The sequence below is a fragment of the Cheilinus undulatus genome, linkage group 1 (assembly GCF_018320785.1).
Source record: "Cheilinus undulatus linkage group 1, ASM1832078v1, whole genome shotgun sequence".
Taxonomy (NCBI): Eukaryota; Metazoa; Chordata; class Actinopteri; order Labriformes; family Labridae; genus Cheilinus; species Cheilinus undulatus.
The window spans coordinates 57,043,131-57,111,326 of NC_054865.1; the positions used below are offsets into that span (position 1 = coordinate 57,043,131).

Consider the following 68,196-nt stretch of genomic DNA (forward strand, 5'->3'; position numbering starts at 1 on the left):
GTTAAAAAATCCTTTTTTACTGATCTTGTGTAATATTCTAATTTTTTGAGACACTGAATTTTGGATTTTCATTATCTGTAAACCATAATCATCAACATTTCAAGAAATAACGGCTTGAAATATTTCACTCTATGTGTAATGAGTCTATATAATATATGGGTTTCACTTTCTGAAATGAGTGACAAAAAATATATAACTTTTTCATGATATTCTAATTTTTTGAGATGTACCTGTATTAAGCAGTGCATAGGTTGCAGTAAACTCTACTTTTTTCATGCTCGTTTATGTAAAATATCACAAAACTGCAGACCTGGCTTCAACTTACCTGTCACAAACACCAAGAGGCTAACATCATACTGTATCATGAAATAATGACTAGTATCTGCAGTAATTGCAGAATCAGTATAAGTACTTGTGTTATTAAAACATTAAAGACCCTGTAAAGTAAAAAATAAATCTGTATTTAGGTTTGTTGTCTGACAGCTCACTGTGTTATGAACCCCCAGGTCAAATTTCAGTCAACTAAAACATCTCTAAGTTTATAAAATTAAGCTTCAAAGTCATGAAAAATGAGGCAGCAAAATCTGCTCCAGGATGGTGTGGGCGTGTCTGTTGAATGAGCAGAAGCCACACCCACTCAGGAGAAATACCATCCTCTCAGATAAAAAAAAATGCTACAATCTAAATTGAGAAAAGCAGTAATGCCATAAGGCTGCCTCTTGACCTTGACCCAGCCCACATATTGGCCCCGCCCACATGAAACCCAGCCAGGAAAGAGGTGAAAAACTTTCTAACAGTCTAAATCCAGAATTCAGTCACATGCAGATCTCAGTGTTTTCACATGTTTACAGCAGCCAGATTCCAACATTTCTAGAGCATTGATATTCAGCGTGTGGCTCTTTTATGTCTTCATTTTTTTTCCCCAAAAAACCTTAAAAAGGTAAATTTGACCTCAGAAATGATCCATTCCAAGCCACATTATTCAGATTGTTTCCACACTTACACAGTAGGCTTTACTTGTCAAATTTCATCTTTCTTTTGCCCTTATTTGCAATTTTTTGCTAAGTTTATTCCAGTTTTACTGCTTTTAGCCCATTTTTGACACTTTTATCCAGATTTTTTTTTAGATTTTTTTTGTCTCTTTTTTTCTCGCCTTTTTTCAATTTTTCGCCCATTAATCTGCCTTTTGCAATTAAATGCCTCTTTATTCCCATTTTGCCACTCTTTCATGCTTTATCCCCATTTTGCCACCTTTTTGCTGATTTTTGTCCACTGAGGTCACTCATTTTTTGCCATGTCTTGCCACTTTTGGACAATTTTTGCCACCTTTGACTTAATTTTTTGGCCACTTCCCACCCATTTTAACCACTTTCTGCCCTTTTTTGCCACTTTTCTCCCAGTGTTTGCCGCTTTTTGACCACTTTTGCTACCTTTAATTTATTTTAATTGCCCCTTTCATCACTTAGATTTTGGCTCTTGGAAGGTGTTTTTCAACAGGTTGGCTCTTCGGTTGAGCAGAGTTGAGTAACACTGGTCTAGAGTGTTAAGACACAAATTTTGGATTTCACTTTACAGGGTCTTTAAGGTTGTTCCTGATGATTAAAGTACCAAAGTAGCCTCCATTCCTTCAGGGCTAGCTGAACCAGTAATATAATGTGATGTATCCTGGTGACTGCGTGGGCAGAAGAACATGCTGTACCATCTAACTTTCATGTTCTGGTTTCAAATCCGGCACTTAAATCACACCAGCTCCTCTCATTTTCTTATTCCTGTCACGCTCATGTTAAGAACTACCTAATGAGGGAAAACTCTCAAAAAGGAACAGGCTGTGTTAAAGGAGTGTTACACAAATGTCAAAATGCAAACGTGTTTTTTCAGGTCTGGGAAGACATGAGTGAGCTTCAGATGTGTGTCTGCTCCTGCACCCACAGACTCACAAAACTGGTGTGTGTGTCAGTAATATTAATATATATCACCATTTGGCCTGTCACAAGGCTTTTACTGAAGCTAAAAATCATAAACACATTTACACTTTAATCAATATCATAAAAAATATGGTGCAGCAATGAGTGTTTTTTTTTTCTCCTGAGGCATGGGTGCCAAACACGTTAATACAACTTGAATGTAATTTATGGGTTGAGGGGCGCCTCTACAGCACTTGAACTGTTAAACATCCTTCAAGTGATTGAAAAGTCTGCGGAAAATAACATTTTCAGCAATGGTTTTAATGAGATGCCCTGCGCAGACGCTGATAATGTGATCCAAAAGAGACTGCTAATGGCTGCGGTGATGAAGGAGAAGAGGATCAAAAACAGTGATGTGATTTTGTGTCTTTCCAGGAATCATGCTGTGCATTTAAAGTTTTAGGAACAAACACATGGAAATAAGCTTTTTTTAGGGACTCCAAACAGAAACGCAAATAGGGAGCAAACATGATGAAGAGGAGGTGTCTCAGAGCGTCTGTCGTGCAGGGAGTTATATTTGCTTTAACAAGAGATTACAACAGGGGATTTGAGTGTGGACTCTGCAGTCACTACAGACAGAAGTGGAGTAGGTTCATGAGTGCCAAGAGACTATTTTGTTTTGCATTTATGTGCCAGCTTGATACAAGAATGTTTGAGAGGAGCATTATCCTCTCCCTGGTGTTAACTGGTGCTTAAGCACACATATGTTCAGCTGCTTAATTTAACAGAAGGCCTTCTGTTACCTTAGTGACCTTTAAGGGAGAACAGGGCTTTATGTAAATGCAGCACTACATCTACATTATGTGACACCATGTGTCCAGGTCTGTTTATAACTTTCATGGACAGAATTTCGAGGTGCAGCCAGGGCGTTGAGGGTGTCCGGTTTGGTGGCCTCAGGATTGGGTCTCTGCTTTTTGCAGATGATGTGGTTCTGTTGGCTTCATCAGGTCGCAACCTTTAGCTCTCACTGGAACGGTTAGGGAAGAATGGAGCAGGAGATTGACAGGTGGATCGGTGCGGCGTGTAGTGGGATTTTAGCTCCTTTGTCTCACCTCTTTTCCCCCAACACCCCCCACTGTTCTCTTCCCTCTCACAGATATGGAAAAACGATAGGGCTAGGAAGGTGTTGACTTTACTGCATATGTAAATACGAAGCAACAAAAGGTGACTATGCTAGTTCCTGAATAGGTGTTAAACCTGTCGCCCATGACTGAATAAAAAGGTCCTTTAGGATTTTAAATTGTGATGTCCAGGAGCGCAGGGGGTTGAGTGGTTGAGGCGTGCCCTGTGTGCGGACAGCCCGGGTTCGGGTCCGGCCTGGGGCCCTTTACCGCATGTCTCTCCCCCCGCTCTCGTACCTGTTTCTGACTCTATCCACTCTCCTCCTCTATCAAATAGAGGCACAAAAATGCCCAAAATAAAACCTTTAAAAAAAAACACAAAAAATTGTGATGTCCAGGCAGCCTGGAAACAAAGCCCTGTGCTGGTGTGGATTCTTCCCAGACAGAGGGGTGTCAACCTTAGGGGGCGTTTCCTCAAGCATAAATGTCCTAGATTCCCCAGGTTCTGGGTCTTTTGCTGCATACTGATCGCTCGTGTGTGCTGATTGACCTTTCTTGCATGAAATAAAAGCTTTATCTGCCCGCAGAAGTCCATATTTCATTTGTTCACCAGCATTAGAGAAAAATTTCAACAACAGGTTTCAGCAATGATGCGGTCTCCACATTGGTCTGTCGTGGTGAAGAAAGAGCTGAGATGACCAGTCGATCTACGTTCCTACCCTCACCTATGGTCACGGGCTGTGGGTAGCAACCGAAAGAATGAGATCGCAGATACAGGCAGCTGAAATGAGTTTCCTCTGCAGGGTGTCTGGGCTCTCCCTTAGAGATAGGGTGAGAAGCTCGGCCACCCGGAAGGGACTCGGAGTAGAGCTGCTGCTCCTCTGCGTTGAGAGGAGCCACATGAGGTGGCTCGGGCATCTGGTCCGGATGAGGTGTTCCTGGCAGGTACCACCAGGAGGAGGCCCTGGGAAGACCCAGGACACGCTGGAGAGACTATGTCTCTCGGCTGGCCTGGGAACGCTTTGGGATCCCCGGGAAGAGCTGGATGAAGTGGTCAGGGAGAGGGAAGTCTGGGCTTCCCTGCTTAGGCTGCTGCCCCTGTGTCCTGACCTCAGATAAGTGGGAGAAAATGGATGGATAGAATGGTGGATGGAAATGATGTATTCTCTTCCCGTGTTTAGTTTTTATATCCAAAACAAGCTGCCCTGTCTGAAGCTGCAAGTGCCTGCTAGACCTAAATCATAGTCACTGCTAGCACTCCAGTGTAGGCAAACTTGGCAATTGCCCCAGAGTGATATTGTGGCAGGGGCAGAGAAAATATGCAGTGCCCCTGAAAAGTATTCACCCCTTGGATGTTTTAGTCTTTTGTTGTTTTTTTTAAATCAATTATGGTCAGTAAAATTGACAAAAAAAAAACCTCTTTGATGTCAAAGTCAAAACCGATTTCTACAAAGTAATGCCAATTAAACAAACATGCAATGTAAAAATGGTTATTGGATAAATATTCCAACCCTTTCAAAGTGTCTGATCTAATTCAACAAAATTGAATTGAGGTTTGTTCAGACCTTAAATGTGGTCAAGAAAGAATTTACTTGAACTCTTTAGCAGCAGCCTTGCTAATCTCTTCCTCCATAAATGCATCGGCCTCTTGTTGCTGCTTGATTACGTCACGACTCTGCTGCGCCCCTTGTCGCTGATTGGTCCTGTCACTTTCTAACCGGGCCCAAACAGTTCAGACGGGAGCTTTACAAGATGGATTTGCCAGTGAGAGACATGGAAACAGGCGTATCCATCTGCTTTGCAAGGTTATAATACAGCGTGGTAGACTGTAAAACTTAATTGCCCTTTGGGGATAACTAAAGTCTGAATAAAAGGGTAAAGCATCCAAGAGGGTAAATATTTTTACCCTCTACCTTTACAAGCCTTAGGGCTGGCTGCCAAGAAGCATCCCCATAGCATGATGCTGCCACCACCATGCTCCACAGTGATGTCAGTGTTTGGTGTCTTAACCCATTTTGGTCTCATCAGACCAAAGAACTTTCTTCCTCTTGACCATGGAGTCTCCCTCATGCCCTCTGGTGAACTCTAGTCCAGATTGAATCTGAGTTTTCTTCAACAGTGTCTTTCTCTTTGCCACTCTCCCATAAAGCTCTGACTGGTGAAGAACCCGGCCAACAGTTGTTGTCTGCAGAGTCTCTCCATCTCAGCTGCTGAAGCTTGGAACTCCTTCAGAGTAGTCATTGGTGTCTTGGTGTCCTCTCTCACTAGTCTCCTTCTTGCACGCTCACTCAGTTTGTGAGGATGGTCTGATCTAGGCAGATTTACACATGTGACATGTTCCTTCATTTCTTGATTACGGATCTAACTGAACTCTGGGGGATGTTCAGCACCTTGGAAATTGTTTTCTATTCATCCCATGAAATTTCAATAACCTGTTCTCTGAATTGAATGGAGTGTACTTTTGTCCTCATGATGTAATGGTAGCCAGGAATACTGATTAACCAGTGACTGGACCTTCCAGGCACAGGTGTCTTTATACGAGTCACTTAAGATGCATTCACTGCACTCAGGCAATCCGTATTTCCCTAATTGTGAGAGTGGTAGCAACAATTAGTCAGTCACTTTGACGGGGGTGAATATTTATGCAGTCACTTATTTTACCTTACATATTTTTGTTGTATTGACATTACTTTGTAGAAATCTGTTTCCACTTTGACATTAAAGAGGGTCTTTTTGTATTTTTTTGTCAAAAAAGCCAAATTTGATTGACCAGGATTGATTTATAAAAGCAATAAAAAGGTAAAGCATCCACAGGGGTGAATACTTTTATAGTCACTGTATGTGAATATGTCATGTGTATATTTGCTGTTGATTAGTGGAGAAATTGTTCATGTTTGGAAGTTAAAAAGTGTTCATTTGGATTTTAACTGTTGAACATGTTGTCCTGATCCATCTGCACAATTGCATGAGAGTACGGTCTGGTAAGTGCTTTAAGATTTAATTCGACCACTAGTAAGAGCACTATTCGCTATGACATAGAAATTTCTGCAGCCCTTTGCGGACATGCCTCTCCGGACCATCACTGACCCACCACCAGACTAGTCATGCCGGATAATACATACAGCAAAGCCTCCCCGATGGTATCGCTAGACTCTTCCACGCCTGTCACATGTGCTCAGTGTGAACCTGCTCTTATCTGTGGAGAATATAGGACGCCGGTGGTCGTCCTGCCAAGTCTGGCAAATGCCAGTCGAGCTGCTCGGTGCTGGACTGTGAGCACAGGTCCCACCGGAGGACCATGGGGTCTGATACCACCCTCATGAAGTCTGTTTCTGACAGCTTGGTCAGTAACATGCCCACGAGTAGCCTGCTGGAGGTCATTTTGTCTGGCTCTAGCAGTGCATTTCTGTTCCTCCTCCAACAAGAAGATAGCCATCCTACTGCAGAGTTGATGCCCTTCTGCGGCCCCATCCAGCTCTCCTTGTGTGAGTGCCAGTCTCCTGGTATTCCCTTCATCCTCTTGGGACTGTGCTAGAAGACCTGATTGGGCTGCAAACACCGCCTACTGCTGCTACTAGTGATATGAATACAAAGCCAGAGAAGAATCTGTCAGGAAGCATAAGGTGACAGCAACTGTCTTTGGACACTACAAAACCAGTCTGCTTAAGGGAGTTGTGTCCCTACGTTATACTTGCTGTCACTTTTTTTGCACCAAAGCAGCTGAAATTGACTCAGAACCACTTTTGCTTCCCAAATGAACAGACTGACATCCTTGAAGTTTAATTTGGTATTACACTGGTGGTTAAAGACCCTGTAAAGTGAAATCCAAAGTTTTTGTCCCAACACTCTAGAAACGTTGGCATATGGTTGCTGTAAACATGTGAAAACACTGAGATCTACATGTGACTGAATTCTGGATTGAGATCATTAGAAAGTTTTTCACCTCTTTCCTGGCTGGGTTTAATGTGGGTGGGGCCAATATGTGGGCTGGTGATGTCACCGGCCCACGGTGGGGAATGACCCCGCCCCTCTAACACTACAATATAAAATCACAGAGCAGTTCATCTCAGTCCAGTCTGTTGTTGGCCGATGTCACTGCCTTTATTGAAAGTTAACAGTTAAATGCAGTTTTTATGTTCATTGTGAGGTAACTTTACCACATCTATCAGCCACAGTGGTCTGTGGATCATTGAAAGCAGTGATACTCAAGCCTGCTCAACCAAAGAGCAAAATTGTTGAAAAATGCCTCAGCAAAAGCCACAATGTAAGTAGTGAAAAGTTGCAAAAACTGATTTAAGTGGCATTATAAACAAGTTAAATCTGGCAAATAATGGTCAAACAGCAGCATAAAAAAGGCAAAAAGTGGCAAAAAGGGTATAAAATGGCAAAAAGATGGTGAAAAGTGGAAAAACAGGGAGAACTAAAAAAGCGATCAGAGAGCGCAGACCTCCGCTATTAGCGGTATCTCCCAATAGTAATAAATCATTTCAAAAATTCCTGGATCCAGACGGTGATCCAGATCACTCCCAAAATCTAATCAGTTCTTCCTTATGCCATTTCTGACATTTCCTGAAGATTTCATCAAAATCCGTCCAGAACATTTTGAGTTATGTTGCTAACAAAGAAACAAACAAACTAACTAACATCACAAAACCTCCATGGCGGAGGTAATAACTGCCCAACTTTAAACTGAAATATTTAAGAAACCCCCTGTTACCACAGACTCATTCCACTTTAGAGTGATAGTTGGAGACCCCACAATATTTCTGGCGCAGAAACAAGGCAAGCTGATGTAAGATTTCAAAATAAAAGCCTTCTCAAATATGCCATATTCATTGTGCATCTGCCTGTCTTTAAAATGAAATGATAATCAGGAAAATAACTGCCCAACTTTAAATTGAAATATTTTAAGAATCCCCCTGTTACCACACACTCACTCCACCTTAGAGTAGTAGTTGGAGACCCCACAATATATCTGGCACAGAAACAAGGCAATCTAATGTAAGATTACAAAAGAAATGCACTCTCAAATATGCCATATTCATTGTGCAACTGCCTAAATTTAAAATGAAATAAGAAAATAACTGCCCAACTTTAAATTGAAATATTTAAGAAATCCCCTGTTAACCACAGACTTATTCCACCTTAGAGTGATAGTTGGAGACCCCACAATATATCTGGTGCAGTAACAAGGCAATCTGATGTAAGATTTCAAAATAAAAGTCTTCTCAACTAGAAAAGCACTCGGAGAGCGCAGACCTCCACCATTAGCCCTATCTCCCAATAGTACAGAATCTTTCAAAAAACTCCTGGATCCAGACGGGGATCCAGATCACTCCCAAAATCTTTCCTGAAAATTTCTACCAAATCCATCCAGAACTTTTTGAGTTATGTTGCTAAAAAACGAACTAAATCACTTTTCCCCACTTTTAAATCCCATTTCACCAAAGTTTCCTCCCATTTCTGCCACTTAAATCCCCTTTCACCAATTCTTATGCCTATTGTTGCCATTTATTGCTGCCTCTCTTGTCTATTCTTTGGCATCCTAACCCTTTTCTCCTACTTTTAAAATCCCATTTTACCACCTTTTCTACCATTTTTTTCTCCATTTTAACCCATTTTAGCAATTTTTAATCCATTTTAATTCTGTTTTTAAGGAAAACCATGCAGATTCAAGACTATCTACAATGGCACAAATGAATTAAAAAATATATCGCAACTTAACTGTAGAGTGGACCAGGATTTTGCTGACCTCTCCAGGCCCCCAGTTTGGCTGGGCCCCAGAAAGCTCCCATTTATCGCCCCTTATGTACAGCCTTGTCTACACACGACTATTCTTGATGGTGGCTGGTACAGCGGGGGTCTCCAGTCCCCGGCACCTTTATTTTGGGGGTCGGGGGCTGAAAAGGTTGAGAACCCCTGATCTAGTGTGTGGCCAGCCTTGAATCTGGACAAATGGTCCCTGATGTGAGACAGGTTTCCAAGTCTACCTTTCCAAAAGACAGGGGTGCTGTCCTAGAAGGAGACGGACAAAGACTGGGTAATAAGTAAGTGTAGTTATGGGCTCAGAAGTTTGTGCTATGCCCTTGCCAGAGGATATATATACATAAAAATCAAGAAACCCCATTAGTTTTGCCACTTTGGTATGGAATTACAAGACTGCTGTTTGCAGGATGACTAAATAAAGATCCATAATATTCAGTTCTTTGTTTTACATAGTCATATTTTTGAGAAATGTGCCCACGATTCACTAAAACACCTCATCCACACACACTCAGCTGAGCCTGCGAGTCTTCCTTTGTCTTCATATTTCATTCATAATGTGTCTGTTACTGAACTTTGCTGGCTGACAGGTAATAAATATTAATAAAGACGCATAATGGCATGAATATCGGAATATATAATACAAATATTTGGTTTGGGGTGCTGGGGCAGAGTCTGACTTTGAGACGTACAACTTTACGATGTAGGCAGAACTTTCTAAACATCTGAGAACAAACTTTTCATGTCAAGAGGAGCAGTGGACATTTACAGTGACATTGTGAGATCTACAATGTCATCCTGAAGTTTGTGTTTCTTCTGTAAATGACTAAAAGAATTCCTCGTAAATCAAAGGCAGAGGATCTTGGCAGTGTTAGCGCAGCATGAAAGAATATTTTTGTTGTTGTTTTTCTATATCTATCTCTTCTTCTTTTTTTTTTTCATTTTCAAATAAGCCTGCAGCATATTCGACAGCGCTCTCGTTTCAGCGTGTACAGTGGTGGATGTGATGGGGTGTTGGCAGCAGAGGGAGCTTGTTAAACGAACAAGAAGTCTGACTTTCATGAGAAATGAGTATGCAAATGAGTGGAGGCGTGCTGTGCAAGAATCTACAGGCATTTTAGATGCCTGCACTGACTGTAAGCCTATGTATGGGGCTGGAATGGCCGATGTCCACCAACATATGAGAGTCCTTATTAGTCAACCCTGTTTTTTTATGGCTAAGTTTAAAGATGGCGGTGCTTATTTGTATGAAGGTGTACATCATGTCACTCAGGATGAGACTTGTGGATTGTGTATGCCAGAAAAGCGTGTTAAAATTTCAAAAATGGTTTTGAAATCAAGAAGGGTGCTCTGGTTTCCTAAAATAAAAGGATTACAAAGGAACTGTTTCCGAGATAGAAAAAGGGTCTTGGTTACTTTTAGTGTTTTCTGTTTGGAGGTATGAAAAAAAACTCCTTCCACTCAAAATCTCCTTTTAATCAGCTTTATTGATTAAGGCAGAGGCAGCCTGTCACAATCCCAGTTCAGTTCAAGCACAGTATGTTCTAGCCTGACATGCACAGAGACCTTGACTCTACTGCAGTCAAACTTGAATAGGAAAGACTTTGAACTCAGAGACCTTTTTATTTGACGCCCGCTCACTCATGAGTTGTCCCATAGTGCTTTGCAGCATACCTCCAGGTGCTTCCGGATCACAAGCATTCAATCTCCTCCAACCCTGAATCTGCCCTTACCATCGCATTTCATCGAATTTGAAGCAGGCCAGCATGAAAGGCAAATGATTACAATCAGCCCCCCTTGACTGAACTCCACTGACCTTTCTGCAACAAATGTCTATTTCAAAAAGCACCAGTGAACGTCAGACTATTCCCTTTTCTTCCATCGGCAGGGCTGAAGGGTCCAGTCCACACTGCTTCATCTGGACAGCGATGTCGAACAGGTAGTCATAACACTCGCACCTAAAAAAAAGCAGCAGGACTTAAAGACTTAGAACACAAAGATTAACCACATTTTAATTTGCAGTGACTGTTGTTATATCTGTGGTAGGGCTGAACCCACTTCTGAAAAAGTTGGGACGTTATAAAAACATGAATAAAAACAGAATACAGTGATCAGTAAATCTTTTTCAACCTATATTCAACTGAAACAGCACAAAGACAAGATGTTTTGTATTTAAAATGTATGGTTTTACAGAAATAAACACACACTATAAATTAAATGCCTCTGGCACATTCCAGAAAAGTTGGGACAGGAGCATGTTTGTTGCTATGTTACATTACCTTTTCTTCAGACAACATTGTGTGTGACGCTTTGCATTGCACTTGGTGATGTATGGCTTGGATGCATGCTGCAATTCACTGAGCTCCTGAGAGCGACCCATTCTTTCACAAATGTTTGTAGAAACAGTCTGCATGCCTAGGTGCTTGATTTTATACACCTGTGGCCATGGAAGTGATTGGAACACCTGATTTCAGTTATTTGGATGGGTGAGTGAATACTTTTGGCAATATAGTGTATGTTGCTCCAGACCCTGTATGTACCTCTCAGAATTGATGGTGCCTTCATAGATGTGCATGTTACCCATGCCATGACAACAAATACACCCAGACACCATCACAGATGCTGGCATTTGAACTTTGCATAGATTTTCTTTTTCCTCTGTAGCCCAGAACAGTGGTTCTTAACCTTTTCAGCCCAAGACCCCAAATATACCTGAAGGTGGTTGAACACAGCTATGCATATTCAAAAATGTGCACACAAGGCTGTGCATAAGGTAGGATAAAAGGGAGGGCTTTCTGGGCCCAGCCAAACTTGAAGCCCATGGAGGTCAGCAAAATCATGGTCCATTATAAAGTTAAGCTGTGATAACCATATGTTATATTTAACCTGGAAAATAACCACTGTTATTAAATAAACAAATATCTTTTTTATTTGTTTGTGTAGTAAAAAGCCCTCTTAAAAATGTAAATCTCCTTTGTTAGAAACAGAATAAAAATGGGTTAAACATTGCTAAAATGTGTTAATGGCAAAAAATGGTGGAAGAGGTGGTGAAATTGGATTTTAAAAGTAGCAGAAATGGGTTAGAAGTGGCAAAAATTAAATAACAATGGCAAAAATGGGTTTAAGTGGCAAAAACAGGCAAACATATTGGTAAAGGGGGTTAAAATGTGGCTGAAATGGTTTCAAATTGGCAAAAATGGGTGGAAACTTGGTGAAATGGAATAAAAAAAAAATGTATAAACTGGCAAAAAAAGGTTCACTGAGAGAAAACCAGGAGGAAATTGGCAGAGGTGGGTTAAACTGGCAAAAATGGGATTTTCAAATAGTGAAATATGTTAAAAAAAGGGGCAAAATGGGTATAAAAAATGGTTAATAATGGCAATAATGGGTCAACAGAGGCAACATTGGGTGTTAAGTGGCAAGAATAGGTTAAAATTGGCAAAAGTGTTATCAATTAAGCAAGAAACCTGTGGAATGTTCCAGGTGTTTTTTGTTGTTGTTGTTGTTGTTTTTGGAGTATTTCACATGTCTGTGTATCTTCTCATTCATCCAGGTCATGGTCATCCAATTCTTCGTTAAAAGGGCAACCTCTAGCAAGTCCAGTTGCCCTTTTAACAAAGAACTGGATAAGTATTTCACATCTTCCTCGTCTTTTCTTGCCCACGGTCAGGCTTTTTTAAAGTGCTGCAGGCATCAGAATCAGAATGTGTGCATATTTAAAAAAAAAAAAGAAAAAAGGTTATCAGGCTTAATGGTGATGATCTTGTCTTTCTGCTGCATTACTCTGAATTTAGGCTGAAGAAGGTTTGAAAATTATGGTATTCTTATTTCATTCACATTTTAGGCCACATCCTTTTTCGGAACTGGGGTTTGTATACTGTGCTACCCAAACATACGCTTCAATCTTAAAGAGAATGTAATTTTAAATATGTTCTTTATAGTGATGTACTGCTGTTGAGTTTGTTTTGAATCATTTGTATTGTATGTTTTCACATCCTCCTGCCCAGGAACCATAGATGTCAATTAGCCTATCAAAAATTATTGGATGTTTCATCCTTGTATTGATTTTTCAACTAAATTTGCAACAGTTGCACCTCAGGCAGATGACACCTATTTTATCTGACTGCTGTGAGAGACTGAAACATACACCTGCAGAGTACGGAAGCATTGCTTATCTGAACAGAATCATCTTTCTCTTGAAGTGTGATAAATACAGACCTTTACGGTGTGTTTTTTGTGTAGTCCACAGTAATTTGATTTATTGTGCAGCTCTTATAGACAGTAAAAAAAAAAACGTCTATAAAATTCATCATAAAGAACATCAGTGAGGTTTAAAGATGCGGGAGAAAAATGCTTACATGGTCTTGGCCTTTTCCCACGACTCTCCCCAGACATAGACACCATGCCGGCGGACAAGGACAGCACATGTGTCTGGGTATTCCTCCATGGCTAAAGCCATCCGGTCTTTCAGGTCCTTCTCCTCTGGTGTGTTTTCAATAATCGGCACGACAAGGGTGTCATCATAGCTGTGTACATGCAGGGCAGAAAACCACAACAAAACCCTGGATTAATACCTTTGGAGATATTTGTTGTTGCCATCAGACGGATGTCAGATAGACGCTTTACATGTCTGTTCTCAGGGCTGGTCACCTGCTTTAGCTGTGAAAAAAATGCAGAATTAGTCAGACCTAGAACATACAGCAGGATTTCTTTTTATTACTATGGCCCCCATCGGTGGAACAGCTGTTTTTAAAAGCTCAAAAACTCAAGACCTACCTTTTTAGTCTGGCTTTTCCCAGGAATTAATATCCTTAACTTAATCTGTTTATCATCTCATTCTGTTTTAACTTCAGAATAATCTTTCAGTAGCTGTAGTTTTATCACCATGCCCTAAAGGGTTTTATCTCCTTATTTTAGAATATTTCCCTGAGTTACCGTGTACTGTTTTATTCTTATTACAACACCCTTTTCTCACGGAAAAGGATATGAGGCCACTGGAAAAAAAAAACAGTAAGATACATTTTTTTTTTGTTTTTTTTTTTTTTTTTACCTCTGAGATTAAAGTCAGGATTTTGACTTTAATCTCAGATTTCTGACTTTAATCTCAGAATTCTGACTTATATAGCGTTTTTACAGCGTCTTTGATTTATGATGTGTTTTACCAGTATTGTGTTCGGAGTGGGGGTGGGGGTTGGAGGGTTAGGCTAGGGTCGTGTTTTCTTTTATCTCATTTTATTTATCAGTCTGTTTTTAAAAAGCACTCTGTCCTACACAGTCTTGTATGAAATGTGCTGTATAAATAAAGCTGGATTGGTGAAATCAAGGTGATTTTTGATTTCTTACAAGAAAATCTGAAATAATTGTGCAAATTATTAAATGTGTGATTTATTTAGAAATACCCCCCCCCCCCCCCCCAATGTTTCCTGATTCCAGCAGGACATATTAGATGGGTTATTTCCTGTGTCTCACCTTTTAATGTCATTACAGACCGACTTATTTTGGAGTACGGACTGATGGTTGAATACAAGCCATTTTCAAAAGTTAACTTAGACTTTTGCGCCCATTTTCATATTTTTAACTTTTGAAATATTAATTTTAACGATAAATAATGAAAATAATCATGTTACTACAATAATCCAACTCCCTCTTGACAGCCTCCACCCTAACTCTCAGCAGAGAGGATCATCGAAACCCCTGGCAGTGTGTTTCCCTTTGTTCTGCTACCTGGATGTCTAACTAACACATTATTCTATCTTTGAACTGATAATGTTATTCCGATCTGCCTTTCAGTCAATGCCAGCCTGTCAAGTGGAACCCTTAAATGCAATGAGGCATTTCAAAACCACTAAAAGCATCATTTCACTAGATTCTATGGACAAAATAAAGTGAGATATAATGCATCAGAGATTATTGTAATGTGATCCATGAAACAGAAAACTGGCGCCTTGCCTGCGTTGGCCAGAAGAGCTCTGTGGCAGAGACTCGCATGTTGCAGCTTGTGATTTGCATCGGGATTATTGTGAAAATGAAGGCAAGACAGGGCACATTTGAGTACATAGAGATCACAGCCATGGAAAAACAACTGATCCTATCATATAAAACATCATTTTTATATTTCAAGACCAAAAATTCAATGATAACATTGAAATGCCAAGATTACGCTTGTGAAACCTTTATGAAGGCAGTTCGGCTAAGACACTGGCTTTGAATTCAAAGGTACGATACCAGGTGATGCATGAAACTCTGACGTCAGAGGGGTTCGCCAACTATAGCCAGAACTCCACCATGACTTCATGCTCTTCACAGGCCAATTTCTGTTCCTTTTGTTATGCCTTGGCAAATGAATTTGGGGGAAATGGAGTAAAAAGTACAAAAAACCAAAACACTATTAACTCATGGTGTAAGCTTTTTTAAATATTGGGCTTTACTCTGTTTATCATTGAACGTGTAAGGGCTAATACCTGACGAGGTGTCCAGTTATCAGGGATTAATGGATGACGTGGAGGCCTGAACCACGCATGGTGGAGGATGTTTGCCTCCAAAGTCCATTAATCCCTGATAATTGGACACCTCGTCGGGCATTAACCCTCTTATACCATGGTCACTTGCTAAGGAAAAGAATGAATAAAACCACCAATTTATCATTTTATACGTTTTATGATCAAAATAGAAAGTTTTACTAAAGCAACAATTCCTTTTCCCTAGCAACGCCTGAGGGCTTGACTAATAACTGGAATAATCATTCCAATCCCATAACGTCCATAGGGAATGGAAACATAGTTCAGTACTCCAGTAAACAGGACGGGCCATAGATACAAAGTCACAACAGAACAAAAAACTAGTCCACTAAGCAAACGTTCTGATTTCATCTGTGATCAGACTATAAACCTGTAAGGCAACATGGACAGTCATCTGATAGAATTCTCCATTAGAGGCACGTCAATATTGATCAGATTTATCAGCATTTCCTCTGGCTCTACAAACGAATAATGGCTTCTTTTCTCTTATATTACGTTATTTAAATCAAATGACAATAGTTTAAAGAAGTGTTAAGGTGAGCCTGGAAACAAGACGTACATCGGATATAGGAGATAAGACCGTCTTATGTTACTGTTCTTGAATCTGGAGTCTGTCATTATATTTATGTCAGTTAAGTGACAGTTGATGCTGGTCCGCAGGCTCCTTAGGCTGGCAGCACTAAGAAATTATGACTGGCTTAGGTTGCTATGGTTACTCCCATCATCCAACAGTTGCAGTGCATTAATTTGGAACAGTGTGAGGACCTTTTCACCTGAACTACTTTAAATAAGAAGTTAAAGGACACTGATGGAATTTTCATAGCCAATCAGAGTCGAGTATTCAACAAGATGTTTTCAAAAATATTCACATTGCTGAAACTGAGTTTTTAATGGCTTATTTCACATGCATAACTGTTCCAAATATCAGTCATTGGTCTTATGAACCATTAATAATGTAATGTCAGGTTCAGAAGGTGATCGGAGAAACATCCTGTCACATTCATGACAGGCCAGTCAGAGCGACAAATGACGTGCAAAAACATCTCTGTCATAAAAAGCTATTATTATTATTATTATTATTATTACTAATAATTGTTTCTAATTATTATTATTTTTTGAATCATTATTTTTACTGTTTTTTTTCCCTTGTTGCTCCTTTGATCTTACTTTTGTTCTCTTTTCATTCATTCCGTTTTTATCATTTATCAATTGTAAACGCTTTTTATTCCTATCTATTCCGCTTAACCATTCCTTTACCTACATCACCTACATACACCCTATATCCATATTTACTGCCTTAATTTCTTTTTTTACAGTGTCTCTCTGTTTCTCATCTTTAATGTATTCAGCTCCATTCCAGCTTAACCTGACACCCTGTACCTCCACCATTCTTTCATGATCCACTTAAACAAATGACTGCACAAACAAACACACACTCACATGTTTATACACACACATCTACACACACAAGAACATAGCCCTTCACACTCTCGTATTTAAAGCTCCAATCGTCATGAGCTCCAGCCTGTCTTTGTCTTGTCTTGTTTCCACCGCCTGTATTGTTTTAAATTGCAAATATGTTGACCCTCATTTGTCATGTTCTTTTTTGCATCACTCAATAAAGGCAAAAAAAAAAAAAAAAAAAGCTATTGGCGTGGCTCCCTGTTCTAGTTTTAAAAAGAAATATGGTCCAGTTCAGATTAATCTGCTGCTTTCCTACAGCTATATCCGAGCTAACAGCTACCGCGGCAGCAGCCACACGATAGACCTGAAAACCCCACCGTAATGATCGCAAACCCATACCAAGGCAGACTGGGAGAAAGGCGAGAATGTCTTTCCTGTCACCAAAAGTGCTGCCCTTTGTTTAATAAAGAAATGTCCAGTTCTGACTAACATGTCACCGTGGCTAATTCCAAGCTAATCACTCCGCACTTATACAAGCATTCACACAAGGAACCCTTTCCCCGTAACTCTAAAAAATGTGTGTCGAAGCAGGTCAGCAGAAGAGCGAAAACATCTTTCACAACATGAAAACCTTTTATGGATGTTTTTGTTCCTTATTTCATACTGAAATGTGGTCCAGTTCGAATGCTAAAGCTATGTGTGAGTTATTTGTTGCTGTGGAGGCAGCCATTACTGACAGCTTTCTATCAGACCCATGTGTAGGACCAACCTCTGCGGTCTGTCAAAAAGGACAGCCTTTTTGCAATTATCTTGTCTTTGTGTTTTTAAAGGAGCTGCATAAATAAAGATTAGTCATTGAATTATTTCTTAATCACAAGGCCAGGCCTCCTGCAGTGGTTTCTCTCTCTCCTTTATTACATTATTTAAAACACTTGAAGAGAAGGTTCAGGTTGAATTGGGGGGTTTGGCCTTCAAGCTCGAAGAGCTGAATCTCAGCTAAGATAAAAAATGAATTTAAATCTACACCAACCGGTTTTTAGCTCAGGTCTGATTTTCAAATCGCTGAGACATTTTCATACGCAAACTTTACAAACCTTGACTTTAATGTGAGCTGAAAATGCTTTTAAGACTTTCTGGACTTGACTAATCCTTGCTGCTTGATTACACATACCGATAGTTAGTGCCTGAGGTGCCCTTACGGATCCCCTTGATCATCTCCTGGTGTGTTATCCTGAACTCTTTGCCAGGATACAGCAGTGTTGCCATGACAGCAGCCTTTGAGTGGGTGTGTATAACTGCCTGTGCTCCTGTATTTCAGAAAAGAAAAAGCAGATTTTTATGATGAGTGTTGTCTTCTGGTACACTACTACTGTTTTTCTAAACTATTAGCTGTAAAAAAAAGAAGAGACATCAGATATTTGAATGACCAGCATATTATGTGTTATTTTTAATTTATTGTAGCATCATTAAAATCTACATTTACAGTTAAATGAGTGAAAACTTGTCTACTTCTTTTTCAGTCTGCAGATTCTCTGCAACTTTACCCAAAAGGAATAATCTAAGAAACTGAAGCTTCAGGGCTAAATGGCCACAGTGGTTTGAGCTTTCGCCTGAAAGCAAGAACGTTGAAGAGTTAACCCCCCTCAGACAGGGTTCTTTCTGAGTGCATGTTCTCCCTGTGAATGTGCAGGTCCTCCAGCTTCCTCCCACAGTCAAAAACTTGCTAGTTTGTGCAACTGATTCCTCTAAATTGCTGGTACAGTTTACCCGCCTCTCATCCAATGACCGCTGTAATCAGCTCTAGCACGATTACAGGGTCAGCTGTTGAAGTGTTGGAAAAAACATGATTCACATCAGAATCACAGAAAAAATATTTTATATGATTCTGGATCAATTCAAAATCTCCTAATTTTATATTTCTTATTTCATCCTAAACATATTTTTCAACAGCAGACAGTTTGAGGAAAGCAAACTTTGTTTTCCTCTTGCACAGCCTCCAACTTCCCTGGTACTCAAACACAGCAGGGGGCGTGAGGTTTGTTAGCTCTGCTGTGCACTAGCTCTCAGTATCTGTAATATTACAGTGTATTTTAGCAGATACTTTTGTCCAAAGTAAGGGTACAACACAAGCAAAGATCGAGACGGGAGGAAACGACATCAGTAAGTGCCACAAAGTGCTTCAAGTCCAATCAGACACAGGGGATGCCATGCAGAGCTAGAGGCATTTCACATGGTGTATAGAGGCTTTTTTAATTCAATGATAAAAATCAGCAGTCAAACAACTAATCATTAACAGGAAACCTCTCATCACTCATGAAGAGCTGGGTGCAAAAATCCCAGAAGTAGAGCAAGACAGAGCAAGCCAGCTATGGTCTAGAGCAGCGGTTCTCAAATGGTGTGCCTTGGGAATTTGTACAATACGTTATTACTGCTACAACTTTATGGCAAGTACTGTAACCAGACCTGCCCACAGATCTGACTGGACCCCTGAAAAACCCCAGAGAATGGGCACTGTGATTTATTGATGATATCAGTGTATGTGTGTTGGTCAGTAGCATTGGTGCTAGCATCCAGGCTAACAGTTACCTCATGAAGAGATGAAAAGCATGGCGAGCCATTAATGGGTTGAAATAGGTGGTGAAGTTATTAATTCATGCTACTTTTAACCAAGTTAACCAATTTCTCTACCCATTTTTGCCACTTCTTTTGACAAACCATTTTGCAGGGTTTTTTTTTTTTTTTAGCATTTTGCCACTTTTTATTACTACTTTTGACCCATTTTTGGCCCTTTTGCCACACTTAACCCATTTTTGCTACTTTTTTGCCACTTTTCACCCAATTTTGCTATTGCTTGGCAATTTTTTCCCCATCACTTTAAACCCCCTTTTAGCAACTAAAACCCTTTTTTGCCACTTTTCTGCCACTTGTGATTAAACTTGCCACCTTTCTGACACTTCAACCCATTTATGCCAGCTTTTTATCAATTTTTTCCCACTTTTGCCTTTATTTGACCACTTTCTTGCCCTATTTTGCCCTTTTTAATCACTTTAAACCCATTTTTACCACCTATTTACATGATTTAACCCTTCTTTTAGACCACTTGAAACCCATTATTGCCACTATTTTGCCACATTCAACAAGTTTTTGCCAATTTTAACCCATTGTTTTGACATTTTTGACTTTGTTTCGCCACTTTTTGCCCAATTTTGGTATGTTTTTTCATCACTTTTAACCCATTTTTGCCACCTTTTGCCATCTCCATGCTCCACCAGTTGGCTGGGCCCAGAAAGCCCTCCCCTCATCTCCCTTTATAGGCCACCTTGACTATAACATTATTTAAAAAGTTGATTTTGTATCGATTTAAATATGGTGTGTCTTGAGATTTTGGCTTAACCTGTGTGCCTCGGGTGAAAAAAGTTTGAAAACCACTGGTCTAGAGACTCATTCCACCTCTTTGGACAAGAGCTGAGAAGAGTCTAGCTAAAAGCACGGTATTCTCTAAAGAGCTGGGTCTTCAGCTTTCTCTTTAGAGCAGACACGCATTCTCACATATTTTACCCTTAGAAAAAGTGATTAACTCCTCTCTGAATCACAAGTGAACTAATAAAGTTTTGGAGGTCAGAGGTCAAGGACATTGGGCTTCATGTTAATCCTTGTTTGATAAATGATCTCTCAAGATGTGGTTGAGGGATTCCCTTCAAACTTTGCACAGGAAGAAAGTTCTTTGGTCTGATGACCAGAATGGAGCTTTTTGACCATCAGACAAGACACCAAGCACTGACATCATCACAAACACACCATCCCCACTCTGGAGCATGGTGGTGGCAGCATCATGCTGTGGGGATGCTTCTGGAGGGCCTGTAACATAAGACTTAGTAAGTCATATCAACTAGTATACTGATTATGGGTGGAGTGTGTTGTGTTGATATTATACTGCTTTTATATTGCATCACATCTAACCGATAGAATATTGTCTTGTACTACTGCATCACACTATATCATTGAACTGTATTGTATAATATTGTTTTATTCATAATGATACAAAACTCAGTGCAATATCACGTTTTCTGAATCAAGAACAGAGCGTTTTTTGTTCACTATTGTCCCAGCCGTGGAAAAAACCCTCTCCACCCTAAGGGAGGTGCCTGGGATGCAAGGAGAGAGGGGAGAGACTCGAGTGATTATATATAGCAAAAATATTTTTAAAAACAAGCTCAAATAGTAACTTCAGCATTCGAATATTAATGAGAGTTTAAATATTTGAATTGTATGCGAACCCTGAAATTAGTTCTTTATTTTCAGCCTTAATTTCTAGTCAGCAGAAATCTTAAGTCTTTTAATGTTTTGTTCTATAAATAAAAGAATAGTAAACTTTCTGGCGTCTCGTATTTTTTGTGTACTCTCCTATTCTTTCTTTGTGCTGTAGTATGCGGCTGATTAAACTCTTAAACACAATCAAGCTCATTCACCACTTATTAAAGAGATAATAGGTGGGTGGTTTGTGTACGGATGTGTCTGAGTGACTCACCTCTCATAGTGTAGGCATTCATAAAAAGCGGAGTACACTGGCTCTTCTTAAATTTCTTCCAGGCTGGAGGAGAGCTGATGTCCTTCTCTTCTATGTCGCACACGAACATGTCTTCTGGCTGAGAAACATAAACATTAGAGAGGTATTGTTAAAACTAAAGTACAGACAGAATTTCTCCTCTAGATACCACTCAGTAAGAACTGTTTTTATCAGAGCATGGTTAGATGCAGCTCACCTGGATTCTCTCTTTCTGGACTCCTGATGGTGCGATGTAGATTTGATCTCTGGGAGTTACACAACATAGTGTGAGTTCATGTAAAAGACAAGGGCAACAGAATGTTATGTCTAGTAACAGCAGTACTAAGAATTATTTTGTCAAACCTCAATGGCCTTGCACTGCACTAAAGTTGAAATATTTTCATTTAGTTTTCACCTCAACACTTAGAGTGATTTCAGGAATTAAAACAAACTGACTGAACACTCGGTAAACTTTTTTCAAGCATCCACAGAGATCTAAATCTCCATGACAGATTTTGTCATGGACTATCTGCACTTATTGTGTAAGTTAACAAAAACACAGCTCTAGACTAGGTTATGCTGCACTAAATAAAAGACCCAGTGGACAAGGATTTGCACCACTCAGCGGACTGCTGTGGACAAGGACCTTGTGAAAATTGCAGGTAACTCTCCACTGGTCATTCTCCCTTGAATGCATGGTAAATTAAAGTAATGTTTAAATATTCAACATCGCAGCACTGACCAAAATCCTTAGAAACAAGAACCGTCCCAGCTGATCTACTCATTGCCACTGTCGTATTTTTACCTGAATGTTGAGAGCATAAATGTTCCCCCATAGAAAGTAAGAAAAAAGCCAGTGTATTCTGCTTTATCTTGTGATAAAAACAGCATACCAAGGAGTATAAAGAAGTAGTCTATTGATTTTTTTTGTGCAAGGTTCGGTGAGGCTGCCTCGGGCTCTGAGTCATCTCTGAGTCCAACAAAAATATAAAAACAACCTTCAAAAGTTAAAATTCCAACCTACACTGAAAAAATTAGATAAAGTTGTTGGAATGTTCTTCTAAAATATCTGACAAAGCTTTGTCCATTCTAACTTTCTCTTGTATTTAATGTTTTTTGCAGCTTTCTTTTATCAGGAGTGAATGACTCATTGTTGGAGGCTCGGTAGTAATAAAAAAAAACAGATTTGGGTTCCTGAGCTGCATTTGTAAATATTGATCTAAAACAGCCACAATATCAGAAAATGTGAGAAGCTCCAATGGAGAATAATAAGTAGATTTGGTTGGGTTCAGATTTCAAATTTCAGTTTATTAAAAAAACAGATGAACAGAAAGTTGTCATCAACCAGAATTAGTCATATTCCAGCTGAATCTCATGTTGTAATACCATAAAGGCTGTATTTACACCACGTTCCAAATTATTATGCAAATGATATTTTTCTCTGATTTTCATTTTAAATAAGAAAGTCAAAATGCACTGCTCCAGCATTAGGAGGTCATATTTACTGAAATCAAAGCTATTTCAATCAAAAACATCTGAACAGGCCAAGTTCCATGTTAACATAGGAGCCCTTCTCTGATATCACCTTCACTATTCTTGCATCCATTGAACTTGTGAGTTTTTGGAGAGTTTCTGCTTGAATTTCTTTGCAGGATGTCAGAATATCCTCCCAGAGCTGCTGTTTTGATGTGAACTGCCTCCCACCCTCATAGATCTTTAGCTTGAGGATGCTCCAAAGGTTCTCAGTAGGGTTAAAGGTCAGGAGAGGATGGGGGCCACACCATGAGTTTCTCTCCTTTTATGCCCATAGCAGCCAATGACACAGAGGGATTCTTTGCAAAATGAGATGGTGCATTGTCAAGCATGAAGATCATTTTGCTACAGAAGGCACTGTTCTTCTTTTTGTACCATGGACAGAAGTTGTCAGTCAGAAACTCTATATACTTTGCCGAGGTCATTCTCACACCTTCAGGGACCCTAAAGGGGCCTTCCAGCTCTTTCCTCATGATTCCGGCCCAAAACATGACTCCGCCCCCTCCTTGCTGACATCACAGCCTTGTTGGGACATGGTGGCCATCCACCAACCATCCACTACTCCTCCATCTGGACCATCCAGGGTTGCACGGCACTCATCAATAAACAAAACAGTTTGAAAATGAGTCTTCATGTATTTCTGTGTTCTGTGTTTCTGCTTGTGAGCATTGGTTAGGGGGGGCTGAATAGTAGCTTTATGCACGACTGCAAGCCTCTGGAGGATCCTACACCTTAAGGTTGGTGGGACTCCAGAGGCACCAGCAGCTTCAAATACCTGTTTGCTGCTTTGTAATGGCATTTTAGCAGCTGCTCTCTTAATCTGATGAATTTGTCTGTCAGAAACCTTCCTCATTATGTCTTTATCTGCACGAACCCGTCTGTGCTCTGAATCAGACACTAATTTCTTCACAGTACAATGATCAGGCTTAAGTTTCTCTGAAATATCTAATGTTTTCATTCCTTGTCCAAGGCATTACACTATTTGAGGCTTTTCAGCAGCAGAGATCTAACCTGACACGCCAGGTGGATTTGTTTCACACATCCATCTGGGAAAGCTTCAGTAGGAAACGATTGAGAAAAGGCAGAGGATTTGAAAAAAAACAGAGTGTGATTGGATGAACGTTCTGTCTATCACATCTCTACGGGCCAATAAGAGCAACAAAACACGTGATGTGACGTAGCAGTTATCGAGCTGTGCGTACGCAGCTACTAATGAATAACGCGAAACATGGCGACTATAGACATGTAAGTACTCGACTTTTGTTGTTTTTGAAAAGAAAACAACTCACTGCTGTTCTTTGTTCTTCTTTTAACAAAGAAATGTTGCCAAGTTCTGATAAAACTGGCGCTTTAGCAGCATCCACGCTAATGTCTTCCTCCATAACTGCACCAGCTCTTGCTGCTGCTTGTTAAAGTCTCGACTCTGCTGCCCCTGAAAGTGCTGCCCCTCGTCGCTGATTGGTCCTGTCACTTTCTAATCGGTCCCAAACAGTTCGGATGGGTGCTTAACAAGATGAATTCGCCAGTGGGAAAACAAGGAAACGGGCGTATCCATCTGCTTTGCAAGGTTAGCAGAGATCCTTTTTCTTTCTCATATTGCTAAAATCTGTGGCCTGCTTAAAAAGTGCAACATCCTTCTAAAGTATTTTCCTTCAATTGGCCATGAACTAGGCCGCCTCTCTGAGCATTATTTTGGAGCCCTTTAGTGCTGCTCCTTGACCCAACAAGCAGACCTCTCATGTCATACCACAGCCTTGATTAGAATTAAATGTTTTGTTAAAAAGACATTTTTACCATGAGGAGAGTAATTTCATCCATTTGATGAGAGCAAGAGGGAAATACGCCAGAAGATTTAGTAATAATGTCCCACTCAATTACAAGCGACCAAGTCCACAATTTCACTTCTTGCTGACATCAAATTAAATCACAAGAAAATGAATTTTGCATTATAAGTGTATAAAAATGAGAGGTAAAATCACTCAGGAGACACACTTGTTCACATATGTGTACAGGGATGACAGGGTTTGTTATCCTGAGAGCGGCTCTTTGTGGCTCAATCAAAGAAAGAAGACGTTTTTTGCAAAGCAAAAACCTGTCACATTCTTTAAGACCCAACTTTGCAAGAAAGTGGTGAGAAACCCCAGAATACAGGCTCCAGTTAGGATGAGAGGTTGAAGTGGAGCTGTGCACAGTTGGCTAAATATTTCGAGTCTAATAAAATCTTTGAAACTTGTTAAAAATCAAATTAGACAAAAGAAATTGCTTTCCTTCCATCCCTCTGTAAAATCCTGCCATCTCTATCAGCCTTTCTCTTTAGAGAGTGTCTGCTGAGCATGCAGCTGCGCTCTGAAGGCGTCCATGAAACAACTTCATTTAAAGCATTTATTGCATCATATTAACATTCTCCTTTACTTTAATCATAAAGGTGTATTAGAGGTATTTTAATAAGTAATTATTACAATTCAGTATTTTCCAAAATTATCCTCTTTTCCTGAAACTTCTCACATAACAGTCAGGTCCACGTCACATTCTGCACTGGTGCTTTACTGTTTGAATTTGTCCCATGCTTTGACCCTCCTTGTCCTTCCAAGGCAGGGCCAGGGAAGTACCAATTTACTGGAACGTCCTGGACTTTCAGCTCAAATGTGCCCAGGCACAGAACAAATTGCCTAGCATGAGTGGGCTCTAAGCCTGCAATGACTGTTCTGAAGCTGACAGACACACAACCTGTAGTCGCTCTGCCTGCCTCAGGTGGTCACATGTTGAGTTAAATTCAGGTGTCTGAAATCAAACCAGCACTCGAAAATGTTTATATGCTTATCAATATAACAAACTTTCTTTGCATGGAGGATCATGCATCAATGCGTGCATCCCAGCCTGGTGTGAACCCCGAAGTGGCTGCTTGTCATGCACAATGAATTAAGAGCAAATTTTCAACAATGTGAGGTCTTGTGCGATGTAATGATGGCAGCTGCTCCTGTGGTAACTGCCACCTATGTCTGCATTTCATACTAGTGCACTGGTTGCATTGGCATGAAGGCTGCAGCCAGCCTTTCCAAAAAAGTGCATGTTAAACAGCAGATTTTTTTTAGTAATAATTGAAAATATTAAATAAATTCCCCCCCTACAGAGATATATTTCCTTTTCCTGAATAAAACACCAGTGTACATGGAATTGAAACCATTAAATTTAATCTTACTTTCTCTGTGGTTTCATCAACTTCCCCCTGCTGGCTTAGATAAATGTCTGTCATTTCCAGTTTCAAACAGGGATTTGCTAATGTGTGGCGCTTTCTTTGAGGCTACCATCCACAACAGCAAAGTTCAAAGATGTGTGTAATAACCTTTCAGAACCTTCAGTCTGAATTCTGTTTCACTACATAAAAACTCAAAACTGATAGAAGTGACCTCACATCAGCCTGACAGCAGAACATCAGCTAAAAAACTCTGCACAACAATATTCAGGATTAGGCATGAATATGTATTTCAGAAAAAGTTAGAGAAAGGGGTTTCCATGGGCCTCTAAGATGGAACTGATATTCATAGTTAAGATATGGAGTAGTTTTGATTCTACACACCAGTCTGAGGGATATTTAGAGACATACGCACCCTTGTTTGAGACTGATCCCTCCACCTGTCCCCGTCACCCAACCAAGGTGGTAGAAGAGACGGCACAGCTCGGGGATGAGCACACGGGGATGCTCCTTTTCCTGTAGCAAACACAAAAGAGTTAAATTTGTTAACATAATTCAAGTTTGGATTTCTTTGAATGCAGCAGAGTATGACAGTTGTTTGTTGCACGCCGTCACCTGAGAGGAGAAGACTTATTAATCCTAAAGGAAATACTTGTGCCAAGCTGCTCCAGCTTTACAGTACAAAAAGAGCAACATGAAAGAGACATTTTTAAACAGTCATAAAATATTAAAGTTATTCTAAAGTAAAAAGATGCATGATATCAGAATTATCAGATAATAGTTACGTTAACTATCATTATTGGCAAACCAATTTTTGCTCTTATACCAGATGTAAATATCAGGAGATTGCAGAAGTTTGTGTAGTTTTAAGAAGAACAAGCAGACCCAAAAAAGCTCAAGAGTTTTTCTATTTCATTCTTATTCTTAAACTTTAAAATGAGCTCTCAGTGCTGAAGTTTTAGTTCTGAACTACAGCTATTTTACAGAATAAGAAGAAGTGATTCTCGTGTTATTTCCAGCTCGTTGTCAGGATTGTCTCAGTGAACGACCCAACCTGCTGTTAATTAGGGGAATAAATTTAAATATTAGAGTAGAAGATAAAATAAAGGGTCACACTTTTATTTAGCACTCCACAGAGCGGGGTTCTGCAGTGCTGGCGGTAGTCCTCAAAAAGGCAGAAGCTTGGCTTTACTGTTACTGTTGAAAATACTTCTCACATATTATCATCATAATGCTAAAATATAATTACTATTGTTATCCATTAATTTTCAAATTTACTGATTTACAAAAAAACCCCAGAAAAAATAGTAAAGCACATTATTATTTCTTGATTAATATGTCAAATTATACAGTAGTTGTTTACTTGCATTTCTGAGCAGAAAAATTAGTTTTAGTGGTTGAATGTTATGCTTGATTTGTTTCTGACTTCTCAGAGAAGCCCAGTGAGTCGGCTCAAATTTGGGTATAAAAAGGTGAATTCAGTTTGAAATTCCTCATTCCTGTTCAAAATGGTAAAACGTGAAGAGCTGACTGAAAATGAAAGAGTCTACATTAAAGCACTTCATGATGCTGGATGGTCTTGGAGACAAAGGGAAAGACGTAAAGTGTTCTCACAGTGTGGTCAAGGATGCTTTGGAGTCAGCTGCCCAGACTGGTGCTTACAAAAATACACCAAGGAAGAGGCAGGAAACCAAAGTTAACTGAAGCAGATGTCAGACACCTCAAGATTTGAAGTACTAGAGACAGAAGGAAGAGCACTGCTGATCTTCAGTCAGAGATGAATGCTTCTAGATCAGAGTCTGAGAAAGTCTCCAGAATGACCATAAGCAGACGACTGACGGAACAAGGCTTAAAGGGAAGAATAGCTGCTAAGAAGTCATTGTTGAGGCCTGCAAACATCCAGAAACACCTCAGATTTGCCAGGGAGCACAAACACTGGACTGTTGATGACTGGAAGAAGGTACTCTGGACGGACCAGTCCAAGTTTGAACCCTTGGGTCAGCACGGTCGTGTTTATGTGCGCAGAAAAGCTGGAGAAGGTTTTGATGCATTTGTGGATACAGCGTGGGCAGATTATTGAAAATGGACGGTATCATGAACAACATAACTTATTTCACTGGAACACTTTCGCTCTATCTTAATTGATAGACAATGCGAGACATTGGAACAGTGCTTGTGTTTTTAAATTGTTATCGTGATTTCTACTGCTGCACTTTCAAATGTGATCTACCTCTAATTATTTTTATTATATGTTCTAACATATTGTTTATCGTTTGTCTCTTGAATATGTATTATTTATTATGACGTGTGCTGCTGACCTCTTGGTGAGGTCACCCTTGTAAAAGAGATCTCGGGTTTTATCTGGTTAAATAAAGGTTAAATAAATAAAATAAACAAGAATGTCTACCACAACATCTTAGTGCATCATGGAATCCCTTCTGGACTGAATCTGATTGGTCATGGGTTCATATACCAACAAGACAATGACCCCAAGCATACTTCAAAGCTGTGCAGAGACTATTTGAGCAAGAAAAAGGAATCTGGAGTACTGGAACTGATGGACTGGCCAAGTCAATGTCCAGATTTGAATCCTATTGAACAAATTTGGGATTTAGTAGATTCAAAGATTGATGGCACAAAAGTTTCATCTAAAGCAAGTCTGTGGGATCTAGGGGTGGGTAAAAATATCGATTAATTGATGCATTGCAATATTTCCCCCCCAATTCAATATCAATTTAGCAAATCCTCTGAATCGATTCACCTCCTGGCCAGTGGGGGTTGCTGTGCGTGTGATTTGCATTGTATGGACGGAGGCCGCACTCAACCAAACAATAACCAACCATGACAATTTCCAAGAGGACAGACATATTATTTAAGTTTACATGCACTTAACTTTTTCAGTGTTTATACAGAACTGTCATGTTTTTTACTTTTGTACTCCATATGCACAAATAAGTTATTATTGTGCAAATTTTTATTTTCAGATGTTTTATTGCTCAAAAATGTGCGGTGACTTACCAAATATGTTCACATGGGCATGAAAATAATTATTAAAAAATTGTCAGCAGGCTATTTGTGTATTTCTGCTTCTTACTGAATCGACATTGAAGCATTTAAATCAATATTGAATCGAATCCTAACCTAAAGAATTGAAATCGAATTGAATTGTGAGTTTGGTAACAATGCCCAGCCCTAGTGGGAACAGCTAGAAACTATTTGGAACTCAATAACAAAAGAGACTGTGGAAAAGTACATAAAAACAAGAATGCAGCAAGAATGCAAGCTGTTATCAAGGCCAAAAGAGGCCATACAACATATGAAGCTTTTTGGTTATTATGTGCGAAAAAGGACTGTTTAGTTAGGGTTGCCAAATAAATAACAATAACATTTTTAGTTTTAAACAAGTTTGTGAAAGATTTCTAAAATATTTATTTTTTCTCTTCTTTATGACAGGTGGTCTAATAAATTTGTTAAGCACTGTACATTGGTACCAATGTTGGTACTGGCTAGATTGATTTGGAAAAGCCAGCATATTGGATATCAGAATAGAATAGTGTGCATCCCTTATAAATATTTATTAGTCTGGATTTCATAGACTTTGTGCCTAATAAGAATAAATTTTCAGCATAATAAGCTCATTAGCAAAGTAAGATGAGTATAAAAGTCCTACTGACAGTCAGACAATGAGCCAGACTCCACTGATAAACACAACCAGGGAAAAAACTGGAAGAGTCGAACCACCATGGAGGGATCTCACTACAACGTTTGGGCGTTCAAAAGATTCTGAATGAGAGCTGGCTGCAGGAGTGAACTTATTTTCCTCTTTTAACATTACTTTTTTAACTTAGCACAGAAAGAAAGGAAATTAGTGCTAGGTAGATTATTACTTTGCTGTAATAATGCAATATATCGTCTATCATTTGAAAGCCTGTTTATTCCCCTTCTATGTGGAGCCTCATTTGTAAGAAGCATGCATTTGTGGGATGAGCAGCACAGCTGAGTTTCTGGACTGTGCCCATGAAAAGTGTGCCAACTCTTCTCTGTCGATGACAAACAGGTTATTCTGCTGTTTCTCCTGACTCTTGTTTTGAGCGTCTGGTTCCCCCAGATGCTGAAAATCTGAACATGAGGAGGAAGGATGTGTTCAGCAATGAGTCCAGATTCTGCCGACGTCAGGTGAATTGTAGTGTCAAAGTTTGGAGAAGATGCAGAGAACACTACGCTGATAGGGTAACATCTTTATGTGGAGGCAGTGTGATGGTGTGGGGTGACAACTTCCCCACTGGAGAAATGAGATACAGAGATAAGATTCTGCAACCAGTGGCAATCCCATATCTCCACAGTCTGGCATTGAACTCTATCCTCCAGGATGGTAGAGCTGGCTCCACAGAGCGGGGTTTATCAGAGACTACCAGAATCTGGAAGTGGAGAGGATGAACGGCTGGCCAGCAGTCCTGACCTCAACCCCACTGAACACTTGTGGGATCAGCTTGGGTGTGCTGTTGGTGCCATCCCACAACAGTGTGTGACCAGGCTGGCGACCAGCATGAGGAGGAGGTGCCAAGATTAGATTTATTGCCAAGGAGCATTGTTATGATCAAGAAATAATCTACCAGACACTTTTTGTTTATGATTATTGGGGCTGTCAAACAATAAAAACTAGAAAATAAGAAACTTCAGGCAGCTTAAATAGCAAACACTTTACATAAACTTAACTGACTGCATAGAGGACTGAGATATTCTTCAGAAAAGAAAAAAGAACAGCAGAATTTCTTTTGCCCCCTGAGGGATTGGTAGATGGTTTTTATCATCCAGGGATTCATTAAAAAATCTTGTCAGTAGAGATCCTCCAGTCAGAGCTGCATGTAATTATAACAAACCAGCCTCTTCAGAGAATTATATCAAATACACTATATTGCCAAAAGTATTCACTCACCCATCAAATTACTGAAATCAGGTGCTCCAATCACTTCCATGGCCACAGGTGTATAAAATCAAGCACCTAGGCATGCAGACTGTTTCTACAAACATTTGTGAAAGAATGGCTCGCTCTCAGGAGCTCAGTGAATTCCAGCGTGGTGCTGTGATAGGATGCCACCTGTGCAACAAGACCAGCGGTGAAATTTCCTGGCTCCTAAATATTCCACAGTCAACTGTCAGTGGTATTATAACAAAGTGGAAGCCATTGGGAATGACAAGAACTCAGCCACCAAGTGGTAGGCCACGTAAAATAACGGAGTGGGGTCAGCGGATGCTGAGGCACGTAATGCTCAGAGGTCGCCAACTTTCTGCAGAGTCAATGGCTACAGACCTCCAAACTTCATGTGGCCTTCAGATCAGCTCAAAACAGTGGTAGAGAGCTTCATGGAATGGGTTTCCATGGCCGAGCAGCTGCATCCAAGCCATACATCACCAAGTGCAATGCAAAGCGTCAGATGCAGTGGTGTAAAGCACGCCGCCACTGGACTCTAGAGGGGGGATTATGGTGTGGGCTTGTTTTTCAGGAGCTGGGCTTGGCCCCTTAGTTCCAGTGAAAGGAACTCTGAATGCTTCAGCATACCAAGAGATTTTGGACAATTCCATGCCCCCAACTTTGTGGGAACAGTTTGGGGATGACCCCTTCCTGTTCCAACATGACTGTGCACCAGTGCACAAAGCAAGGTCCATAAAGTCATGGATGAGAGAGTTTGGTGTGGATGAACTTGACTGGCCTGCACAGAGTCCTGACCTCAACCTGATAGAACACCTTTGGGATGAATTAGAGTGGAGACTGAGAGCCAGGCCTTCTCATCCAACATCAGTGTGTGACCTCACTAATGCGCTTCTGGAAGAATGGTCAAAAATTCCCATAAACACACTCCTAAACCTTGTGGAAAGCCTTCCCAGAAGAGTTGAAGCTGTTATAGCTGCAAAGGGTGGACCGACGTCATATTAAACCCTATGGATTAAGAATGGGATATCACTTAAGCTCATATGTGAGTGAAGGCAGGTGAGTGAATACTTTTGGCAATAGTGTATCTGCCAGTGCTCTGATTAAATGCAGCTGTCAAATTATGAACTTAAACTAGCAGGCAGAGTTATATGACATCACAAATATGTGAAGGACAGTCTTGTTTTTTCTCTATTTTAATGTCTTACATATAAAATCTAATATCATCTGATAAAGTCCACAGTTTTCAATCCTCCCCTCTCTGCCAATGCCAGAGTCAGTGGGCGGCAGTCGACACTGCAGTTAACACCACAGTTCTGACAGTTGGCCAAGATGGCAGCGCCCACAAATCAGCTGCAGGAATTAATCGACTGCAGGTGCATCTAAAAAAATAAGAATATCATGAAGAAGTTCAATTTTTGCTGTGATTTAATTCAAGAAGCAAAACTTTCATGAATTCAGGATTCATCATCACAAAGTAAAAGATTTCAAGACTTTAATATTTTAACCTCGATGATAACGGCTTACCGCTCACACAACAATCCAAAGAAGAATTATGATACCGATATGTTTACCTCCTGGATAACTGTGCTCATTTATGCACTCAGTAGTTGGTTGGAGCTCTTTTTGGATAAACTACTTCCTCTATGTGATGTGGCATGGAGCTGATCAGTCCGTGGTTCTGCTGCGGGGTTGTGAGGCTCTGAAAGCAGCCTTCAGCTCATCTGGATTGTTGAGTTGGCTGGCTAGTCAAACACAGTAACACCATGGTCAGAAACCAGTTCTGGCTTCACTGTTGGCAGGTGGAAGGGAAATCAGGAAATCTGTAAAGCTTCTCAGCAGATGGAAGCATGAAGGGCTCTAAAATCTCCAGGTAGATGGCTGACAATGTGGACTCTGGACTTGATAAAGACCAGTGGACCAACAGCAGCAGATGACATGGACCCCCAAACCATCACTGACTGTGGAGACTGGACTTAAGACACCTTGGGTTCTCTGCCTCTCAGATCTTCCTCCAGACTCTGGCACCTTGATTTACCAATGAAATGTTAAATTTAGTTTAATCTGAAAACGGAACCACTGAGTAACAGTCCAGTTTTTTTACTCCTTAGCCCTGGTAAGAAGCTCACGACATCTGTAGTTCAGAAGAGGCACCATACTAGAACACCACACTTGTAGTCCACTTCCTGGACCTGGGGTCTGTGTTGCAGCTCTTGATCCACTGACCCCAGTCTCAGTCCAGTCCTTGTGAAGCTCCCCTAGGTTCTTGAATCTGCTTTGTTTGACAATCCTCTGAAGGCTGAGCTCATCCCTGTTGCTTGTGCTCCTTTTGTTTTTTTTACCTCTTTTACCTTCAGTCAACTTTCATGAATCTGCTCTGATACAGCCTGACCTTTCAGCAGTGACCTTCTGTGGCTTACCCTCCTTGTGGAGGGTTTCAGTGATTGCCCTCTGGACAGCAGTCCAGCCAGCCGTCTTCCCCATGATTGTGGTTATATGAACTGAACCAGAGTGAGAGAACGAAGGCTCAGGAAACCTTTGAAAATCACTGCAGTCCTGCTCAAATGCATATTTAAGCATGTGTTGAGAAAAAACTAGCTGGTGAACACAATTCAAATGCTGAATTTCATTCTGACAAGGCTTTTTAGACCTGTTTGCGGTATTCAACTGAGGGAAGTGGCAGAGGAGGTCAAAAAGAAAATGTAGATTTTGATAGAATCCACATTTTCCACAAATATGACTGCTTAAATCAGTTAATTACCCAGGCATAAACCTTCTATGAATGTTCAAAATGTGACAGACGAATTCATGACTAAAGCTGCTGAAAACTTTTAGAAGGTTTCTTAAAACGCCAAACACTGTAGCTTCTTCTATAGAATGCCTATGCCATATTTAGCCGTTCTTACAGCATCTTTTCATATAAATGCAGTGTAAGCGTTTGTCATGTTCGGCTTGCCTGTTTCTCAGCGGCTTCTTGACCTCCATCTTGGCAGCCGTTGCTGGTGCCACACAGAGACGACATCTCCTGTGAGGAAAAACAATGGACAAATTTAGAGACAATTCAGCTCAGAGAAGCTGTCTGGCACATGGATGCAGCAACATCGATTTTGGTGTCATTTGAGACAGGCTTAGTGCTCTTTCGTCAAAATGAAAGAACATTTTGACAGCATCTTACTTCCTTATTTTGATTTACTCCCAGTTGAAATCAGATAATGTTCAGATAACGCTGGGGAGAAGAAAAGAGAAGTGATTTACAGTTCCCAGTAATTCCTCTCCTTCCGTCTCCTCCCACATGTCAGTGAGAGAGAAGACGCAGTTTCCTTAGATGGAAGAGCAGATAGGCAGCTCAGAAATCTCAGAAACTGCTATTGATTTAAAATTTCTATTTATACCGGCAGTTTGACAATAGAAAATCCTTGAAGGTGTAGCATTTAGAAGAAGTTTGAGCTTCATATTTGTCCCATTAACGAGAGTGAATAAAAGATTCACCTACGTGGGAAAGAGATTTAAATATGGGAAAATGAAAGTGAGTGATTTTTTCACTGGAATAAGGAAGTCAGTCTAAAAAAAAAAGACCAGATTAAATTTCAACGGTTTAAATGCTTGAATAAAGACTGATGAAAATAAGCACAATATACATTATTAAATACATGTTCATCTATCTAGAGTAGGGGTTCTCAACCTTTTCAGCCTGCAACCGCCAGAGACCGGGGACCCCCACTCTACCTGAAGGTGGTTCAACAGACATGCACATTAAAGAACAGTCATGTGCAGACAAGGCCGTCCAGAAAGGGGGATAAATGGGAGAGATTTCTGGTTCCCAGCCAAACTGGGGACTAATGGAGGTCATCACATTCTATATTTAGGTGCCACTGTGCATAGAGCGGTTCTGCTCGTTAGTTATTAACTCTGATGTGGATGTTCACTCATTCACATAGATGAGTACTGAAAAATATATCCAACGGCTGAAAAGGCCTCGTCCTAAAGAGGAGACAACACAGTCTGTACCACAGGAGGTATTACATAACGGTGTAGACATTTAAAGGGGTGTAGACATTTAAAGGGGACATGTTTTACCCTTTTAAGACAAGTTTATATTGTTCTCAGAGGTCCCCAAAACATGCCTGTGAAGTTTATTGCTGAAAAAACACTTCAGTATGGGATTTTTGTATGTCTAAAAACGCCTCTATTTCAGCCCTTCTCAGAACGAGCCGTTTCTGTGTCTGTGGCTTAATATGGTAATTAGCTCTCTGACTCCTCCCCTGACCACACCCCTCTCAGGAAATGGATGCAGCACTCATGATATTACAGACAGCTTTATCCCAAAGTTTAGACCGGGATTTGAACCATCAATCTCCCATACTGTAGTCAGCAGGATAACCTACTGAGCTATCCGGCATCTCAGCTGGTAGCTGAGAGGATCAGTAGAGGAGGGCAGAACTTTCCTCCAAGTGGGGGAGGGCCAACCAAACCTGGGGGCGGGTGCTTAGGCCCCTGGTGAGGTCACTAGATGTAAAATCTGAGAATGGCTTTTTTCAGCACACATTTCCTGGAAGGTGGAGAAAGAGAGGGGGGAGGGAATGGATTTTTCTGGTACTTTAGGTGGTTGTGGACAGGCCAGGGACACATATTTGTGTTAGAAAAGCCTGAAAAGTAATTTTTGCATGATATGTCCACTTTAAGAAACACATGAAAGAGTGAACAGACGTCAGTGCTAGGGCTGGGCAATTAATTGAAAATTAGATTAAATCGCAATATGGCCTGCTACAATTTTCTAATCGCAGAAGGTGCAATATTTCTTATGCCTAAAATTTTTGCCAAAATACCAGTTAACACCCTTTTTTTGCAGCAGAGATGGTTTATATTACATATCATTCAAGTGAAAGGTTTTTTAGAATAGTCTGGAAAAAAAATTCTAACTTCTTCATTTTTGTACATACATTTTAGTTGTTGAATATGAGATTGAATATAAAAGTGATATAAAAATTACCTCTCCCTGCAATACAAAAAAACACATCCAATTTGCAGAATGAGTCAAGATCAGCACAATAATTGTCTGTTGGAAGTAAAATAAGATGAGGAACTTTAGAAATAATCATATATCAAATCGCATGGCAATATTGGGGGGAAAAACTGCAATTAGATTATTTTCCCAAATCGTTCAGCCCTAGTCAGTGCCCACACTTATGTGTTAATTATGTGGATTATTGGTGCAGTTTTGACGAAGTAATTATCTTTTCAATTAATCCTTGAGTGAAAACAGATCTCCACAACCGCCTGCAAGGAGAACACCTGGCCGCCTGCTTGAAAATATCCATAAATGGACCTGATCCTGAGGACTTCCCATATGAAAAGGTTTTGGAATATTATTTCAGGAAGCCCTGTAAAATAAAATGCCCCGATAAAGGGTGCAAACTCTGCAGGAACAAAATTTAACAAAATTGATACTCCTTTTGATTTAAGTTACCTACTTTATTTATTCACCCTAATTTCTTATTTATTTATGTGTTTTATTTCTTTAAGTATGCTATTGCATTTTTTTTTTATTTAAACGTATTTATGTTAAGTTTATTTGGAGTTTGTTTACATTTTACATTTAATGAAAGTTATATATTCAAATCCAAATCAAACTCCTTGTTTTGTTTTTGTTTGTGCACCCCCCAACACACACCCACACACACACGCACGCACACACCCACACACACAAATAGATTGAGTTCTGTGAGAAACACTGCATGTCATCGATAAGGGACGGATAAACTTTATTCTCATGGACTTAAAAAGGAGAAGATAACACTTTTTAACAGCAAATGCCCAACCCCTGTTTTTTATCAAACACGATCACAGCTCATCCCCGCTGACATTAGCTTAAACTAGCATTGGCAGTACATTAGATTGATCTTATGATCATCTGTCAGCAGTTTAAAAGGACAGATTGTGCTGCAGGAAACTAAACACACAGACACTCAGAGGCATCCTCTTGGCAGAAAACTTGGTAAATGTTGACACGTAATGAATTTACATTAGCTTGTGTTAGCTTACAGTAAACAGGAGGAGGATGAGCCAATCGTAATACAAGTCTAGCCGGAATAGCCAAAATGGCTTGTGTAAACTACCTCTTAGTTTGATTCTGGAAACAGTACTGCTGAGGCAACTGTCGCTTTTTATTAAAAAGCTGAAAATCTAGAAAACTACTACGACGTGAACAAACTGGCCCTTTTGTTTATTTCTAATTTTACTGTCTAAAGACAGAATTTAAGGATTTCTTGCTATAGAAGCAACTACAGCTGTAAACACAAGCTGAGCAATCGGATGAACAGTTCAGTCACAAATACACCAGAACAATTCTGTTTAACCAAGGTTAAGGTCAAACCAAGGGTCAGCTGATTAATAATTATCTGACTGCATACATCATAAAAACGGCACATTAACTTTTATGCTTGTATTTTAATAATCTTATATTATTTTAGCCTCTAATTTGCCATCTTTGATTTATTATAGTTTGTTTCTAAATTCAATCTTTAAATGTTTCCTTTTCCATCCGTCTCCTCCACCCCAGCCGCCTCCTTCATAGCTTAAAGCTTTTTCTCCCTCATATTCAGATTGTTCTTAATTAAAACGAGTGACAATAATCCCTATTCAATAAAGTATAAGTCATATTAAATCAGCATTAAGTGCAACAATAACTGCAATTAGATTTTTTTAATTGTTCTGGCCTAGTTCATTCTGTCTAATATTGATAAAGCTTAGCGTTAGTTCACTGAAGCCATACCCCTAGGTTAGCTGATAGCCAGCTTACACCACAACTGCCTCCCAGCTCCCACAGCCAATCACAGCTCTTTCTCTCAACACAGTGGTCCATTTAAAGATGACGTACTTCTCTCTAATCCCTGCTGGCATCGATGCTGAAGCATCACGCTGCTGCTGGCAAAGCTTCACCTCCACCCCAGCCTCCTCCTTTAACATCCTAAGCTCCTTTTCAGCTTTAAGCCCTCATCTTCAGATTCATGCTACCGCTATGGATTGCTCCTGAAACAATTTCATTGTTTTCAGTACACATTGCCATAAATGTATCTATTCATATCAGAGCCCGACCGATTGATCGACGGGCCGATTAATCGGGCCGATTATAGCGCAACACAGATTAATCAACATCAGCCAATATGTAGTCGATATATTAACTTTTTGCTGCACGGGGATTCTGTCGCTCTGCTCCTGTGTGTCCCTGCTGTAAGACCAGAGAAACAGCAAGAGAAACTACATTTTTTTACTCCATGGCATCTGTGACTTTCTTAAACAAATAACACTACACTTTAGTGCCCTGTGACAATAACGTCCTCGCAGAAACGCTGTTAGGGCACGTTAAGGTGAGCACGCTATTTTTTTCACTGAGTTTTAGAGGGCGTATTACAGCGTTTTAACGTCGTCTAAGTTGCATCTTTGTGAAATAAACAAAGACAAATGCAATTGTTAATTCCCATGTCAACCATTATCTAATATAAGACTATTATACAGTGTTTTAATATATCGTATCATATATCATATATCGGCCGATATATCGGTTATTGGCCAATAAATAGGATATCGGCCGATATATCGGATATCGCTTTATTTAGCCCCCGGTATCGTTATCGGCCCCAAAAATCCCATATAGGTCAGGCTCTAATTCATATGGGGGTTTCCAGCTATGCACTCCCTGGAAAGTCAAAGCAGGCTGCTTGACTCTGATGATTTTGACTCGTATTACAAATTGGACATAAATTGTTTTATTACAGGTTTTTGTTTTTTTTAATCATTCTCATATTCAAAAAGAAAAAAGTACAAAAATGAAGAAGGTAGGATTTTTTGTTGACTATTCTAAAAAAATGCACCTTCATGATTGCATGATAAGTCATGCACAACAAAAAAGTTTAAAACTCGTATTCTGACACAAATTTCAGGTCAAAGACATATTGCACCTATTGTAATTTGAAAATTGCAGCAGGCCATAGTGCGATTTAATCTCATTTTTGATTAATTGTTTAGCCCTAATGTATATTTATATATATGTGTGTGTGTGTATATATATGTATTCGGATTTATATGGATTTTATATACAGAATGCATTTTTATCCATAATTATTACAGCCAGTTAGTCTAGCCTCTTTAAGAGCTGTAAGAATCTGCTGACAACAGGCTGAGCTCTGCAGAGCATGGAGGAAAAATTCTGTCTCGTTAAGGAGCTTATACTTTCAAATTAAAAATTATTCTCTTAATTAGAGCACAGGTTTGCCGGATGGTTCACAGAGAAGATTCTGACAAATTGCTTGAAATGAGAAAAAAAAAGTTCTCCTCGAGAAAATGTAAAGTATAAAGTAATTTAGACCTAAGACTTCACTCCCACACACAGAACATTTTAAAGTTTCGGAAACATGGATGAGAAATAAACATCCTTCAGCCGAGGCAGGTCTGCCTAAAACTACACAAACTTCATGCTTCAGCTCATAAAGTGAGATATGACAGATCATTCCTGTGTGTGGCTGACATAGTGGCTGTAATGTTCACATCTTCTGGTATTGATCATTAATGTCTAAACCTGCCCGTACTGATACTTTCAGGATAATGTTTCCCTACTTGTTTTTAATGACTTCACCTTGTTTCCTGCTTCAACTTAAGCAGCAGAAATACCTTACATGTCAGGGCAGATGCTTATTTGAGCAATAATGAGTCATCAAAGTATGAGCACAAAAATTTTAACCACACAAATAGGTAACTTCCTCAGGGGCTGTCTTTTTGGCAAGTTGTGGCGTTTGAGTGAAATCAGAGAGAATAACAACCTCTGTTGTAACTGGCCTCTGTCATCACATGCAAAAATACTGTATTCTCTTCAATAAGTTCCCTTGTTGCGTACTTTCACTTGTTAGTTTTTCTGTATTTAAATGATCCAGTGTCCTCATATTACCATCAATGCCCAGTTTCTGTTGAATGTCAGTAGCCAGCCACCCTGAAGAATAAACAGAAATCTTTATCATTATCATTATTATTATCATAATCATAAGGCTAAAGAGCTGAGAATGAACAAATTAAAGTAACAATCATCAAATGTGAATTTACTTTACAGTTTGTAGCACTAAAACTGGACTTGACTGTTTACTTCTGAAACCTGCCTTGAAAAATACAAAACTATACTGTCAACCAGTGGTTCTCAACCTTGGGGTCGGGACCCTCTTGGGGGTCGCGAGACAATGAGAGGGGGGTCACCAGATGCCTTAGAAAACTTAAGAATATTTGTTAGATTACACTGTTTCCACTTTACACCAATTTTACCAAATTTTAACCCTGTTTCATCACTTTTTAACACAAATTTTAGCACATTTTTGCCACTTACATCTAATTTTTGTCCATTTTTAACCCTTTCCATCACTTTTTTTCTGCCTGTTTTTGCCAGTTCTAAACCAATTCTTGCCACTTTCTGCCTATTGTTGCCTCTGTTGACCCATTAATGCCTCTTTCAACTATTTTTTACACCCCTTTTTGCTCATTTTAACCAGTTAACCCATTTTCGCAAGTTTATATCAATTTTTCATCCCATTCTACCTAATTTCCAATCATATTTTGCACTTTTAAGCCATTTCAGACACTTTTTAATCCCCTTTTACTACTTTTTGTGCCACTTTAACCTATTTATGATTGGTTTTTGCCACTTTTATCTAATTTTTCACCACTTCTAACCCATTTATGTTGTTCATTGTAGCATTTTTTAACCTATTTAAATTTTGATTTTAAGAAATGTTTTTTCAGCTAAAGAAGGATAAAGGAATAAATAAAGATATTTGTTTCTTCTTTAAGAGTGGTTATTCCCTGTTCAAATATAAAATGTGCTTTTCACAGCTTAAATTCAAAATGGACCATGATCTTGCTAACCTCCATGGGCCCCCAGTTTGGCTGGGTCCCCTTTATCCCTCCTTATGGGCGGCCTTGTCTGCACATGACTATTTCTTGAATGTTCCTGGCTGTTCAAACACATTCAGGTACAGTGGGGGTCCCCGGTCTCTGGCACCTTTATTTTGGGGGTCGCCGGCTGAAAAGGTTGAGAACCCCTGCTGTAAACCCATGCAAACTTAGGTGTGAGGAATAATGCTCCAACTAAAGCAGTCTTAATTTGTCTTTGTTTATTGTGTGCTGAAGCTGCTGTGAAAAGCACTTAACATGCCAGCCGGTGTAGGCTAATACTCACATAAGAAATCCGCTGAGACTGAAAACTGACGCTTCATTTGATTGAAACTAAAGACTAAACAGGGTCATTTCATTTCATTTCATCGAGCAGCGCTGTGTTTCAAGTCGTGTGCCTGTCATGTCTGTTGATCTTGAAAAAGGCCTCAGGGCTTAAATGTCATCTAATAGTTGCACACAATGGGACATGGCTGGAAATGTTGAAATTTCATTGTCAATACCTGCAATATTTCTATGGCCATGCTCTGCAGTGCTTTTTACGCACTCTCAAGCTGGAAAATCTGGTCTAATAGTGATGGAAGGAATGTTTATAAAAAACACTTAATTCCAAAATTTCACATTACAGCAGACATGATGAGACACTGGTGCTTAGAGCTGAGCGATTTGCAAAAATAATCTAAATGCAATTTTTTTTTTCATCCAACACTGCAATCTGGATTTAAGATGCAGGCAGAGTCCTGCCAACCGTCTCAATTACATGGAAATCTAACGGCTGAAAACACTGTGTGTAATTTAATTTTAGGTGTGCCTTTAATTTCCGATAATTGCAAAGACAAAAAAAAAAAGCAACCACTACTGGGTGTATATAACTTCTATTTTAGATGACGAAAGAAAGATGATGAAGAAATACACATTCTGGTATCATGATAACCCTTAATAGGAGAGTAACCTGTCAGGTCGGAAATATTTTTTATGTTTCTGACTTGAAAAAGTGAAATGAGGAAAAAGAAGCTAGATTTTTCAACACTGATTTTGTTATTTGTTTTATTTTACTGTGGCGGTGTAATTCCAAACAAATTAAACACTTGTTTGATTGTTTGTAATTATTTCTTAAATAAAATGACTTGCTGTTTCGACATTTTGTAACTCAAAAGGCATGTTAAAGTTTTTGGTCTGCTAAAGGAGCAATCTGAATCTGTTCAAGTTTAATGCCTGTCAGCTGCAGTTTATTCAGTACGATGTATTTTTGCATTTTATCGTCTTCTTCTGATGACATGAGGCATTTATTGTGTTTATGTAGCAAGATGCGGGGGGTTTCTTTCGACGCTGTGATGCACTTAAACTTAAGCTAAAGATAGTTTAATACTGAAGTTTCACTTTGGATGAGAGGTCACTAAAGTAGCTTAAATTCTACATATCAGACGAGCAGCTTGCTCTAATAAATGCTGCGTTTGTCTCCGTGTTTTAGCGTTAAAAGGCTGCATGTTTTCCAGTTGGGTATTAAAAGCACAAGTTAAGTTTTGTCTGTTTTAGTAACGCTGTCTCTTCTGCAGCTGCTGTTTTACATGGAGCAGAGAAGAGCAACTTTGCAACTTAGCACTCAGACGAGCTATGGTGGAAAAAAACTGACACTTTAAGCTAATAAATAATTACGAAAAAAAAAAGAAATAGAGCAAGAACGCTTACCTTGTGTTTGCAGTGAAATCCTAAAATACAGAATATTTACAGACGTCAAACAAGCAACCGTTACTGCAGCGTCATCTACGTCATCAGCGCGCGACATGTAAACAGGAGGCATTTCCGGATGAACAAACGATCCACAAAACCTGTTTTTCTAAACATTTGTTCAAATGTTTGCTTTTTAAATTTCCGTAGGGTGTTTATCTGCTGTTTGACGGCAATGACGGATATCTACATAGCCTTTAACTGCAGTAGAAAACTACTGACGTAAATTAAATTTGAGAGAAAGAGCATATGATATCCAGAGAACATTTCACTGTAACATAACGGCTAACATGTCCGCTGGAAAATAAGAATAACAATAATAAAGAGACAAAAATTCATCATTTACTGCCATTGACAAAAGTAGCTTATTAAAAGGGAAATATGTGTACACAGGATGCAGAATGGGCCATAATAGTGTTTCATTAAATGAAAAGGTAGTTAAAGTTGAACTCTCAATCACTTTACAGCCTGCTTTTACTTTATTTAAGCCTAAGCCTAACTGATTAGTGATAGTTTGTCAAACTAAAAGCCTTCCTGTCTGCCCACGAAAGATCATTAAATTCAGAAAAGAAGGAAAAGAAGATTTTGAGAGTGTCCTTTAGCTTTAAATGTCTGATAGCGTTAAATCCATCCCACAAACAATTAACATTGAAATAGTTTTGGAATGACATCACATTTGATCTGAATTTACTGTCAAAATTAGTCAACATTTAAAATATGGTTAAGATTGGCAGAAGTGCTGCAAAATTGGCAGAAAAAAGTTGTGAAAAGAGGTTAAAATCTGTCAAAAAAAAAATGGTAAAGGAGGAAAAAAAGGCAAAAGGTATCACAAACTGGTTACAAATGACAAAAAATAGTGCAAGAAAGTAAAGAAAAGGGTTAAAAAGTGGCAAAAAATGTTAATGGAGTGACATAAAGGGGATAAAACATGCAGAAAAGGGGGTTTAAAGGGGGTTAAAATCTTTCAAAAAATGGGTTAATGAAGCAAAAAGGAGCAAAAAAGTATCAGCAATGTCTTAAAAGTTGAGAAATAGTTTTGAAGTGGAAAAATTGTTGAAAAAATGAAATAAAAAGGGTTAAAAAGTGGCAAAAAATAGAAGAAAAGTGGCAAAAATGGATAAAAGAGTGGCACAAAGGGGATAAAACATGCAGGAAAAGTGGTTTAAAAAGGGTGAAAATCGTGCAAAAATTGGGTTTCAAAGGCAAATAGTGTCAAAAAGGGGTTAAAAGTGTCAAAATGGGTTAATATTGGTGCTAAATAACAATCAGGGAGGGCCCATTCTCTTCTTTTCTGAAAGAGCTTTTCTGAAAACTCCGGCCAAAATGGAGATTTTGGAAAACTCTGATTTCACGGTTACATATGTACGCCGGGAAATGGAGTTTTTGGTTCTCAAACGTCACAGCTTGCACCGTATTTGAATCTCTGGCAGAAGAGACAGAATGACAGAGGTTCATTCTGATTGGCTGGCACGGGTTTCACATCTGAAAAACACTGCCACCTATGGGTTTGGTATGCTTAGGGCAGCATTTAATGGCGGATTTGCCGGTTACATGTGGATGAGTTTTTTTTTGTAAATGATCGGGTGTGGACGAAAGTATTTTTAAAAACGAATGAAGGAGGACATTCGTTTTAGAAAATACTCAGCTACGTGTGTACAAGGCCTGAATCTGGCCCTTGTGCAGATGTACTCGATGAACACTGTCCTAAAGCAGTGGTTCTCAACCTTTTCAGCCCAGGACCCCCCAAAATAAAGGTGCCAGAGACCGGGGACCCCCACTGTACCTGAAGGTGGTTCAACAGACATACACACTCAAGAATAGTCATGTGGAGACAAGGCCGTCCATAAGGGGGATAAACGGGAGAGCTTCTGGGGCCCACCCAGACTGGGGGACCATTTAGGTCAGCAAAATCACCACCCTTATCAATAAACAAATATCTTTTTTATATACAATTGTGTAGTAAACAGCCTTCTAAAAAGTAAATCATTTTTGTTAAAACCAGAATTAAAATAGGTTAAACAGGGCTAAAATAGGTTGATAATGGCAAAAAACGGTGGAAAAGGTGATGAAATTGGATTTTAAAAGAAGCAGAAACGGGTGAGTAGTGGCAAAAAAAAAGCAAAAAGTGGCAGCAATGGATTTAAGTGGCAAAAAAACGGCATGAATAGTGATAAAATAGAATTAAAAAGTGGCTGAAATTGCTTAAATTGGCAAAAATGGGTGGAAAAATTGGTGAAATGGTAGGAAAAATTGATATAAACAGGCAAAAATTGGATAACTAAGACAGAGAAATAGGCAGAAATGTGCAGAAATGGGTTAAACTGGCAAAAATGAGCATATCCAATAGTGAAATGTGATTCTAGTGGCAAAAACAGGCAGAAAAAAGTGGTGAAACGGGTGTAAAATGGATAAAAATTGGTTTTAAGTGGCAAAAATGGCAGGAAAAAGTGATAAAAATTGGTTAAACTTTGACAAATTAGTGTAGAGTGGCAACAGAGTGATTTGAAAATATTCGTAGTGTTGTTTAGAGAATCTGGAGACCCCCTCTCAGTGTCTCGTGACCCCCATGGCGGTCCCAAACCCAACTTTGAGAACCACCACCCTAAAGGCTATGCAGTAGGCCTGTGTGTCTATCTAGCTATAACTTCCATATAATCTAGATTTTTCATTACAAAGGGAAACATTTGAAGACTTTTGTTGTTTGTTTTAAAGTGATTACTGATTATAGCTCATAAAAATCCAAAATCCACTATCTCAAATTTTATTCATTTATGCACTCAGTACTTGGTTGGTGCTCCTTTTGCACAAATGACTTCATCTATGCAACGTGGCATGGAGCCAATCAGTCTGTGGTCCTGCTGGGTTGTTATGAAGCCCAGGTCCTAGATAGCAGCCTTCAGTTGGTCTGCACTGTTGAGTCTGGTGTCTCTCATCTTCCTCTTGACATTTCCCCAGAGATTCTGTGGGGTTCAGGGAACCAAGCACAGGAATGCCAAGGTCAAAAATCACTTTCTGGTAGTTTTGGCTTCACTGTGGGCAGGTGCAAGTCCTGCTGGAGAAGGAAATCAGCATCTTCATAAATCTCCTCGGCAGATGAAAATATGAAGTGATCTAAATCTCCTGGTAGCTGTCTGACAGCGTTGACTCAGGACTTGATAAAGCACAGTGGACCAGCAGCAGCAGATGACATGGTGCCCAAACCACCACTGACTGTGGAAACTGAAAACACTGCAATTCAAGCACTTTGGATTCTGTGCCTCTCTGGTCTTCCTCCAGACTCTAGGAGCTTGATTTCAAAATAAGATGCAACATTCATTTTCATCTGAAAACAGGACTTTTGACCAGTGAGTAACGGTCCAGTTCTTTGTCTCCTTTTCTCCTTATAAACATTTTCTGTGATTCAGGAGTGACTTGACACTAAAAACACAAAACTTGTAGCCAACTGATCATCAACTGGCGGCCCGGGGGCCACATCAGGCCCCCCAAAGCTTCCTGTCCGGCCCCCGGAAGATCATTAAATTCAGAAGAGAAGATTTTAAGAGTGTCCTTTTGCTTTAAATGTCTGCAGCTGTTAAATCCATCCCACAAACTATTAACACTGAAAGAGTTTTAGAATGACTAACCATTAGATCTGTTTTTACAGAAATTACTGTCAAAGTTAGTCGATATTTAAAAAATGGTTAAGGTTGGCAGAAGTGCTGCAAAAATTGGCAGAAAAAAGTTTTGAAAAGAGGTTAAAATCTGTCAAAAATGGTAAAGGAGGGAAAAAAAGGGCAAAAGGGATCAAAAATTGGTTACAAATGACAAAAAATAGTGCAAGAAAGTAAAAAAGGGGGTTACAAAGTGGCAAAATTGAAGAAAAGTGGCAAAAAAATGATAATAGAGTGCCATAAAGGGGATAAAACATGCAACAAAAGTGGTTTAAAGGGGTTAAAATCATTTTTTAAAAATTGGGTTAATGAGGTAAAAAGGGGCAAGAAGTATCAACAATGGGTTAAAAGTGGGAAAAATGGTTTTAAAGTGGCAAAAATTGTTGAAAAAAATGTAATAAAAGGGGTTAAAAAGTGGTAAAAAATAGAAGAAAAGTGGCAAAAATGGATAAAGGAGTAGCACAAAGGGGATAAAACATGCAGGAAACGTGGTTTAAAGGGGGTTAAAATCATGCAAAAATTGGGTTAAAGAGGCAAAAATATCAAAAGGGGTTAAAAGTGTCAAAATGGGATAATAGTGGTGCTAAATGACAGTTAGGGAGGGCCCATTCTCTTGGATTTTCAGGGGTCTGGCCAATCCTGTTGTCAGCTGTTCCTGAGTTAAGATGTCAGAGACGTTCAGTAATTCACCAAAGATTATTCCACACTGAAACTTTTTGCCTCCACTCTGTTTGATGCTTGTTGTTTCAGGGTTTTTACATAACCCACTATCACTATGAATACATTCCTGCCATCGTATCTTCAAAGAATTCCCTCTTTCAGCCAACTTCTTATCATTATACTGCATCTCTTCCTAGTGATGTCATCCAGTTATGTTGAAAAGTTCATTTTTCAGAAGAAAGTGAAACTCAAATGCACTGTATCAGATGCCCTGTAAGCCAAAGGTGTGTGTTTTTCAAAAGAATTTAAAAAGTAGTATATCATTCATTAAAACGTCTAGTCTGGGCTTGCTACGAGTTTGACAGATCCCTGGGACTGATCTGCAGTTACTCCATCCAGCTGCTCCTCCTCTCAGTTTGCCTTTGTTTCCTGTTGGATGGACTCCAAGTCTTATTGTTAAGAGTTTTCATGGGAAGTTCCCATTTTGGTCAATCATTGTGCTGGCAGATGTCAGTGACAGTTGGCTTTCAGTTTCCTCAGTGTAAAGTGTCTCTGACTGCAAAAACAGGCAGTAAAATCATGTTACCATGGAGAAAGATGCATATAAATCATTGCAAACAATTTAGACCAGTGTTACTCAACCCTGCTCAGCCAAAGAGCCAAACTGTTGGAAATTACCTTTGCAAGAGCAACAAGCTAAGTGGTAAAAAGTGGCAAAAGTGGGTTAAAGTGGCAATAAAATAAGTTAAAGGTGGCAAAAAAAGGTCAAAGAGCAGCAAAAAAGGGCAGAAAATGGGTGAAAGGGGAAAAAATAGGCATAAAATGGCAAAAAAAAGTTTAAAAATGGTGAAAAAAAGGGTAAAAAGTGGCAAAAAATGGGTTAAAGTGGCTATAAAAATAAGTTAGAGCTGGTAAAATGGTCAAAGAGCAGCAAAAAAGGGCAGAAAATGGGTGAAAGGGGAAAAACAGGCATAAAATGGCAAAAAAAAGTTTGAAAATTTGTAAAAACTGGGTAAAAAGTGGCAAAAAGTGGTTAAAGTGGCTATAAAAACAAAGTAAAAGTGGCAAAAATGGTCAAAGAGCAGCAAAAAAGGGCAAAAAATGGGTGGAAGGGGAAAAATAGGCATAAAATGGCAACAAAAAAAAGGTTTGAAAAATGGTTAAAAAAAATCAGCAAAAGTGGGAAAACTGGGCAAACATGGAGAAAAAGTGGCATTTACTGGCAAAAGGCAGCTTGAAGTGGCAAAAAGAAGCAAAAAAGGGGCTGAATTTGCAGGTAGCAAAAAGCAGAAAAAAGTGGCCAAAACTGGATAAAAGTCCTAAAAATTGGGTGAAAAATGGCAAAAATGGATTTAAAGTGACGTTAAACAAGTGAAAGGTGTCAGAAATAGGTGAAAGGGCCAAAACAGTCATAACATGGCAAAAGCTGGGTGAAAAGTGGAGAAAAAAGGTGGAAAAATGGGCAAAAATTAGAAAAAGTGGCACTTAATTGCAAAAGGCAGCTTAATTGGGTGAAAAGTGGACAAAAATGGCAAAAAGGGAGGAAGATTGCAAATATCAAAAAGCAGGATAAAAGTGTCAAAAACTGCAAAAAAGGGCAATGGATATATAAAGACAAATAAAAGTTGACAAGTTTGACAATTTATGCCGACTGTGAAAGTGTGGGAAACAAACGGATTAATGTGACATGGGAGAGAGAATTTCTGAGGACAAAGTTTTCTTTTTTTTAGGTTTTCTGGGGGCATAAAGGAGTCACAAATCATCACAAAAGAGCCACAAATCATCACAAAAGAGTCACAAATCATCACAAAAGAGTCACAAATCATCACAAAAGAGCCACAAATCATCACAACAGAGTCACAAATCATCACAAAAGAGTCACAAATCATCACAAAAGAGTCACAAATCATCACAAAAGAGTCACAAATCATCACAAAAGAGTCACAAATCATCACAAAAGAGCCACAAATCATCACAAAAGAGTCACAAATCACCACAAAAGAGTCACAAATCATCACAACAGAGTCACAAATCATCACAAAAGAGTCACAAATCATCACAAAAGAGTCACAAATCATCACAAAAGAGTCACAAATCATCACAAAAGAGTCACAAATCATCACAAAAGAGTCACAAATCATCACAACAGAGTCACAAATCATCACAAAAGAGTCACAAATCACCACAAAAGAGTCACAAATCATCACAAAAGAGTCACAAATCATCACAAAAGAGTCACAAATCATCACAAAAGAGTCACAAATCATCACAAAAGAGTCACAAATCATCACAAAAGAGCCACAAATCATCACAAAAGAGTCACAAATCATCACAAAAGAGTCACAAATCATCACAAAAGAGCCACAAATCATCACAAAAGAGTCACAAATCACCACAAAAGAGTCACAAATCATCACAACAGAGTCACAAATCATCACAAAAGAGTCACAAATCATCACAAAAGAGTCACAAATCATCACAAAAGAGTCACAAATCATCACAAAAGAGCCACAAATCATCACAAAAGAGGCACAAATCATCACAAAAGAGCCACAAATCATCACAAAAGAGTCACAAATCATCACAAAAGAGCCACATGTTGAGTATGACTGATTTAGACTATCAAGGAGTTTTATTGGCCACTTTGCTGCTGGTAATGGTGGGTCTATTCCAAACAAACTGTCTCGTTACGGCTCTTTAAATAGGCCCTTCCCAGCTATCATGCATCCCTCAGACCTGTGGGGCGTAATAACCCCCAGACTTGAAAGGAGCGGCTGCTTTTGAACTGTCATGTTGTGATTTGCAGTGTCAGGTTTAGTCAACGTGTCAGGAGCTGCTGGAAATGAATCCGGCCAAGTCAGATTTTGGGAGGAGACATCTGGTCCTTTCTCTCTTTGACTTCACTTGAACAGATAGCTCCATGGAAACATAAACACTGGGTGTGTCATAAATGCTTCTACAGGATCCTCCTCAAGCTCGGTAGGTGATAGAATTATTTAAGGTGTGACTTCAATCAAACGTAATGTTGATTTAGAATTTAGGACATTCAAGACCCAACAACACCTCACTTTCATCAAAAAAAGGCCAGCGGTGACTGGTTGGTAGTGGTGAGTCATATTAAAGGATTATTAGCCCTGGATTTAGGTGGAAGTGCATCTACTCTGGAATTTAAAAAGCATGCCTTTAGGATGTCATCGTATCAGTTTGAGCTGGTGGCACAGGCGGAGAAGTGGAAGGGTAGAAGAAGATCAGGGACGCTTCTGATTGGTAGATGATGCCCCACGGAGTATTTCAAAGTTATGGCTTTAACATTTAAACAAACACACCATAATTACACATGCTGACATTACAGTCGAGTGTTGTAGTTACAGTAAGAATGGTTTAACGCAGTTCTCTTTATCTGCCTGGATGTTTATGGAGTGAAAATGGACTTCAAGCACCTTAGGTCCTTGGCCTCTGATCTTCCTCCAGATTCTGGGATCTTGATTTACAAATGAAATTCAGAATGTACTTTCATCAGAAAGCAGGACTTTGGACCACTAACCAAGGACCCAGGTCTTGTTCTCCTGAGTCCAGGTGAGACGTTTCTGATGTTGGTGGTTCAGGATTGGCACACTAAGATGACGACACTTGTAGTCCACTTCCTGGACCCGTCTGTGTGGTGGATCTTGATCCTCTGACTCCAGTCTCAGTCCAGTCCTCGTGGAGCTCCCCTAAGTTCTTGAATCTGCTTTGTTGGACAATCCTCTGAAGGCTGAGCTCGTCCCTGTCGGTTGGTCTCCTTCTCCATGAATCTGCTCTGAGAACGACCTCTGCTTTCAGCAGTGACCTTCTGTGGCTTACCCTCCTTATGGAGGTTGTCAGAGACCGTCTATTGGACAAGAGTCCAGCCAGCAGTCTTCCTCATGATTGTGGTTGTGTGTGCTGAACACCATTATTGGCACCCATTATTAACACTTTACTAACACTAACATTATTAACACTTTATTCCAGCTTTTTGCAACTTTTGCCTCTTTTGTTGCCTTTTTTTTCCACTTTCCTCCCATTTAAGCTGCCTTTTGCCATCAAATGCCCCATTCCCATTTTGCTACTCTTTGATGGATTTTTTTTTTTGCCAATTTTCCCACCTTTTTGTTGATTTTTGCTCATCTAAGCCACTTTTTACTTATTTTTGGGCAGGATTTTGCCACTTTTGGACCATTTTTGCTACCTGTAACTCATTTTGTCCCACTTTTCTCCCAGTGTTTGCCACTTTTGGCCCATTTTTGCCACTTCTTTTTGTCACTTTTAACCCTCTTTGGACACTTTTATCCTGTTTTTTGCAATTGTTTGCCCCTTTTTGCCCATTTTTGCCACTTCTCACCAACTTAAGCTGCCTTTTGCAGTTAAATGCCACTTAATTCACGTTTCTCCACCTTTTTAAATTTTTTGCCCATTTTATTCACTTTTCACTCTTTTTTTTTTTTTTGCCACGATTGTGCCACTTTTGGACCACTTTTGCTACCTCTAACTTATTTTGTTGCCACTTCTCATCCATTTTTGCCACTTTTTGACATTTTTTTGCCACCTTTAACTTGTTTTTTGGTCACTTCCCACCCATTTTTGCCACTTTCTGCCCTTTTTTGCCACTTTTATCCCAGTGTTTGCTGCTTTTTGACTACTTTTGCCACTGTTAACTTATTTTAGTTGCCACTTTTCACCTTTGGTTGAGCAGGGTTAAATAACAGAGTTATAGAGCATGGTTATTCAGTGATTTTGGAATGAGGGCCACTTCCTGAAGAAGCATCCATATGAAGGGCCTGAGAGATAGAGCATAATGCTGTGAAGAAGTATTCACCCCCTTCCTAAACATTTAACTGGTTGTGCCTCCCTTGGTGGCAACAACTGCAAGCAAGCATTTGTGATAAGTAGCAGTAAGTCTTTCACATCACTGTGGAGGAATTTTGGCCCTCTCTTTTTTGCAAAATTCTTTTAATCCAGCCACAGTGGAGGGTTTTCCAGCTGGCTTTGCCTATCAGTTGTTTGCTCTTGTACCGCAAAATAGTCACAAATATACTTTCTGGGTTTATCACTTCAAATTTTTTTGATAGTTTTGTGGCTCGTTTTTATCAAAAAACTTGCTAAATTCCAGAGATAAACTGTACCCACCTGTTCAATCTACACGGCTTTCCACATTATTAAGCAAATGACATTTTTCTCTTATTTTCCTAAATATTAATGCAAATGACAGTCAGAGTATTTTTTAAGTTGTCAGCCATTAGAGCATAATTCAAATGTTTCGAACAAACTTCATAATGATAACCACTATTTTTAAATAAAAACCTCAAAATGCACTGTTCCACATTATTATGCAAAACAGAGTTTTAAAAGATTTTATAGGTTGTAAAGAACTGAAAATGGTTATTTGTTGAATTTGCAGCATTAGGAGGTCATGTTTCCTGAAATCAAAGCTATTTCAATCAAAAACATCTGAACAGGACAAGTTCCATTGTTCAAAAACATTTGAATTATGCTTTAACGGTTGATGACTTGAAAAATATTCTGTCATTTGCGTTAATATTTAGGAAAATAAGAGAAAACTGTCATTTGCATAATACTGTGGAAAGCAGTGCATAGCCTTACTTCCTGGCCGGTATGACCAGTTAGTCCTTCTTAAAGGAGCAATGCTCAGAACCAGTATAGAGTAGGAGGCTGAGGAGGTTTAGGAAATATCTGAGATACTATAAGACCTCAGTTAATAAATTATGTAATATAGGAATTATCACTTTTTAATTAATAAAAATATTTTGGGGCAGAAATTCTACATGCTGGATCTTTAAAGGGCCACTAAAAATGACCGTGGGTGCCTGATGTGGCCCCAGGGCCTCCAGTTGAATAGCCTGGTTATAGGGCGACAGGGCAAAGGTCAAAAACCATTCCAGCTCTTCTTCTTGATAACTTCATTTTCCAGTAGTGGTACACCACTCTGAGACAGATAACTACTAGGCAGTAGTTCCAGTTTTAGTCTCTAATAATGTGAATTATCATTTTCCACACAGGGTCACTTTTCCAGAACTTTCTATGCTTATCAACACTTCAGACTGCTCTGTCATTAACAACTAAACAATGAAACAAATGCACACATGGAAACAGTTTTCTCTTCCCTGGGAGGATGAGCATCCAGAAACCGAAACACTGATAACTGACTTTGTGTTTAATAGTCCACTGAAGCAGCAAATAAACAAACAGGAACCAAAATATGCAGAAATCCCTCGCTGTGGCTTTTGTTTCCTGCCTGTTAATTGACAAAATAATTTAGCTTGGTTCACAGCTTTAAAGCAAAGAGGTAACATGATTAAAATGCACATGTAAAAGAATAAGAAGGCCGGGCCTTGGAGGTTGAATTAAACATGCATGCATTATCAAACCAAATAGAAACCAGGCTAAAAGGTCAAACTGCAAAAGAGAAATGAAACTTTCATCAACAAAATTCAATTAAAGGCCAGACTGAGAGGAAAATAATATTTATTATGAACAGAATAATTTAAGAGGTCTTCAGATGATGACAAAGTTAGTTTTTGTTTTTAAATGTCAGCTTTCTTTCTCCCTAAGTTGCCTCATGAGGCTCTTTAAAGGTCACATATTTTCCCCTTTTAGACCAGTTTATATCGGTCTCAGAGGTCCACAAAACATGGATTTTTGCATGTCTTAAAAACCCCTCTGTTTCAGCCCTGCTCAGAACCAGCTGTTTCTGTGTCTGTAGCTTTAAATGTTGATGAGCTGTCTGGCCCCGCCCACATGACCACACCCCTCTAAGGGAATGGATGTGGCTCTCCTGATCCTAATCTCAGCTGGCAGCTAAGAGGAGGATCAGGAGAGGAGGGCGGAAGTTTCTTCCAAGCAGGGAGGGCCAACCTGGGGGCGGGGCTAACTCCCCACATGACATCATGAGGGGAGAATCTGAGAACGGCTTGTTTCAGCACACATTTACTTAAAGATTTTTAAGACCTTAAGAACACCTTCAGAGACTTTAGGGACAATTTTAGAGGCCGGCAGCTGAAGACTTTAGAGTTCTAAAGGATTTATTATCTGATAAGTAGAATCACATGATTAAGAGCTTCAAAAATTAAAAACAAAGGACTTGTGAATAAATAAACAACATGTAGATCAGGGGTGTCAAACTCAATCTCAGAAGGGGCCAGATTCTGAATTAAGGTCTAACCTGAGGGCCTAACAGGGTCCACATTTAACCAAACTGTTAACCTCATTTTCACCAGTTAAAAAAAACAGGGAAAAACTAGCACTGATGATATATGATTTTGAGATTTAAAAAGTCAAAAAGATTAGAAAAAGGCTCAGAATCTGAGATTAAAAAGTCAAAGTTATTAAAAAGTTCAAAAAGTTCAAAACACTAAATAAGATGTTAAAGTAATGCTTTTAAAAGGCAAATATAAAAATAGGGAGGACACAGTCATGTTTTTAAGAAAAAAATATGACTTAAAATTTTGAATGGTGCACCTAAAAGGTCAAAATATGAGAAAAAAGTTGTAATAATAAAAGGAAAAGGTCAAATGATTAGATAAAAAGTTAAATATTACAAAATGAAAAAGCCAAAATTATTAGATGATGTCAAAATTATTAATTAAATAGCTCGAAATATGACATAAAAAATGAAAATAATAAATTGACAAAGTCAAAATATGAGCCAAAATTCAAAATATTAAATTCAAAATGGTCAAAATAACAATAGATTGAAGTCATAATTGTGCAATGAAAAATCAAAAAATATGAAATGAAAACACAAATTAATTTCTTTTCACACATTTCTTTTTATCTAATTATTTTTACTCTTTATTTTTTTAAGGATATCATCAAGGTTAAGTTTACATTTTTATACTGGAGGAAATCTGCAGATCTCATATTTTAGGGCCAGTTATTATAAGAATATGACTTTATCTTGTGGGCCGGGTGTAACTGTACCACAGGCCGGATTTGGCCCCCGGGCCTTGAGTTTGACACCCCTGGTGTAGACTGTGGTAAGACGTTTTTATTGGTGCATTAGGGCACTTACTCAGTTCCTGCCTGGATGCAGTCAACACCAAGTGCAGCTAAGATTTGCAGTGATTGATCGGTTGACTGACTGATTATTTGAGCTATCATTTTAAAGAAAAGACAGTTGTGGGGTGCCGGTTCAGCTCAGCTGGTAGAGCAGACGCCCATAAACAAGGCTACAGTCCGCGACACACTGGTTGTGGGAACTGTTCTGTTTGGTGCATGTCTTCCTCCATTCTCTCTCTCCCCGTATTTCTCTTCTCTTTTGAGCCGTTCTATCTGAATAAAAGTAAAAAGCCCCAAAAGTAATCTTTTAAACAGACAGTATCGTGTTGGCATTGACAGTCCTGCAGGTCATTTAAAGAACATTTTATACCGGCTCTTTTTCTATAGTTACTGCAGTCTAGTCAATTAATTTTAAAACCAGCAGCTCTTCTGTCTAAATCAGCCTGTGACCCCCAGAATAAAGGTACCAGAGACCGGAGACCCCGACTGTACCTGAGGGTGTTTGAACCCAGCCATGCACACTTTGAAATAGTCATGGGGGGTAAACAGGAGAGCTTTCTGGGGTCCAGCCAAACTGGGGGCCCATGGAGGTCAGCAAAACCATGGTCCATTGTAAAATAAAGCCGTGATAGTCATATTTTATATGTGAGCTGAAAAATCAACCACTCTTATCAATGAAACAATCTTTTTTAATCATATGTGTAGTAAATAGCCCTCTTACAAATGTAAACCCCCTTTGTTAAATCCAAATAGTCCAGAACTCTCCGGCACGACTTTTAACAGGAACCAAAAAAAACGTGAACATATCACCCCAATTCTTGTGTCTTTACACTGGCTTCCTGTAAATTTTAGAATTGATTTTAAGATTTTATTGTTTGTTTTTAAAGCTTTGAATGGACAGGTCCCACAGTACATCTCGGACCTCATCCAAATTTATACACTAGCACACGCTTTGAGGGCCAGCTCCAGCTCGTGGTGCCTAAGATGAGACTTAAAACCAGGGGGGGACCGAGCGTTTTCTGTGGTCGGCCCTAAACTATGGAACGCTCTGCCCCCCCACATCTAAACAGCCCCCACAGTGGAGTGTTTTAAGTCTCGTCTGAAGACCCATTTTTATTCTTTAGCTTTTAACACCGAGTGAGTTGTGTGGTCCCCCGTGTCGTTTATTATTTTATTGATTTCTATTGTTTTTATCATTTAGTTTTTTTTTAATATTTTATATTTATATTTATTGTTTTTATCTACTATCTATTGTTTTAGTATTTTCTCTTGGTTTTATTGGTTTTACCTTGAGCACTGGTAGAACAATTGTTTTGTTTTTAAATGATGTTTTGTGCAGCACTTTGGAAATGTTCAGTTTATAAAATGTGCTCTATAAATAAAGTGGATAGGAAGTGGATTGGATAAAATGGTTTAGAAATTGCTACAATGGGTCAATAATGGCAACAAATGGATGAAAAGGTGGTGAAATTGGATTTTAAAAGTAGCAGAAATGGGTTAGAAGTGGAAAAATTAGATAAAAATGGCAAAGAGGCGAAAATGGGCATAAATCGTGGTAAAAAGGAGATAAAATGGGGCTGAAATTGCTTTAAATTGGCAAAAAATGGGTTAACTGAGTAAGAAAAATAGGCAGATATGGGCAAAAATTGGTTAAAGCAGCAAAAATGGACATATCAAATGGTGAAATGTGGTTAGAATGGAAAAAATTGGGTGCAAGAAGTGGTAAAAAGGGGTTAGTAGTGGTAATAATGGGTCAACAGAGGTAACATTAGGCTCAATTTGCAACAATTGGTTTAGAAGTGGCAAAAAACAGACAGAAGAGAGTTTGAAAGAGTTTAAAACTGACAAAAATAGGTGTTAAATGGTAAAAATGTGTGGAAAAATGATCAAAAGGGTTAAAAAAAAAAAGTGGTGTATAGTGGCAACAGTGTAATTTCTGGAGACCCCTCTCAGTGTCTCGTGACCCCCAAGGGGGTCCCGACCCCAAGGTTGAGAACCATTGGTCTAAATGACAAACTCATTGAATGGCATAGCCTAGAAAAGAGCGAAGAATCCAAATATTTTCACAGCTGCAGATAAAAACCTGCTGATTTTGTCTTGTGATTTCTGCAGTTAAACTTCCTTATAATCCTCGTCATTATGCTTCCTTGGTATTTGCAGGTGACTCACCAGAGCGATCTGCTTCCTTATCAGCTACAACCTGCTTTCAGAAGAAAGCCTCTATTCAGTTTCTGAGGAAAGGTGGCGGGGGAAGGAGGAAGCAGATTACTTTTTTATTTGTGTGGCAGATATGACAGATGCACCATCATGCTATTTTGATTAGATTTCCAAATCTGATTCCTATATTGGTTGGTATTATGAGTTTTTCCCCCTTAATAAAGAGAAGCCTGCTCACTTTCTTCCTCCTAGTAGATGTTTATAGGATAAAGAAAACGGAGCTATACTGTTCTATGCTTCCCCACAGTTATTGCACATGTGGAGAAAATAAAGGGTTATCACTTCAGTGACTAAATACAAGTGTGAGTTTTAAATCAGGTTACATCACACATCTGAAACATCTTTAGAGTTACATGCTTTTAGAAGAATTTCAGTGAACTACAATGAAGCCACTAAGGCACAATTTTTTAAATCTTGAGTACAAATAAGACAAACTCTACCTTTGTAACCCCACTCTTCCAAAGGGGAATCTCTCTATTTTACACAATTATAGAGCGATCTGTGATCTCTTTGTGTTGTTTAAAGTGCTTGAAACTTCAGTAAAGGTAAAGGAATACCAGGCTTTCAACCTCAAACTGCCTGTTTTTAATTCATGATTCAAAAAATGTACAGTTTACACTGAACCGAACACTGTAAGCTGACAGAACAGTTAAAGGGGACATATTTCACCCCTTTAAGACAAGTTTATATCAGTCTCAGAGGTCCCCAAAACATGCCTGTGAAGTTTTGAAGTTCAGTACAGGATTTTTGTATGTTTTAGGGCGATTTCACATTAAGCCCAGTTGTTTCGAACCGCGCCGCGGCAGGCTCCCCCCCCCCCCCCCCCACTGGCTTGCTTTCACACTAGCAGCATTGATCCATGCCCAGGCGCACTTGACTATGTACTGAAACAGCAGGTAGCGGTATGCATGTAGCTGGTTTACAAGCCCACCAAGGAGAGAGAAGAAGAAGCTACCATGGCAACCACTGGGGTCATGACCTGAGCGAAGATTGTTTTTGTTTTGACCCAGCAAAAAAGTCCATCCTGCAGCCATGGACGATTAAAATCCCTTTTAAGATGCCAGCAACTTTGCTCTTCATATCTGCACATCTACTACAGCTCAGAGGATTAAATGGGCTCGCGCTGCACAGATACAGCGGTTTTCGAGGTGACAGGAGACTTTTATTGCCTTTGCACCTCCTCTCACTGACTCCAACTTGTGTTCATCTGTAAGGTGAGTCACAACAGACCGTTTATTGGCTGGATTCTGATTATTTCCGCTTTTTATTGAGGAAAAATGTGAACAAACTGCCGCACTGTGGAAAGAAGTTTAGTTTTTACAATGACGTCATAAAGCTGATTCGGCGCTCTGTCCCGTATCTGAGCACGGTTGCATTCACATCTCATCTAAATCAAGCCAGAGTCCACTTGAATCGTGCCCGAGACCACCTCCCCAAGTGGGACCAGGCCCGGTGCCTGGGCATGGTTCGTTTGCATTCACACTAACAAAACGAACAGGACTTTGGGCTCAAGTGCACTTGGATCCAGGACCAGGCCTCTAGTGTGAAAGCACATGAAAAACCCCTCTGTTTCAGCCCTGCTCAGAATGAGCTGTTTCTGTCTGTGGCTTTAAATGTTAATGAGCTGTCTGGCTCCGCCCCTCTCAGGAAATGGATGTGGCTTAAGAGATGTGGCTCTCCTGATCCTCCTCTCTGCTGGCAGAACCTTCTTCCAAGAGGGGAGGGCCAACTGAACTTGGAGGCGGGGCTGACTCCCTACATGACATCATGAGGGGAAATTTAAGAATGGCTTGTTTCAGCACAAACTTTCTGAAAGGTGGAGAAAGAGGGGGGAGGGGGTCTGATTCTTGGGGGATTGTGGACAGGCTAGGGGAACATTTGTTAGAAAAGCCTGAAAAGTGTATTTGCATAATATGTGACCTTTAAAGTCAAATCCCTCAGCAGTCAGCACCAGGATTACTAGTTGGTTAACTGTATCACATGCCTGTAGCTGGGTTTAGTGGCGACCACCATGCTGCCAAAGTGCTCGTTAATCCAGCGTAGACACTGGTAAAGGAATAAGAATGGCAAGCTGACTCTTTGGCTTGAGGGTGAACTCTGAGATGAACTCACATAAAAGTGTCAAAGTGACACAAAAGTGACAAAGTCCCCGCTTTCTCCGGTCCAAAAACACTCCCTCCATCAGCCCTGGTTTAAACAAATGATTGCATGCTATTGGTGTGTGTAATGACATACTAGGCAGGCAAATAAACCTTTTCATTTGGTTCAAAATCTTAAGGGAATTTCTGAGAACAAAGTTATGACCAGTTAATTCATGTGAGGGCTTTAGTAAAAAGGAACATCCTGAAACAGATAAAGCTTCAGTTTTTAACCAGAGTGGGGAGCTAGTGGGCGAGTCACGATCAGGGAAGCCCAAGTGCCAAAAGGTTAGAGCCCTTGCATTTGCAGCCCAAAGGTAATGCTTAAATACGGGAAGGCCGAGGCCGCCATTATTCACATCCTTTTGCAGGTGAAACTTAGAAATACAGGGAGGTTTATTCACCCAAACAAAAAAAGGATAATCAAATTAAGCTGCTTGAAGAAAGATGGTGGTAACATAAAAGGAAGATTTTGAAAGAGGAAGAAAAATCTTTTGCTCCAGTTGATTGGGCATCCTCAAAGTACACTAAATGAATTAATGAGGCTTAGAAGGTTGGGAACAGAAACTGCAGGGTCAGAAAGACAGATTAATAAATCATCCGCATATAAATGAACAAGGCACTCCGCATTTCCAAATTTTACACCATGAATACCGGGCTGACTCCTTATGACTATTGCAAGAGGTTCTAAAGCAAAGTCAAAAAGGAGGGGAGGAAGGGGGTCACCCAGCCTTACGCCTTGCTGTGAATGAAAGGGCTGAGATTTGTCCAGATTAGTGAGAACTGAAGAGGCAGGGTTAGAGCAGAGCAGGAGGGTGTTTTAATATAAAATTCATATCTATATTTTTCACCAAAGAGAGAGTCATTTTTTCCAGCTCGATATTTATTTTCCTCTAGATCTGTGCCTGAAGAGCTGATAGTGACTCTGGACCTTAGGCAGGATTACTCTTAGTGCCACTTTTTCTAAGAGCCTAAAAAACCCATTTTGACACTTTTAACCCCTTTTTGATACTTTTTGCCTCTTTAACCCAATCTTTGTATGATTTTCACCCCTTTTAAACCATTTTTCCTGCATGCTTTATCCCCATGTGCCACTCTTTTATCAAATTTTGACACTTTTTAATCCCTTTTTATTTCATTTTTTCAACAATTTTTGCAACTTTAAAGCCATTTTTCCCACTTTTAACCCATTGCTGATACTTTTTTGCCCCTTTATACCTCATTAACCCAATTTTTGAAGCTTTTAACCCCCTTTAAACCACCTCCCTGCATGTTTTATCCCCTTTATGCCACTCTATTATCAATTTTTGCCACTTGTTAACCCCTTTTCTTTACTTTCTTGCACTACTTTTTGTCATTTGTCACCAGTTTTGATACCTTTTGCCCCTTTTTTCCTCCTTTACCATTTTTGACACATTTTAACCTCTTTTCACATTTTTTTCTGCCAATTTTTGCAGCACTTCTGCCAACTTTAACCATTTTTTAAATATTGACTAATTTTGACAGTACATTTCTGTAGAAACAGATGAATTGGTTAGTCAGTCTACAACTATTTCAATGTTAATTGTTTGTGGTTGGATGTTACAGCTGCAGACATTCAAAGCAAAAGAACACTCTTCAAATCTTCTTTTCTGAATTTAGTGATCTTTAGTGAATTTAGTGATCTGGGGGCCAGACAGGAAGCTTTGGGGGGCCTGATGTGGCCCCCGGGCTGCCAGTTGATGATCAGTGATTTAGGAGTAGCAGCCTTTTTATTGTGGAGTTAAGAGCATGGTTATCATGGTTGCAAAATGTTGTTTTTTGGAATTTCTAGTTTGAAAACTGTGGACGTTTCCTCAGAGAACCGGCTTAGAACTTTGAGTAACTTTCCTGCTAAAACCTCCCAGCTACAGTCGTCTACAGGCCTCTGTTTCACATTAAAATTTAGATGGGAAATAAATGTTCTTGTTGTTTTTGTTGTCAGTACAAAACCAGAATTCTTAAAGCTTCTGGGTTTTTATTGTATTCAGTGGGACTGTTTGCTACCTTGCATATCCCAAGCTATAAGGTTGATACTTTTATTAAAATTATTTAAAATGCAACATCTTTACAAACTTTAGTCTTATCAAAAAAAAAAAAAAAACCTTTATACTTCATTCTCAGTTTGTAAATCTCTCACAGATTAATCAAAATTCTTGCAGGACTAAACAAAATATTTCCCCCTAAAATTGCAGCAATCAACACAGTGCAGCATTTTCTGCACCGGTGATAAATCTGATATAAACTGAAGTGGGTATTCGTCCACAGTAGATAATGATAAAAGCCTTGACGAGTCTATTCTGATTATTCATGGTGGTAATTGATGTGAGAGCTGCAGGTTGCTGAGCTCTGTTGCCTTGGGATTAGCAGACGGGAACAATGGCGGCTGCCATGAAACAAGAGATAACAGCAAGGAGGATTGGAGGAGGAAAGGGAGGGGGTCTGCCACGATGGCTGCTAATTGGCTTGCACGTGCCCAGTGGACCTGGCCTTAAAAGACCCTGTGTTCTGCTGCTTAGTAAGTGTTTATCTGTTTACTTGTCTGATTATGTATGAGCAGGAAATCTTGGCTCATGTTTGCTTACAGGGCAGTGGTTCTCTACTGGTCAGACATCAGGACCCACCAGCCTCTCCTTAAGAGAAATCACAACCCAAATTAAGAGAAAAAAATCTTTGCAACCCACTTTTGGGCCTTGACCCACCAGTTGAGAACCATTACTTTAAAGGTCATAGAGCAGGGGTGTCAAACTCAATCACAGCGGGGGCCGAATTCTGAATTTGGGTCCAACCTGAGAGCATGACAAGGCCAACATTCAACCATTAACTCATTGAGTGCCAGCCCTTTTATGAAATGGAGAATGGCTTGTGCCAGCGTTTTTGGCCATTTTGAGTCATTTTTCAAGACCCACAGAATATTTTGTACTATGACTCTGAAAACACCAAATAGCTCAAATGAAAGAAGAAACTCTCTGTTTCATCATGGAAAAAAACGCTTGTTTGCACCTTGTTCCATTCTTAAATTTATTTGAAGTTGAATAGAGGTTAGTTTCACTGAAAAGACCACTTGTTTTCTAGAAAGCTGAGAAAAATGCATTTTTGTGAAAGAGTCTGTCCTCTCCTGCTTGCGTGTCCCCTGGCACTGCCTGTAAATTATAGAAGTAATATAATCTATATGTTGAATATATAATCTATAATATAGAATTTTTTTGATCTTACCTCTTTCTCTGCCAACAGACGGTGTTGTAGAGCTGCATGGGGCTTGCTCTTCTCCCAAGTCTGCTTCTGAAATCACAGGAGCATGAGTGATGGTTTCATTGATAAATCTGTCTGAATAATCAGTGGGTTCCTAACGTTAACTTACCTCCATCGCTCTGGGACGGAGAACAAGATCCGCTCCGCTCACTCAGCAGCCATTCTTCAAAGTCTGGGTCAGAAAAGTCCGTCTCTGAAGTGTCGTCGCTGCATGTTGCTGGCTAGTGGTTGCCTTTTTCTCCGACGCACGGGGGAGACCTTGCAGCATTCTTTAGCCTCTTGGCCGGCCGAGGCAGAAGGATGACCACGCTGATCCCTGGATTCGCTGTCGTTAAGTTCAGTGTTGGTTTCAGTGAGTGAGCGATTTCTCAGGCAAAAGTTTAAAGTTTCTCCCAGCGTCTATTTTAGAACTTTTAGCATAGATTACCTTCGTAACGATCGATCTGCTCTTTGACCCCAGGGTCTCCACCTCTGATCTCTGTGGCTCTGATCTACCGTCTCTTCCATGTTCCGACTACGTATCCCAGAAACCCCAAAATTACTCATAGAGGGCGTGAGAGCGCCCCCTTGTGCCAGCCACTGAAAAAACACTCTGATGTATGTACGTCAATGGCACTCATTGAGTTAACTGTCAACCTCATTTTTCACCAGCAATGAATTATGGAGGAAAAAACCTTAGCAATGATGATAAATGGTTTTGAGGTTTTAAAAAGTAAAAATGATAAGTTTAAAGGCTCAAAATCTGAAATAAAAATTCAAAATTATTAGCTCAAAATGCATTTAAAGTCAAAATCATGTTTTTAAAAGGCCAATATATAAGACAGAAAGTTTAAATCACGAGTTTTAAGGGTCAAAATATGAGATAAATTCAAAAATCATTGGTTAAAAATGTCAAAGCCTGAGGAAAAAAAAAATCAGTTTTGAGTTTCACAGGTCAAAATATCATTTAAAATTTAAAATTGAGGACACAAAAGGCCAAATTATGAGATACACTTCAAAGTAAGGAGCTAAAAAGAACAAAATGTGAGAAAAAAATAAAATTGTGAGTTAAAAGGTCAAAATATTACTTAGAATTTTAAAATTGAGGATCAAAAATGATAAAACATCAAAAATGTGAATTGAAAAGGTCCAAATGTGAAATTAAAAAGTCAAACCCATAACTGTGAGATGCAAAATCAAGAATATGAAATGAAAACAGAAATTTATTTTCCCACATTCCTGACTTTTTATCTAATTATTTTAACTTTTTCTTATTTTTATGACAGAACAAGGATATTTTAAATCATCAGGGTTAGGTTTACATGTTTAAACTGGAGGAAATCTGCATGGTACAACTGTACCACGGGCCGGATTTGGCCCCAGGGCCTTGAGTTTGACACCCCTGTCATAGAGCTTTGAAAATGGAGAATGTGGAAAATGAAGACAAAATCGGATCCTTTTACATTCTGACATCTTACCAGCAGCGCTTGTGTGGAGCTTTCATAAGTCTGACTGTGACACTTTTCAAGCTTTAAATGCGTTTGAATTTTTGAAGCAAATCCGCCAAACACCAGAGGCTAAATTTTCAGTTTTTAAGGCTTGCTTTTTAAAAATGAAAAGTGTTCAACTAAAGAGAAAAACTGCTCCAGGTCCAAATATCACAAAATGCTAAAGAGAAAGTAGCCTCAGTCATTATTGATTCACCCTCATGTTAGTTGAAAAGGGATTGAAGTATGCAGGATGATGATGAAACACACGGACAGTTAGCATTCAGATTTATTTTGCCTGATTCTTCAAAGCGATCTCACTCATCACGACTCCTGAATATCATTTGTATCAAATATGTTCTTCACAATGCAAAGAGCTATTTTATATAAGGTCTACCAGTGGGCCTTCAACAATCAGGAGGCTGATTCACAGGGCCGTTTGAAGCCGTGATATTTACATCCCTGTGACGTTTCACCTGATACCTGCGCCTATGAATATCCCAGAGGCATGAAGGGGAGATGAAGTGATCCCCTCCTCTGTGCCACCTTTGAAAGTAGTCACAAAGGAGTTAAAGAGACGAGGATGGGATCAGTGGAGCCAGCAGGGGAGTGCAGCCCTGTGTTTGAGTTCATGTCTGACTGTAAGCAAGGGAGCCAATTCTGTTTAATATTAACCTGACACATCAGATGGATGTGTTTCACACATCCATCTGGGAAAGCTTCAATAGGAAATGTTTGGGAAAAGGCAGAGGCTTTGAAAAAAAGTGTGATTGGATGAACTTTCCGTCTGTCACATCTCTACAGGCCAATCAGAGCAACAAAACACGACGTAACTGCACCCGAGCTGCATGTGCGCAGCTACAGAGGAATAACGCGAAACATGACGACTAAAGACATGTAAGTACACAACATCCGTGTTTTTTTAAGAAAGAAAACAACTCACTGCTGTTCTCTGTTCTTCTTTTAACAAAGAAATGTTGTCAAGTTCTGATAAAACTGGTGCTTTAGCAGCATCCATGCTAAGCTCTTCCGGCCTCTTGCTGTGTTTGTGTATTACTAATTCCAACATATTAAGTCGTTATCCTCATAATGTATTAGTCCATAGAGACAATTGTTAAATGTTCTTCAAACGTTGTTCCCTTGAAGCTAGCTTGCTCCCGGCCACTAAATAGATACATTATCGGCATTTCTTCATTGTTGTCCCTAGCTGAGTGCGCTGAGTGACCCACCCTCTACACAAATCCATTGATATCAGACATAGATGAGTCAGTTAAAAGAACACTTACCTCTTTGGAAACAATTCAGTTTTGGCCAACGTAAACAGGCTGTGGGTCCATCACTGAGTTTGCATGTGTTTTCTGAGTTTGCGTACGTTTTCTGAGTTTGTGGATGTTTTCTGAGTTTGCAGGTGTTTTCTAAGTTTGCGGGTGTTTCTGAGTTTGTGGGTGTTTCTGAGTTTGTGGGTGTTTCTGAGTTTGCGGATGTTTCTGAGTTTGTGGGTGTTTCTGAGTTTGTGGGTGTTTCTGAGTTTGCGGATGTTTCTGAGTTTGCGGGTGTTTTCTGAGTTTGTGGATGTTTTCTGAGTTTGTGGGTGTTTTCTGAGTTTGCGGTGGTTTTCTGAGTTTTTGGATGTTTTCTGAGTTTGCGGATGTTTTCTAAGTTTGTGGGTGTTTTCTGAATATGCAAGTGTTGTGGTGTTTGCATGTGTTGTGACCCTTCTCGGCCACCGTACTATTAAATATCTTGGACACTTCTGTGTGGCAAAAGAATACACCTCAGTGTTTGCGTATGTTGCGAAACATCGAAGTCGTATCATTGTACAGAAGCATAAACAATTTTCAGAAAAATAGCGAGAGTAACAGCCAAAAATTCTATCACACATCAGAGATTTTTCTCTACCTACAGTGTATAGAGGGTGTCTGTCTAAACTTTTACTTCGCTCTGATTTATTTAAAGGTGTTGTTGTTTTGTGACAACTGACTTTTTAAGACTTTTTAAGACTTTGGATGAGGAGTGATTTAACAATCCGTATATATGACCTAAAATATATGGCCCAGACTCTAGTCCTTACTCTCAGATCCACCACTCAGGGAAAATAAGTGAAATAGTGAATCACCAGCAGTGTCTGGCCGGTGAAAGCTGACTGTTGCTCTCTAGTGAATCTGTGTCTTGTGTTGAGCCTCCAGGTTATTCCAGCTTTGCATCTTGGCTGGTCTCCTGTAAAATTCCACTCAATAGTATCATAAATGAACCTTTTCTGGGTGTGGAGTTCACGTCTGGACAAGCGCGCTCCCACACACATGCTGAGTAATTCATGATGGCTGTCATGAATTCATGATCCCTGCAGATAGCCCCGGGCTAAAGCTGGGCGGTGACGCATCCTACTCCGTCACATGGCGACACATCACAACAGTGGTTGCATACAGTACACATGCTTCCTGGAGGGAGGTGATACTGAGATGAGTCTGTGGCAAAACCTTCCTAGGGAAGTCCAAAAGTTGTGTAACAAATGTGTGTCATACGTCCCTAAATCACACAGGAATTATGGTGCCTGTCATTCAAATGTTGAGCTGTTTCCAAAGATATAACTTTATACTTCCTTGAAACTCGTTCTAGTCGGTAAACGGAACAGTTCCACGTTATGGCTGGTTTCACCTTCACCATAGATAACTCCATTCCTTTGTTTATTTTGTATGTTTCTAATATTTTAATACTGACATGAAGACCTGTAATATCTGTCCAACAAAGACGACAGTGCCTGCCTGTGTCGTGATTTCATATCAACAACTAATTGCATGTCATGAACAGCAAATAAAATCATCTATTTATCCTTTGCTATGGCCTTTGTGTGCATGGTGTCAGCTTCAACAGGGATGTACTGGTATGTATTGTGTTATTCTTTTTACATATTTACTCAGAAACCTGATAGGAATATTATCACATGTGAATTATAATACACTTTCTGTAGGACTAAGCGCTTTGTAAAAGTATTTTATCAACATTGTTTCTACTGTAAGTTGTTTTTCATTTCCTTGTTCATCTTTTTCTGGCCTTTGGTTGTGTATCTAATTCACATTCTTGTACTTTCTGTCAGTTAAATCTGTTTATTTAAGTTGTTTAAAAAAAAGTAATATTAATTTTTTTATCTCCATGATGCACCGCTTGCCCTAAATATTCATTTATGAGCCTTTTGCAGTTAGAATTTTTTCATTAAGTTCTAAAAGTCACTTGTGCATTAAAAGTCACTAGTTGCATAAGACAGATAGATAGATAGATAGATAGACAGACAGATAGATAGATAGATAGACAGATAGATAAATAGATAGATAGATAGATAGATAGATAAATAGATTGATAGACAGATAGATAAATAGATAGATAGACAGATAGATAGATAGATAGATAGATAGATAGATAGATAGACAGATAGATAGATAGATAGATAGATAGATAGACAGATAGATAGATAGATAGATAGATAGATAGATAGTGATTTATTGTCACTGCATTGTGAAAACAACAAAATTACGTTTGGCAGTCTCCTCTATAGCAGCAAACACGGTCGTCCAAGCGGTGTTTAGAAATCTCCAGCCTAACGTCATCCATCCTGCTGGCGAGGGAGCGGGAACCCGGCAGGAAGAGGCTTGATAGGGCAGGTTTGTGTGGGGCCACTCTTAGCCTGGCCTGCAGCCCAGCTAGTTTGCCCCACTTCCACCTTCTCGTACAATGCCGTCTCTTCCTCCTCCCCACTGGCTGTGGCTATTGTGCTGTTCTGCGTCCTTTTCCTTTAAGTATCTGAGTCTCTGAGGGAAAGATGTAAACTCCGTGGACACACATTCTGTTCTGGTGTAAAAGTAGGGTTTTGTTTTGCTGCTAGTGATGGAGTGCCGGGCCGCTGTGTTCGTACGAGCCGCCCCATGCTTCCTCAGTAGGTAGCATTCAGTAGTCTCCTGTTGATCAGGCAGTGTTCCCTGGCAGATACTGGCAGTTGTTGTTAGCCTTTAAGCTAGTCAGAAGGTGTAGTTGAGACTGAGGTCTTCTTTTTCACCTTTTTGGGGTTTTTCTTGATAGAAATTTCCCGTTCTTTCTCTCAGAGGTGTCCTGGACCATCCATCTTCTTTGCTTTCTTAAGTTTCAACATATGTTGTCAACTTAATTGTGAAAAACACTACAAGTCAAAGAAATATA

General features: G+C 39.5%; 1 protein-coding gene across 3 annotated transcripts; it reads right to left on the reverse strand.

Annotated features, from left to right (window-relative positions):
• Positions 1 to 10,262: 10,262 nt before the first annotated feature.
• LOC121517883 (APAF1 interacting protein) lies at positions 10,263 to 42,637 on the reverse strand. 3 transcript variants are annotated; one of them, XM_041801990.1, is made up of 10 exons: positions 42,532 to 42,601; positions 39,854 to 39,895; positions 34,088 to 34,138; positions 33,869 to 33,937; positions 26,398 to 26,498; positions 21,474 to 21,522; positions 21,239 to 21,356; positions 17,882 to 18,017; positions 13,147 to 13,314; positions 10,263 to 10,746 (listed from the first exon to the last, which is right to left on the reverse strand). In XM_041801990.1, exons 4-10 carry the CDS (start codon positions 33,932 to 33,934, stop codon positions 10,647 to 10,649), a joined length of 738 nt encoding a protein of 245 aa, XP_041657924.1. In that variant the 5' UTR covers positions 33,935 to 33,937; positions 34,088 to 34,138; positions 39,854 to 39,895; positions 42,532 to 42,601; the 3' UTR covers positions 10,263 to 10,646. The 3 variants fall into 3 exon arrangements, with proteins under 3 accessions (XP_041657924.1, XP_041656304.1, XP_041657080.1); XM_041800370.1 differs by lacking the exon at positions 34,088 to 34,138 and having other exon boundaries at positions 42,532 to 42,624; XM_041801146.1 differs by lacking the exons at positions 34,088 to 34,138; positions 39,854 to 39,895 and having other exon boundaries at positions 42,532 to 42,637.
• Positions 42,638 to 68,196: the final 25,559 nt, after the last annotated feature.

Excerpts from the sequence above, each read along its gene's own strand:
- LOC121517883 (XM_041800370.1), bottom strand. Across the intron at positions 21,357-21,473 it reads TCCAGAAAGAGAGAATCCAG|CCAGAAGACATGTTCGTGTG; the intron begins GTGAGCTGCATC and ends TATGTTTCTCAG. Across the intron at positions 13,315-17,881 it reads ACCTCAGGCACTAACTATCG|CTATGATGACACCCTTGTCG; the intron begins GTATGTGTAATC and ends GCATGTACACAG.